This window comes from Apium graveolens, chromosome 2 (assembly GCF_009905375.1).
Source record: "Apium graveolens cultivar Ventura chromosome 2, ASM990537v1, whole genome shotgun sequence".
Taxonomy (NCBI): Eukaryota; Viridiplantae; Streptophyta; class Magnoliopsida; order Apiales; family Apiaceae; genus Apium; species Apium graveolens.
In genome coordinates, this window is record NC_133648.1 from 8,071,669 (window position 1) to 8,143,757 (window position 72,089).

At 34.8% G+C, this 72,089-nt stretch overlaps 2 protein-coding genes across 2 annotated transcripts; one reads left to right on the plus strand and one right to left on the minus strand.

Moving 5' to 3' along the window:
• The first annotated feature begins 289 nt into the window (after positions 1–289).
• LOC141706852 (uncharacterized) lies at positions 290–2,578 on the plus strand. Its single transcript, XM_074509721.1, has 5 exons — positions 290–718; positions 807–902; positions 994–1,059; positions 1,175–1,240; positions 2,081–2,578. The coding sequence occupies exons 1-5, from the start codon at positions 434–436 to the stop codon at positions 2,366–2,368; spliced, it is 801 nt and encodes a 266-aa protein (XP_074365822.1). The 5' UTR covers positions 290–433; the 3' UTR covers positions 2,369–2,578.
• Positions 2,579–3,084: 506 nt separating this feature from the next.
• On the minus strand, positions 3,085–8,881 carry LOC141706853 (polyadenylate-binding protein 8-like). The gene is made up of 9 exons (XM_074509722.1): positions 8,529–8,881; positions 7,151–7,269; positions 6,033–6,689; positions 5,852–5,929; positions 5,680–5,769; positions 5,257–5,394; positions 4,119–4,295; positions 3,822–4,025; positions 3,085–3,738 (listed from the first exon to the last, which is right to left on the minus strand). Exons 1-9 carry the CDS (start codon positions 8,752–8,754, stop codon positions 3,505–3,507), a joined length of 1,923 nt encoding a protein of 640 aa, XP_074365823.1. The 5' UTR covers positions 8,755–8,881; the 3' UTR covers positions 3,085–3,504.
• Between the last annotated feature and the right edge of the window lie 63,208 nt (positions 8,882–72,089).

A 72,089-nucleotide genomic window follows, 5' to 3' on the forward strand; every position in this document is an offset into this window, starting at 1 on the left:
GAGTCTCATACACTTCACACACTTTTCTTTCTTTTTTCCACTACTTTATACATATTTGTTAAACTACGTATCCAATCCTCTTGATAAGAAATCAAAAGGACGGAGGGAGTATTCTACGCTACTACACCCCAACACAAATGAAATCACATGATCCGTGACCCGGGTTAATTTGGTAAAATTAAAAGTTTAAACATAATTAAGGCGGGAGCGCAATCAAATTTAAGCAAACAACCTCTATAATCCCCTCCCTAATCATAACAAACTTTCAAACCACCCTCCACATAAAAACACACACTCTTCTCATTTATTTACACACACTTTCAAAACCGTTTGTCATATACATATACATTCTCATTATTGCACACTATTATTTATGCTGCTGCTACATAATTTGACAAAAACAAACAAACATATCTCTGTGTGATCCCTTATAATGGCAGATCTGTACGGTACCAACGGTCGTGATTCTTCCGCGGTTGAATCAGAAGATATGTCCTCTTTTCTGCACAATCTCCTTCAGAACTCTGCTGCTGTGCCACCGTATGTGCCGTATAAACACAGAAGTGGTCGAGATTATCTGCATCATGGTAGTTATTATCCGTCTGAGACTAGGGAAAATAATTCGGGTCATTTTTCTTCGTCTGCGGAGAATTCTGATCCGATCAGGAGAAATGTTTCGTCTAATATTGATGCTGATGAGTTTGATTTTGGTTGCGAGGTGAGGTTAACTAGTGTTCCTTTTATTAAAGTTTATAACTAATTTTAATTTTATTGATCGATAATTTTTTTTTATTTTGAAATTTAAGGAGCCTGAAGAGCCGGAGGTGCCGCCTAATTCAGTTCCGCCTCGTTCTTCTTCGAAGAGGACTAGAGCAGCCGAGATTCATAATTTGTCAGAAAAGGTAAGGTTATGATATGTTGTTGATGAATTTTAATCGAATTTATTGGATAAGTGAGGTGATGTGTTTGTGATTAATTATTTATTTTGGACAGAGGAGGAGAAGCAGGATTAACGAGAAACTGAAAGCACTGCAGAACTTGATCCCGAATTCTAATAAGGTTCTTTTTTAGTTTTCGTTTTTTTGTTGCTTTCAGGCGAAATTATGTTATGTTTTTAACGGATTATCTGAATTTATTTCTTGAACGAATGTTTTGGTCTTTTGTGTCGTAATAGACTGATAAGGCTTCTATGCTCGATGAAGCAATTGAGTATCTTAAGCAGCTTCAACTACAAGTACAGGTACATGTTCTATGTCGATATATTATAGTAGTGCCTCTCTCCCGATCTACATCGTTATGTCTCATAATCTTTTTGCTGAGGAATTAGTGAGAGAGTGCATCTAATTGTTGGAAGTAAGTTGTTGGTGTGAGTAATTATATTTAAATTTTGTATCTACACTAGATGTTAGTGAGCTATTCTTGATTCGAACTTGTAGTATAGAAGAAATAAGATGATACGAAGCATTAACCGCTGATTGGAATAGTTTCTAGCTTCATTACATGAATAATAGCTCTGCCTGCGGTCAAGGATGTGAACTAATAGTATCATGAATGTTCGGCTCTTGAGGTTGCACCGTTGCAGTGAGCCATGACACTCTGCAAGAACAATAAAAAGTATGTACTGGCTTATAAATTTAAGATTGATTTAATTAAAGCCACTCTACTACTGAAATACTACTGAAACATCACGGTCTTGGAAGAGTTAGGCTTCTTAACATGGCATCAGATGTTAGGTTTAGACTAACATCTGGCTTGAGTGTTTCGAGTTTTAATCATCTGGCTTGAGGTAGTGCCTCCTGAGTAATATACTTCGCAATCAGATAGCAAAGATAGATTACATTAAGCTAAAACTCATTAATGTATTCATAAGTAAGATCCGTAGACATCTTGGGTTTAATGGATATGGTTTACTTTACACTCTTGAATGATTATTTGGTAATACACTGATTGTAACAGATAAATGTGGCAAGCAATATGTGCTAGTGTCTGCAGACTCCATCTAAAGAATCTTCACTCTATAGTCTCTACACTAATTTATTTTTATTGCTCAAAATAATTCATAGCTTGGTCGGTTTTGTAGATGTTGACTATGCGAAATGGATTAGGTCTGAATCCAGTTTACTTGCCAGAAACACTGCAGACAGCGCAACTAACTCATCAGAGAGGGTCGGACTACAACGAGGGAAACCGACTGATGAATACGAGCAGAAGAGATGCATCTACGGACCCCAAGTTCTCAGCACATCCAACACTATTTATGTCGAATCATAATCCATCAAACCAATCAGTCGTCATGCCATCAACAACTAACATCAACAATTCAGAAACCTCGTATGGTTTGAATCCTTCAATTCCTGAATCAATGTGAACTCCTCAACTTCTCACCTTTCTAGAATTGATTTTGCTGTATAATTTATTGACAGGGCCATGTTTCATGGTCACTGTCCATTTCTGCTAGGTGTATAGGATGTTTAACACATTGATCAGAATAACTTGTTTGCCTTCTGGCATCTGATGCAATGAACATCTTTTGCATTTGTTTAAATTATTACATAAAACTGCAAAATAACTTTCTACAGATTTGGCAACTTGAACCAACTTTGTTCGTACATCCAAGACATTTCAAGTTGGTGAAATTTTACAAAACGATATTGGCAGAGATACACTTCATCTCACTATTACATGATGTGTAATTTTAGGATCACCATAAAGTAAGAGAAATAGGATCATCTCAGTGATGACTGAGCATGCTGCTTGATTTACAATGGCTTGTATCAATAAGAAAAGTGTGAAAAGCAATTCCAATGGCTTCTATCAATAAGATTAGTGTCAAACACGAGATTGGTGGTAGGCGTTTAGCAATTGTAAAGCTCTCGGTTAGTGGTTCACAAATTAAACACCACTTGGATGAGAAACGTCACAGCAACCAATATGCAAACTGATTACCCTCACACACCAAGATTTCAATTACATTATCAGAGTATCAGATTGATAAATAACTAAGTATTTAAGACAACTCAAAGTGAAAGTAGGTCAAATTAGGTGTACACGGTTATCCTGATAAAAGAGACTTAACAATTAACAAGTTTCCAAATCCCTCCAAATGCTTGAACAATTAATAAGAGTATAAGACTGAACAGATCATAAAGGTCATCCACTACAACTTATCTTAACAAAACAATTTAAGTGGGCTAATCAAACACATACAGTATCTGAAAAGCAAGTTTGATTGTCACAAGGAAACTTGCCAATGGACCAGATAAAATTTTGTTTAACATAATTTTAAAAAGGAAACAAAACTCGGCTTGGCCTTCACTACAAAATCCCGAAATAACAAGGCAGCTAATACTAAAAAATGTATCCTTCAAAAGCAAGTTTGATTCTAACAAGGAAACGTGTCAATGCACCAGATAGATTTTTGGTTGACAATGTCACTTCGGAAAGGGGAAAAAACAGCTCCGACCTTCACTCCAGAAGTAACACAGGCATTTTAGCTAACCATGCTTAGGAAACAAGATTCTCACTAAGAGAAAGTCCGGCTAGTTGATCAGCTGTATTAGATTGTGAAACATTCCTCAAGACATCCATAGCCTCAGCAACTTTCGCCTTTAAAGCATCAGGTGACTCCAGTAAATGCAGAACTTCAGTCTGGTCCATCTCTAGAAGCATTCCCGTAACTTTGGCCGCATGATCATGCTCTAGCTGGTCCACAAGTGGGTACAAATTTTCCCCAAGCATCTGCCATCAAAAAATAATGTTATTACCTACAAATGTTAAAAGTAGAGCTTGGTTAAATTCAAAAAAATTGTACAGAAGCTTACCGTCCTTTGCTGGTCCGATGGAGCATTGGCTAGTGCAGAAGCCAACGCTGTAATTGGCATAGGCTGACCCATTGCAGCATCTCTAGGAAGCATGCCCCCCATGTTGTAAGGAACTGGAAGCATGCTTCCTCCAACACCTGGCATGGCCACATCTCCAACATTGCGACCAGGTGGAAAACGATACATGCGCCCTCTGGGCATGAGCTGAAAAGAACATGACACACATTGATAACTGAACATATCTCAAGTAACAAATGAGCAACAGCATTATAAATTCACTACAGAACTTCAAGTAACCTGCTGTGGCATCATAGGAACAGGTTGCTGAGTTTGTTGAGCAGGACCAGCTCCACGCCTTCCACCAGGCCTCTGTCCCTGCTGACCCTGTTGGACCATCGGCATATAGAAATTTGGCATAGGAGCTCCGCCAGGCCTCATTCCTGGAACCAGCTGTTGCTGATAGCCAAAACCAGCCTGCAGAGAAAATTGATTAAGCCAAATAAATTTTTGAAAAACAACGCCATATATTTCTTGAATAAATAACAGGAATTCTTGCATGGCATGAAACTCCTACCAGAAAAACCTAGTTCCTAGAAGGAATTATGTAAGCTAGTAGTAGCTTTTACCCAACCAGGTAAGTTCCTTTCCTGGCAAAAGTTTCCTACTCAGTTATTTAAACTACGGATAACAAAAAAATTTAAGGACCTAAACATCAAATGCCTGGATTCTATCAAAAGTAACTTTTAAGAGTAGGTAAACTGCACAAAAAGAATGTTTATAGACAACAGATGAAAATGAGAACTAAAGCCGGATTGCATACATGCACTCTAGTTCTAGTGCAAAACCATCATAAGACATAACTTATTTTTCTTGTATCCTAGCAGTTCTCCATGTGTGCAGGCCTAGTTACTTACACTGCCAACATAAGATGAAAATACACAACCAGGTTTATAACCTTCTCCTATATGTAAAGTCATATGACTATAATAGTCAGCTGAAAATCTAGTATTCAAAGCTAAAATAATGGATAAAGAAAGAATCATGTGTGTAGACCCAGTTACTTTCACCATTAATAGACCATATAACAGTCTGATCAGAAGCAACTTATTATCGTACAGAAAGTAACCGCTAAGATCAAACAAACAAGACTTTATTGAAATCTTGTGCGACAAAGAAAGAAATTTATCGCAATATTAAACAGCTAATTCTTTCAACAAGCATATCTTTAAAAGAATAATAAACAGAACAGTATCTGCCTTATAAAATTGCATGGACCGATTAAAAAACCCTATGAGCTTTCAAGCAATAATTAAGTTAATTGTGCACACAGAACATAGTTCACATTCTTTGTAAACTAAAAGAACAGGACACATGTACAGAACTTCAACTTGGAAATTATGAATCCTGCTTGCAGAAGCCTAGAGAATATTGGTACCTGAGACGCGATCATTGCAGGAGGTGCTTGACCATAAAAGAGTTGTTGTGCCATACCCGGAGCACCAGGTGGATACATTGGCATACGAGGAGCCATAGAAGGAGCCATGGCTACAGGCCTCATCTGTGAAAACTGGGCCTGCATACATCCATCTATGCATATTAATTTAGGATAGATATTTCTCCAATAATTTAGGATTAACCTTTATCCTTTAAAGTTTAAACAGCAGTAGCAGACGCCCATAAGAATAAAATATATATCTAATAATTCAGGATCAACATTTTTCCCTTTATAACAACAAGCAGAGAAAGGAAAAATTATAGCACTTAAGTGAATTTCTTCCAGGTGGGATTTAAAAACATTATTCCAAAGATAATTTTGCTCATAAATGTTGCAGTATGCATGTAGATGTGACTATTGTACCTGTAACCTTGCTCTTCTTTCTTCTTTCCTCTGAGCAAGAGCAACATAAAGTGGTTTGCTAACAATCATTTTGCCATTCATTTCACCAAGCTGTAATTTGAGTAAATAAATTGATAAGCATATCTATAAGATCCTAGGACTTTCAAGAAAAAAGAATGGATGAAGACCATACAGCACGAGAAGCTTCTTCAGATGTTGAAAAAGCAACAAATCCAGATCCTCGGCTTATACCACTAGGATCCCGCATGACCTAAAACCATGAACATCAAGCTATTTAGTCTACCAAAAAAAATCTTGTCCGCAGAACACGCATACAAAGAAGACTTTCAAAAAATCAGTGAACAATTTTTAACCTTGCATGAAGATATAGTTCCATAATCAGAGAACAATTCCTTCAGTTTTTCATCATCTATGGTTTCATCCAAGTTTTTGACATACAAATTAAGCCCTTGAAATTTGTCCACCTGCTCCTTCACAGTTTGCTCAAATCGACTTTTCAGCTCGACTTCTCTTTCAGATTTTTTTTGAGCTTTACCAACATACCACTCTTTGTCATCAACCTTTTTTCCGTTTAGTGCATCAACAGCTTTAGCTGCATCTTCAGGATTGTCAAAGTTGACAAATCCAAAACACTTTGATTTTCCATCTCCATCCCTCATTACTACTACACTGGTAATTGTTCCATACTCTCCAAAAATTTCCCTAAGCTCCTCTTCAGAAGTCGATTCGGACAAATTTTTCACATATATATTGTTAAATTTAGTCTTACTTATCTCAGTGTCTCTATCTTGCTTACGAAGGAACATACCAACATAAACTTGTTTATCATTCATCAACATGCCATTTAGCTTATCAATTGCAGTATTAGCAGCTTCTTCACTATCATACTGAACAAACCCATAGCCTTTAGACTGGCCAGAATTATCGGTCGCGATCTTGCAGGAAAGGATAGTCCCAAAACTTGAAAAAGTATCCTGCAAGGCTTTGCTATCGATCGATTTGTCCAAATTCTGCACAAACATAAATTGGAATAATTAAGTAACTTTAGGGAATTCTGATCTATAACTTGCGATCAGAAGCATACAAACCCAGACTACATGGACACTCATGCCGGTGATTAGCAACAATTGCAACACAATTAAATGGCCACAGTAAATATCTCCGAAAGTATACATGTAAAATGCAGTCATCAAGTAACATAATTGCCCATATTAGTACAGGCTTAATATTTCAGAACGTCAAAAATGTTTGAACACCAAGAGCACACATCCCACATGTTTTAACCTTATACCGAGGGAACAAGAATTGGATTGGGATGCTAGACTTTCTTAAAATTATAGCATCATCTTTTATTAAAGAGATAACTGAAATATGGAGGTAACTCTATTCTACACGGGACAAAATTGACCATGAGAACAAAAGGCAACAAAAGCATCTTAACATGTTGTAGAGCTCGATTGTTTCTTAATACCTTGATAAAGATATTAGCTGTCCCACTCCTTCGCTTGCTAGGATCCCGATGAGAAACCATAACCCGGATAGTCTTGTTATTCAGCTGAGTGAAATTCAAGACATCGAGTGCCCTGGCCCCTGAAAGCAAATAAAAGAAGAGAATTTTACATCTCACTTCTAGAGGAGTGTACAAAGATTACAACACTTAATTGTATAGGTTCAGCATCTTCCTCATGTGCATGAACATAACAAACGGTAAATATATACAACAGGACTAGCCAAAAGGGGAATGATTACAGGACTGGAACAAATAAGTAAAAACGAGATTACATTGTAAATTTTATCTTACAAATCAGATTACAAACACAACAGTAGGCCACAATCCAAAAATGCAGACACAAAATGTGTTCTGTCTCCACATATAATTGCCATTCTCATACATATAAATTCTACTTGAAGTAAAGTTTTAATTTTGTACTGTTTTCAATTTCAAAGTGAATAGGAATATATAGTATATACATTGTCAGTTGTCACTTCAAATTACACACATTTAGTGTGATTCCATATATGTCTCGCGTTTTTGGATTGTTGCCTTGTGTTCAGGGTTTTTTGATTCTAGCCTTGTGTTAGAGCCTATCGCAACAAAGACGGCATAACTTCTTAATCGTCCCTAAAATAATAAGTGTAGACACTACAGTCCTATATTCCGAGGAAATAGCAATAAGTGAACACAAACATTGTATAAATCCAAACAAATAAAATGTCAGAGTCCTCATTTCTATCTACTATCAATCCATTTAAACAAACACACATAGTAATTTATAAACTTAAATTCCTATTCTAGCTTAAATGATTAAAAACATTCTGTTAACTAAAATTTCACCTAATATAAACTAAAACTATACCAAATCTCAATTACTCCACATTACACATCATTTCATCCACAAAATCAACAACCTATTATCCGAATAACATACATGCCGACACTTCATTTACGAAACCAACACCACAAAACAAACACTCACAATTTCGACAATGTAACAACTAACAAACATATATAGCCTAAAACTAACATTTCACCTAATATAAACTATAACTACACCAAATGTGAATTACTCCGGTTAGATTTCATCTAAATAATCAACAACCGATTATCCGAATAACATACATTCCAATACTTTATTTACGAAACCAACAACACGAAACAAACTCACAATTTCGACAATGTAACAACTAACAAACATATATAACCTAAAACTAACATTTCACCTAATTACTCCTAATTACATCTCATTCCATCCACAAAATCGACAAATTAGTATCTGAAAAACGTACATTAAAATCTTTCATTTACGAAAACACGAAAAACAAACACTTCAGGAAACAAACTAACTAACCGTCTTGCTGATTACTATAATTGACATAACCGTAACCAAGTGACCTGCCAGTACTCAAATCTCGACAAACCCTAACAGAAACAACTTGTCCAACTTGATTAAACAGATCATACAACTGCGAATCGGTTACGTTCTGCTCCAAGTCACCGACGAACAACGACGTCGTTGCCGCCGCCGCGGTAACGCCGTTAGTGACCGGTACATGCTGGACTTGAATCTGCGCCATTTGTGAATTTTTGTGGTTTTTTTAATTTGTTTTTGTGATTTTCTGTGATAATTAAAATGAGAGAGATTTATTTTAGGGTTGGGAGAAGGCAGAAAAAATGTCTGCGAACCGCAACGGATAAAATAGAGGGGGTTGGTTGGGTTTTATAGAGAGGCGGTTGATTTGGTAACCCTAGACAGGTAGTTTTAGATCTAACTGCGATTCTCAGCCGTTGGATTTGGTTTGGGTTGTTGCGTCTCCCGCTTCTTTTTCCTTGAGTTTTTCTTTTTACCGCCCAAGTCCTCCAAGGTTTCGATCTCCCGCCGCTTTAGTCCGATTTATGCTTTTTAGAATACTGTTTAAATTTGAAACAATTTATTTTTGGTTACAAGTACGTATCAAGTTAAATGATTTTTAGAACATTAGTTTTTCTTTCTTAGTATTTAATATGTGAATACATGGTTCTAAAATTTTTTGATTTTATCGATTAATTCCCGATTAATTGTCTGAAAGACACGTGACCGATTTGATTTTTCAAATCCGATTAATTCTTATATTTTTTTCTTGATTGGTATATTGCAAAGAAATTATTATATATAATACATAATTTTAGTTAAATTTAAATGATTTTAAAATATATAATATGATAAATGTATATTAACTTATAAATTATTAGTAAAGTAAGGATATTAAAATTAAATATAATTTTAAACATAAGATGCATTCGTTTTTTTCTCCGATTAATCCTAAATTGATATTTCGGCCGATCTATTCTAATTTCTCATTTTTATAATATTGTGTGAATGGGTTAAATAAAAAAACATGTTTTTATATATTGTACCAACATAATTTCAGGAGGTTCGTTGGAGTTATATTATGGTCAATGGTGATATATATACATATACGATAATGAAAAAGTGTTTTTCAAAATAATTGAGAGTATGCAATGAAAAGATTTGTATATCTCAAATAATGGATTTTATGTTGTATAGTTTCTATTCACATATCACGTTTATCCAGGTAAACGTGAATTTAAAATTACGGCGGGAGTTATATTTCTTGTTATATGATTTTATTAGGCTGAATTACTATCTACAAATTAAATAGTATTTTTGTCTTTAAATCATAGTTATTAGTTATTAATCTGATAGTAGTTATGCTTTTCAACTTTCTCCTTGATAACACTGATGAGAGCAGTAAGGCTCAAATTCAATCAGTGTTTACTTCAGCTGGCAATTCCATGACATCAGCATGTATCCAAGTGGCAAATTCAGTTAGTTAGACAGTTAGAATCACACACATATATATAATGAGTCTTTTATTCTCTGGTATATGTACCAATCTATATAATTCTGTTTGTTAAGTTTTTCACATTACATCATAAATGTAGTTATATTTGATTTTCTTCAACTTTCTCAATATTATCATGTAATCTATTATCATCTCTATAAATGAAATTTTGATTTTGACATGGTATCAGAGACAATCATCACTTCTGCTACTTGAATTTGTCCATCTCTCTCGATCTCTCTACATCTCTCGTCCTTCATCGTCTCTTTCTTTATGCGACGACCATATGGTTCCGATGTAAACGCTTCTACAAACATGACTATTGTATTTACCTCTACTCCGCTATAACAAGTGATATTAATCATACTTATTTTCTCAGTTCTGCTGATCATCCAAGTTTAGCACTTGTTAATGAATTGTTGACTGATGGTAACTATCATCACTGAAGTAGATCTGTGCAAATTGCACTTTCTGCAAAACTGAAATTAGGTTTTATTGATGGATCGTTGACTCAACCTACTGATGCATCTGCTTCTTTCTGAAAACGAAGCAATGATCTAATTATTTCATGGATTCTCAACTATGTTACTTCCGAGAATCATAAAAATGTAATTTACATGTCCACTGCTCACCAAGTCTGGATTGATCTAACTGCTCAATATTGTCGGACTAATGTGCCTCATCTGTTTCAATTACACAAGGATATTGCATCTCTTTCTTAAGGTACCAAATCCATTACTACTTATTTCACTCAATTTCGAGGTCTTATTGATGAATTGGATAGTCTGTCCCCGATTCCTAAATGTGTCTGTATTGCGAGTAATTGTGCTTGTCACAATTCTCAGAAAATTGATGTTTATGAGCAACACATCAAACCTAGTCAATTTTTTATGGGACTCAATGAATAATTTACAACTACTAGAGGACAAATCGACAAGTCATTTCTTCACGAGAGAACTCAGAGTTATCGACAAGTCTACATCCATCAGATAACTCAGAGATATCGATAAGTCAAAACTCACTAGACAACTCTAAGTTGTCGACAAGTCAAAGTGAAGACATGGTGCTGAGAGATCTCAACAAGCCAAAGTTTCATTCGAGAACTCAGAGACCTCTATAAGTCAAATTCACTAAAGCATTAGAGATCTCGATAAGTCATTATACTTATCGAGATGTCAAGATCTCTATATGCCTAATTGGAGATCTCGAGTGAAATTCTCAAAGTACAAAATCACAGACCAGTTCAATATTCAAGATAAACAATCAACAAATAATCCAACCAACTGGATTGACAAGTCTACAAAAAGCAGCTTGAAGAATGTGCAAGATCAATGCTGAAGATTAACTGATAGAGGAAGATCAAGATAATCATAGGATGTTAAAGATATGCTAAGCCATAAATGGAAGAGTTATTTTTCTATAAATAGAAATGACAAGTGACAGTTTAGAAAAGCTAATAGCATGTCTTATTGTACACTGTATAAACCAACAGTTAACTGAATTATAAAGTTAACACTGGTCCTTCAGTCAGTGGTAACAATTTAGATAGAAATCTTGTAACTCTCTCAAGAGGAAGCTAAGCTCTTTATCAACAAAGAGCCTAGAAATTTTGTAGCAGAATATTCTTAATTTTAATATAAAATTAAGTGAGTTTTGAAGATTTGTGTTCTTTATTTTCTGCAAGCTTAATTTCTGCATGAACACATTTTACTACAAGATTTAATTTACTTTGTTCAACCATAATCATTCAAAAAAAGCCTGAAAACATCTAAAACACATTCACCCCCCCTGTGTGTTATTTTTGTTCAACCATAATCATTCAAGAAAAGCCTGAAAATATCTAAAACACATTCACCCCCCCCTATGTGTGTTATTCATTTCCTAACAAATGGTATCAGAGCAAAATCTGAAAGTAAATAGATTCAAGATCTTGGAAGAATGAATACACAGAAAATCAGTAGCATCAAAATTCCTACCTTTGACAAAACCAACTACACTCTTTGGAAAAAGAAAATGATGTTGTTTATGAGGATGGCCAATACACTCTACATTCAGATCCTCAATAATGGGTCATTCACTCCTATGGTTAGAGTTGAGGAATCTACAGATGGAGATATGGTTATTCCAGCTCATTATGCTCCCAAGGACCCTGCAGAATACTCTGAGCCTGAGAAAGAGAAAGTCTCCTCGGATAGTGCCTTGCAGTTAATCTTAATTGAGTCATTTGACAATGTAATGTATAACAACATTGTCAACCGTGACACTGTAAAACAGATCTGGGAAAAGATAGAGATATTGTGTGAGGGAACTGAAGAAGTCAGGTCAAACCAAAGAAGAATACTGATTTCACGGTATGAGGGTTTTATGGCAAAGCCAAAGGAAAGTATAACATATGTGTTTGAAAGGTTTAAGAAGTTGATAAATGACTTGCAACTTCATGACAAATATTATGAAGCTGATTAAGTGAACCTAAAGTTCTTGCTTACTCCACCTGGTCATTTAGAACTGAAAATCTCAGCAATTAGGGAAGGGAGAGACTTGAGCAGAAAAATACTGGAAAATCTATATAGAATTCTCAAAACATATGAACTAGAAATGATTCAAAGGAAATCATTGAGATCTGTCCAAGAACATGTTGTAGATGGCTCAAGTGCTTTAATTGTCAATGAGAGCCAAACATCTACTGATGAGCCAAGATCTCAAACTCCAGTTGCCTCAACAAGTGAGCAAAGAACCAATGATTCAAAGGAACAAGTCATTTGGGAGTTGGAAGAAGATGAGTTCTACACTCTTGAAGAACTGGATGAGCTAGATCAGTCAATGGCCTATTTGCTAGAAAATTCTCTAATATTAGAGTAAAGAAGCCAAGATACTTCAAGACTAAAGGACGGTCTTTCAACAAAGATAACAACTTGAAAAAAAAAGGGAAATACAATTCTGATAGCAAGAATGGCTACAAAACTGGATCTGTTGACAGATCTAAGATAAGGTGCTTCAATTGTGATGAACTAGGCCACTTTGCTACAGAATGCAGGAAACCCAAGAAGGCAAAAAAAGACAAAGCTTATATTGAACTGGAAGCAAAGTATGAAGCTCTTCTGAGAAAGCAGCAAAGTAAAGCTTACATTGCAGAGGGAAAGAGTTGGGATGATTCAGATAATGATGAAGATGAAGAAGTTGGAAACTATGCTCTAATGGCTTTGGAGCAAGGTGAATCATCCTCATCAAAAGTACATACATCAACTCTTACTACCATTGATTTAAATGTGAATCAATATAAGGAAATTCTTGAAAAGATAAGTACAAAGATGTTTCACATTCATACAAGCATGGTGGCTGCAAATGAAGAAGTGAACAGATTGACAAAAATGAATGAGAAGCTTGAAAATGAAAAATAAGAAACTGAATTATTGTTGGTGGAGCTTGAAGCTTTAAAACAAGAAAATGCATATCTAAAGAACAAGCTCAAGTGTGCAAATGAAATTGAAGCAGTGCTAAGGGAGAAGCTGGAAAAGAATGAAGTGAAGCTGAAATATTTCAGAAATGCATCTGAACTGGTTGGATAGTACCATGAGAAAAATAAGCCATGTGCAAACATTGCTATTGGCCTCGACTATGATGCTATGAATGACAAAAAGAAGACTGTAGGTGACAAAGGGAAAGCAAAGAAAACTGAAAATGCTCCAACCTTCTTGAAAGAGGTTAATGCACATATATTCAAAGCATGTGAAGTCAACTTCAATGAAGAAGAATTAATTATCAAGCAAGAAATTACTGATGAGGATAAAGAGAAGAAAACTGAAGAATCAACCCAGTCTTCCAATACTAAAGAGAAGCTCATGGACAAACAAAGTCCCAAGACACCTGTTACAGAAACCAAAACCGAAGATGCAAGAAAGAAAAAAGAAAAATAGAAGTGGAAAAATAGGGATAAACAAGAGCAACAATTTTGCTTATGTTGCAGATGCTCCAAGAAAGAAATGTGAAAAATGTGGCTCTGTGAACCACCTAACTCACCTTTGTAAAAAGGCAGTTAGCAAGCCAACTGAAGGAGCCTGCAAATACAATGAAGCAGATTCAGATGATCCCTACTCATTATGTGACAAGTTTGAGCGCATCTCTTGCAACTTGAAAGTGATGAAGAGTTGCCACAAACTGAGAGTAGACCTTAAAGAAACAAAAATTGGGTATATATCAGATAGGGAAAATGCACAACAGTCATTGAACTCTATTTTATCTGAAACTACTTATTCTACTTCTGCTAAATCAATTAACAAGAAGAAAGTACCCAACACTGCTTGGGTTGCTAAACACACTTAAAACTCATTGTGTGCAGGGCAAAGTGAAGAAAGTCATCTGGATCATAGAGAGTGGATGTTCCAGGCATATGACAGGTGATAAAGCCCTGCTATCACAGTTTGAGGAGAAAGTTGGCCCTTTGGTGACCTTTGGAGATAACAACAAATGATTCACAATGGGATATGACAAGATTGTTTCTGAAAATATTGTCATTGATGATGTAGCACTGGTAGTTGGTCTTGAAGTGAATTTTCTCAGTGTTAGCCAATTTGCAGACAAAGGCTTTGAAGTTTTATTCAACAAAGAATAATGCACTTTTATCAGCAAGAAAACTGGTGAAGTTGCTCTGAAAGGAACAAGGAAATGAAGCCTGTTTGTTGCAGACTTGGACTCAACAAATAAAGATGACATTTGTTGCTTCTACACCAAGGCATCAGAAGAACAAAGCAAGGTTTAGCATAAAAATCTGTCTCACTTGAATTTCAAGGCAATTAACACCTTGGTCAAAAAGGAGTTAGTAAGAGACATGCCCAAACTGAAATTTGCTCAAGTTGAAGTCTGTGAAGCTTGTCAGAAAGGAAAAATGAAAAGATCAAGTCACAAGTCAAAAACTGTGAATTCTATAAGTACTCATTTGCAACTAATTCATATGGACTTGTTTGGGCCAGTAAATGTCTTATCAATTTCAAGGAACAAATATGCACTTGTGATGGTGGATGATTTCTCAAGATACACTTGGGTAGAGTTTATGCACTCTAAAGATGAAACTCCATATATCATAATTGAGCACATCAAGAAGATAGAAAAATAGGCTGAAGATTACAATTGTGTGAATAGATTGAGAAGTGACAATGGAACAAAATTCAGAAATGCAATATTAAGTGAATTCTGCAAAGACAAAGGCATTGTTCAAGAATTCTCAGCCGCCAGAACACCTCAACAAAATGGAGTAGTTGAGAGAAAGAACAGAACATTGGTTGAAGCTGCTAGAACAATGCTGCAAGATGCCAAGTTGCCAACAAGTTTTTGGGAAGAAGCTGTTAACACTGCATATTACACTCAGAATAGATATCTCATTAACAAGGCACATGACAAGTCACCTTACTCAATCATGTCTAAAAGAAAGCCTAATGTAAAGCATCTTCATGTGTTTGGAAGCAAGTGTTATATTTTGAAAGATAACTCTGAATATGTGGGAAAATTTGACTCAAAAGTTTTTGAAGCAATTTTTTGGGATATTCAATGGAAAGAACAGCCTACAAAGTTTATGTGATTGATCAAAAGAAGATTATGGAGAGCACATATATGACTTTTGATGATGAAAAGTGTCCAGGCTTGGAATACCTTGATGAAAATGAAGCTAAAGCCCTTGCATTTGAAAACCTCAACATTGATAGTGATTCTGATGGTGATGATGAAGTCAATGCACAATAAATGCTTAATGAAGAATCTAAAGGAGAAGAGAATCAAGGGAATGGAAACTCATCTCAAACACCTGATTTTGAAAGCACAAACTCAGGGGGAGAAAGAGAAGAAGAATCTACAAATTATACCAACAATGAAGAAAATGATGAAGGCACCGGTCAATAAACTCACACCAGGAAATGGAATAGAAGTCACAATCCTAATGCAATAATTGGTAATCCTAATGCTGGTGTAAGAACAAGAAGTGCAACTGCTAATGAATGCCTACATGCATGTTTTTTATCTCAATTCGAGCCCACGAAAACTGAAGAAGCTCTAATGGACCCTGATTGGATATCTGCTATGCAAGAAGAGCTCAATCAGTTTGAAAGAAACAAATTTTGGGAGTTAGTTCCTACACCAAAGAATATAAGTATAATTGGAACAAAGTGGGTGTACAGGAACAAGATGGATGAAAATAGTGTGGTTACCAGAAACAAAGCAAGGTTGGTTGCAAAATGCTACTCACAAGAGGAAGGAATTGATTATGATGAAACTTTTGCTCCAGTAGTAAGACTTGAAGCAATAAGAATCTTTCTAGCATTTGCTGCACACTCAAATTTTAAAGTGTATCAAATGGATGTCAAGAGTGCCTTCCTGAATGGTGAGCTAGAAGAAGAAGTTTATGTGCAACAACCACCTGGCTTTGAAGATCCAGAATTTCCAAATTTTGTGTACAAGTTACTCAAGGCTCTATATGGATTAAAGTAGGCACCTGGAGCTTGGTATGATACATTGTCATAATTTATGCTTAAACATGGTTTTACTAGAGGAACAATAGATAAAACTCTATTCTACAAAAACCATGGTAATGACATGATTCTAGTCCAGATATATGTAGATGACATTATTTTTGGATCTACTAAAGAGAAGTTGTGCCAAAGATTCTCTAAGCTTATGCAGAGTGAATATGAAATGAGCATGATGGGAGAATTAAGTTATTTTCTTGGACTTCAAGTTAGTCAAAGAAATGATGGAATCTTCATCAGCCAAACCAAGTATGTCAAAGACTTATTAAAGAAATTTGGTATGGTTGATTGTTCACCTGTTTCTACACCAATGTCTACTGCAACAAAGTTAGATGAAGACAAGAAAGACAAGATTGTAGACATTTCAGGATATAGAGGAATGATTGGATCACTTCTTTACATGACTGCAAGTAGACCAGACATAATGTTTGCGACATGTCTGTGTGCAAGATTTCAAGCCAATCCAAAAGAATCACATTTGATGGCTGTAAAGAGGATTTTCAGATATTTAAAGGAAACTCCAAACTTGGAATTATGGTATCCTAAGGGAACTGGTTTTGAAGCTGTTGGTTACACAGATGCAGATTTTGCTGGATGCAGGGTTAACAGGAAGAGTACTAGTGGAAGCTGTCAATTTTTTGGACAAAGACTTGTATCCTGGTATAGCAAGAAATAACAATCTGTATCAACTTATACAGTTGAGGTTGAATACATAGTTGCAGGAAGTTGTTGTGCTCAAGTGCTTTGGATTAGAAATCAGCTAATGGATTATGGCCTAGTGTTACACAAAATTCTCATCATGTGTGACAATACTAGTGCTATATCTATAGTAGTTAATCCATTTATTCATTCTAGGACAAAGCACATTGATGTAAGGTACCATTTTATTAAAGAACATGCTACAAATGGTACCATTGAGCTCATTTTTGTTCCAACAGAAAAACAACCAGCTGACATTTTTACTTAACCTTTAGATGAAGCAACTTTTACTAGACTTGTAGGTGAAATTGGAATGCTTAATTCTTCATCCTAAGGCAAGAACTCAGCTAATGTGTTACAATAGATTAATTTCCAGTAAATCAAAATTAATTTGATTTAATTGGAAATTAACTGAAATATGAACTATAAATATTTCAGAAATCTCTGCATATTTATTTTTTAAAAATTCAAAATTCAACTTGGAATTTTTCAAATTCTAAGTAAACTGCTCAGTTGTTAATTTACATTCTTAATATGTAAAATTAAAAAATCAAAAGTATATAGAGAACTGAGTTCTCGATAAGTCTAATTGACTTCTCGATAAGTCATTTTAGGACATCTCGAGTGAGTTCTCGACAAGTCAATTCACTGACTTCTCGAGTGACTTCTCGATAGGCTTAAAAATGACTTATCGATAAGTCCTTGTAGAGTTCTCTAGTAGTGTTAATTCACAGAGTTTTCTACAAGTACAATTTTTGACTTATCAATAACTCAGAACTGAAATAATTTAATTTAATAAATTATTTTGGTAAAATACTTTTGGAAAATTTATTCTAATTTTTATTTTGAATTTATTCAAATAAAAGTTGGAATTGATTCAGTCCATTTTTGGACAAACTGGGTATTTATTTGATATCTCTATAAGTCAATTTTTAGTTCTCTTATAAGAATAATTTAAAATGACTTCTCGATATGTATTTCAATTCTTAAAAATGACTTCTCGATAGGCAAACTCCAAACGTCTATTTTTGAGTTTTCGACAAGTCATTCACTTTGACTATAAATACCCAGACTTCTCGATATATATACATACTTACAACTTTTGAGATCTCAAGTGACCTAACTTTCGATCCAAAACCAATTTCTCTCTCAGTTTCACTCCTTTCTCAAAAATTCTTCTTACCCATTCTCACTCACTAAACTATAATGGCACAAAACACTGTTAGAGCAACTATCCCAGAGAAAGGAATAAACTATTTGGCTTTTACTGATGCTAACCAAGCCCCTGACAGTTTCAAGGGGTTTGTGAAATTTCTGTTTGAATCTTACATTGCAGGAGCCTTGACTGTTAATCCGGTGTTGTACCTGGATTTATTGCATGCGTTTTGGACTACAGCTGTGGTGAGGACTGTAATGAATGATAATTCTATATCAATGGTGGTGACTTGCTCAGTTGGAGAACAACAAATTGAGTTTAATGAGCAGGATGTGAACCTAGCTTTGGGATTGCCCACTGCAAAACTGGTGGAGGTGCCAACTCCTGATGAGCTGATTGAGTTTCTGGACTTCTTCAACTATTGTGGAAGAATCAACTTATCAAGCCTGAACAGAACTAATCTAAGGAAGGAGTGGTCATTCATCTTTGATTCAGTGGTGAGAGCCTTCACATGCAGGAAGACTGGATATGACAATATTTCAAGTGTGGTGCAAAAGTTGGTGTACTCAATTGCCCACAATAAACACTTGAATGTTGGTCTGTTGATCCTGGAAGAACTTGCAACCAGGCTAACCATGCCCCTGTCAGCTAGAGGTAACGAAATTTTCTTCCCTGGATTTATTATGTCCACTTTAAATAATAAAGTAGCAGACATACACCTATTGAATGATATATAGTACTAAAATAGGCAATTGTAAGCAAGTGTCCAAAATAATATTTGGCTCACTTACTACAAAGAATAAGGTAAATGTAGGTCTTAAAATCACTCCAATTATGATGGAGAGGTTTAGGACTTACCCTTACCCTATGCTTGACATGAGATCTAATATACAATCTAACACAGCTATGATCCCTGAACCCGTGGAAGCAGAAGCACAAGAATACCAACAGGGATCTTCCCAAGCTGCAACCATTCTTTCAAAACCTTTAGAAGCTAGGCAACCAACCGCCTCATCTTCTCAAAAGGATGAGGTGAGTAAAAAGAAGAGAAAGGGGACAACCTTAACTGTTGTAACTGAGAGTGGTGATGATATAACTGAAAAGGAGTCACCTCTGGTCAAAAGATCCAAAAGGAGTAGGCAAACTGAGCTGACCACTCTAGCCACCTCTACATCCTCCCAACATGATGCAGTTGTAAAAGCAACCAATAGTGAGTCTACACAGCCTGCACAAGAAGAAATTTAAGTGTATGGTAGAAGAAATAAGGAAGGCACACACAGTGAGGGCACATCATTTGAAGCTCCCGCATTCATTCAGGGGGAGCTGCCAACACTCACACTTGAACAACAAACTCTTATCTCCAAAATTTCTTCTCTTCAATCTGCACTTGAATCTAACTCTCAAGTGCAAGAAAAATCTAGTGACTTAGCTCAATAAGCTTTTCTCACCACCCAGACAAGACCCCATGAATACTTCTAATGCACCTTCATGTGCAAAACAGTCTTCACAGACTGAAAGGTTTGAGGGTAGTACTCCTGAGGGGAGCTATCTAAATCCTCTCCAATTCAATTGGAGGCCCTTCATGTAGGAGCAACTCCCCTCACAACCCTAGCAGAAATTGTCTTGGCAGTTGAAGCTAGGAGTACAATTGCCCATGATCCTGTCAAAGGGGAGGCAAGTATAGCACATTCAAGTGCCAGTGTGTTGCAAGACAAACAAGGGTTTGAGGCTGGTGTACATGACAATAACCCAGTCAAATCTCCTCCAATTCAATTGGAGATTCCCACTACAAGTGGAGGACAACACACTGTCAAAACCACAGAGCAATCTGTGAGTCAAATCGTGACTTCAGTCACAGGTGTTTCTGAACCATCCTCCTCACAACCTCACATTCTCTCTCAGTGGCTACAAGAATCTCGCTCTCCACCAACTTCTGTAGATGATCTACTAGTGGAGCAGATTTCTGGACTGTCCAACATCTCTCAACATCTACTCACTTCTGATATGAGCAATCAGGACTATCAGGCCATTATGCTCACCTACAATGAAGATGTGGATAAACAGAAGGAGAAGATTGTCAATGAAGAAGAACATGATGGCAATGTGGATGCATGGCTATCTCAAGACTTTGTGTTGGAGATGGATCAAGTCTTGGCCAGATTCAGGGAACAATGTGTTACTATCCTTGGAAGCAATGTAACGGCCTTGACTCCACAAGATGCGTATGATGCAGCCACAGAAGTGCACAAAGCTCAACTCAAGGCTTTTTACCTCTTTTGTAAAGCTCTTGAAGTCAAATTGACTGGTCATGAAGACAGGATCAGGAAGATGGTAAGGGAAAAGTTGGATGAAATCATTCCCTCTCAAACTGAGATCAAAAATCAATTCAAACACTTCTCAGACCAAATGTCCAGATATGACCTTAGTGGGGGTAGATAAAGGCATGACACAACTCAAGGACTCCTTTGTTGCCTTGCACAAGCAAGTTCAAAATCATATCATTAACTCTAATGACCCAAGGTTGAAGCTAGATCAGATGCACACTGCAAGATACACTCCTTCTCCCTTGGTCATGGATGAGATTCAGAAATTTGTGCAAGCTACATTGGGGTCATTTACTGTTGTCTCAACATCAAGCTCCCATCAACCTGCATCTACTTCAACAAATCTTTAGATTCAATCTCTACAAGGCCAAGTCACAGCATTGCAAGACTCCAACTCTTCTCTCACTGCACAAGTTCAGGCCTTGACATCTCTTGTTAAGAGCCAACAAACAGATATCCAAACCCTGGTGGACTCCCATAAGTATCTTTAAATGCAGAATTCTATAGCCTTGGAAGCCATCATGGGCAAACTCAACATACCACTACCTTCTCTACCTGAACAGGTAAGGCCTGAAATCCCTATTCCCCTCCTCATGCCTGTCAACAAGACTAAGGGGGAGATAGAGACTAGATTGGCACAATCAAGGTCATCTCATCAACAAGTCCAGGGTGCTGAAAAGAAATTATCTAAAGAAGTTGATCTTGACATGGAGAGACTTATTAGGGTTGCTGAAGGACCTAGTCTTAGGAGAGAGTTTGATGAACTACTCAAAGCCTTAAAAGCTTCTCTCAACCACAATCACTTCACATACAAAAAGGCCCTGGATAAGACAATTAATTTCATAAGAGTGATCATGGTCAATCAGGACAACTTTTTGCACAAGAGAATAGTGATCAATGCAAATGACTCAGGGACAGACAGATGTATGCAGGTGTCCCTCAATTACCTTGTCTCAAGGAGGGCATCTGAGTTAGATATCTTTATCAGCAAAGTTAAAGTTATAACTCGTGAAGATACCATGCTATTAACGGAATTGAGAGATGCTCAAGTGGCTGCCTTTCCTGAAGAATATCTACATCCAAGCAAAGGTATAACATACATCTGTCCAAACACCAAATAATTCAAACATTTTAATATCCCCAAACAGTGTGTCATGAGTAACAAGAAGCTTATTATGATCCTTAGAACTGGTTTAAAAAACAAGAAGAACAAGAACAATGATGATATGGAAATGATAAAGCTAATGAGGAGATATCTGGATAATGCAGAAGCCAACTTGCCCAAAACACATATCAACAATGATGATTTGGATGATGATGAGCAGAAGAAAGATGATCAAAATCCTTCTGGCTCAAATCCAAGTCAATCCAGTAAGCCATCTGGCAGCAAGAGTGGAGAGAAGAAGGAGGAGGATGACAAGAAAGATGAAGAAAAGAAGAGAAAAAGTGAGAGGAGAAGCAAAAAGCTTCATGATGGCTCAGAACCACATCAAACCCTAAAAATCCAAACACAACTAGCTCAAACCTCAGCTCAACCAAAAACATCAACTATCTCAAACATCAAACCACCTCAAACCTCAAAGCCAAAGTTTCTATACAAACAAACAACCAACTCTTTCCTAAAAATTCCAATCACCTCAAGCCAAACTAATTTCAAGAAAATGACAACCCTACCTTTAGTCAAACCTTCACTAAAATTCAAGCACAAATCTGTTAGGAGAAAACCTAAGAAAGTCAAGTATACAAAGAAAGAAAAAGTCACTGAAAGGGCTATCTGGAATTGTTTTAAAGAGTCTGACTTTCTACCTCTAAATTGGTGCACCTCATATAAAGACCATTTCCAACATCTAGTTGAGGAAATTGTTAGAGTCTGGGTTGTATCCCTGAGAGAAGTTAAAATTTAATTTGAGGATGGGAAATTCACTTTTCTTGGCAATGACTTAATGGATTCCTTGTTTCCAACAAAAATTAAGAGGGTGAAAAGCTTGTTAAAGGATAAGGATACTGCTACAAGGGCATGGAGATCAGTTCTAGCTGAATGGTTGATTGAAAGGGAGGAAACAAAGAAAAGAAATGAGGTTGAAGCTAAAGAAAGGAGAAGGAGGTTTGATGAAGAGATTGAGATGTACATAAAAAGATCTGAAGAGTTGAAAGCAAAAGGAATGAGCAGAATCTCCAAAGATGGAAAATTTCTAAACATCAAAGCTGGTGGATTATCAAGATTCTGCATAGAATTTATAGACAGTGGTTATCCTAAGGTAACAAGACAAAAACTTGTAGAAGCTCTAAGTGGAACACCTATTATAGAAGAACTTGAACTGCTTGACCACTTAAATGATCAACTTAGAGAAGAAGCAGACACAAAAACTGTCTTTACCTGATACTTGTAACCATTGAACCTTGTAAATCTTATGTTATACAAAAATTATAATTCTATCAAGCTTTGTGTATTAATTTTATTTTCCACAATTTTAAACTTGGGGTTAGTCTTGTTAACAGGCATGAATTTGTGTTAAGCAATCTTCTCACAATTTGGGGGAGATTGTTGTATATGACATGCTTGTACCTTAACAAGACTAAGTCATATTGACAACCTTAAGTAAGTTGTATTATTATCTTAGTTTGTATTTGTACTTGTAACATTTTAAAGTCTGTAAAAATGCAAAGGAGCAGACTTGAGTCTTTTTCCTGAAACAGTATCAAGCCTAAGGATTCTATCTGGAAGAAGATCAAGGTGATCATGCCTCAGAAGAATTTTGAAGAAGCTTGGAGTTGAATAAATCTGTTTGGTTAAAAATACTCTAAGTCAAGATCTCTACAAGTTACAGATTTAGTGTTATAGAGAAGTCATTCAAGAAATCCAAATGACTTATCGAGAAGTCAGGAAAGCTACTAGAGAACTCAGAGAGATATCGACAAGTCAAGAAGACATGAAGGTTGGAGATATCGACAAGTCATTTCTTCACTAGAGAACTCAGAGTTATCGACAAGTCTACATCCATTAGAGAACTCAGAGATATCGATAAGTCAAAACTCATTAGAGAACTCTAAGTTGTCGACAAGTCAAAGTGAAGACATGATTCTGAGAGATCTCGACAAACCAAAGTTTCATTCGAGAACACAGAGACCTCTATAAGTCAAATTCACTAAAGCATTAGAGATCTCGATAAGTCATTATACTTATCGAGATGTCAAGATCTCTATATTCCTAATTGGAGATCTCGAGTGAAATTCTCAAAGTACAAAATCACAGACCAGTTCAATATTCAAGATAAACAATCAACAAACAATCCAACCAACTGGATTGACAAGTCTACAAAAAGCAGCTTGAAGAATGTGCAAGATCAATGGTGAAGATTAACTGAGAGAGGAAGATCAAGATAATCACAGGACGCTAAAGATATGTTAAGCCAGAAATGGAAGAGTTACTTTTCTATAAATAGAAATGACAAGTGACAGTTTAGAAAAGCTAATAGTATGTCTTATTGTACACTGTGTAAACCAGCAGTTAACTGAATTATAAAGTTAACACTGGTCCTTCAGTCAGTGGTAACAATTTAGATAGAAATCTTGTAACTCTCTCAAGAGGAAGCTAAGCTCTTTATCAACAAAGAGCCTAGAAATTTTGTAGCAAAACATTCTTAATTTTAATATAAAATTAAGTGAGTTTTGAAGAATTGTGTTCTTTATTTTCTGCAAGCTTAATTTCTGCATGAACACATTTTACTACAAGATTTAATTTACTTTGTTCAACCATAATCATTCAAGAAAAGCCTGAAAACATCTAAAACATATTAACCCCCCTCTGTGTGTTATTCATTTCCTAACAATATGTCAATCAGTCTTCTGTTGAACCGTCTACCTTATGGCATTCTAGACTAGGACACCCCTCAAATACTGTTCTTAGTCATGTCTTAGGTCTGTCAAATGTAAATCCTCATGTAATGAAAGATTGTGATATATGTCATCTTACCAAGCAAAATAAACTTGTTTTTCATGACAATAATTCTCATAGTGTTGCTTTATTCGATCTCATTCACTGTGATATCCGGGGACCATATAAATACCCAACTCATGGTAATTGTCATTACTTCATCACTATTGTAGCGGATTTTTCTAAATGTACTTGCATTTTCTTAATTTATGATAAAACACAAGATGACACTTTCTTCATTCAGTTCTTACGCTATGTTAAAACTCAGTTTTCAATTAATGTAAAAGTGGTGAGGTGAGATAATAGAACTGAGTTTATAAACAAAAAATTTCAATCTCATTTTACTTCTCTAGGCATCATTCATCAAACAAGTTGTCCTCACACACCCCAAAAAAATATGGTGGTTGAACATAAACATCAACATCTTTTAAGGTAGCCCGAGCCTTTAACTCAAGCAAAATTACTTATTTCTTACGGGGGTGATCATGTTCTTGCTGCTGCACACACAATAAATTTACTTTCTTTTAAAGTTATTTACTTCAAATCCCCTTATAAGGTACTCCTTAATAAACCTCCAAACTATTCTCATTTACGAGCGTTTGGTTGCTTGTGTTATATCACTAATGAAACTGCATTTACTAATAAATTTCTTCCCAAAACTCAAAGGTGCATTTTTATTGGCTACCTTTTCAGTCAAAAGGGTTATTGTGTACTTGATCTTGATACAATAAATAACATGTTTTATGACATGTCAAATTTGTAGAGAATGAATTTCCCTTTCATAATTCTATGTCACATTCTAATACTGATACATCAGTGTTGTTTCCCTCTCATCCTGACACACTATGATCTTAATCACATTGATGTATCTCCTTCCACTGATTTCAATCACTCCCAGTCTGACTCTTTACCAAATAATTCACCTCATTCTGATACTTCTGTATAACCAAAACCATCCAGAACCAGGAAAATACCATCCAGTTTTAAAAAGTTTACAGGCCTTCACATCATAATGATCATCAACTACTTTTCTAGTCTATCTGGTACCATCTCATACTCTTCTCCTTTAGTTTATTCGTTATGCTATCATATTCCAATTTTTTCCATCATACTCTAAGTTCATTGTGGCCACTGCTGTTATACCTGTTCCGTATACCTAAAAACAAGCTTGTACTGACGCTAATTGGTTACAAGCAATGAAAGTTGAACTTAATGCTCTGGAAAATAACCAAACATGGGAAATTGTCCAAAAGCCTCCAAACACTCATATTGTGGACTGCAAATGGTTATTCAAAATTAAATATCTTCCTGATGGGTCTATTGAAAGATACAAAGATCATTTAGTTGCAAAGGGCTTCGCTCAAACTTATGAATTGGACTATTTTGAAACCTTTGCCCCTGTGGCAAAAATGACTATTATTCTACTTCTGATTGCCATTGTTGCTAGTCAGAACTGGCATATCTCGCAATTTGATGTCACGAATGCATTCCTTTACGGAGATATTAATGAAGAAATATGCATGAATCTGCCTTCAGGTTTTCTACAGTTGACATCATTAACTCTTGTTTCCCATATTAAAGATCCTGAGTCATTTAAGGAAGTCATTATAGTTTGTTAAATTCTCAATAACGTTAAAAGCTTATAGATTTATTCAGTCACATTCTGATAACAACTTATTCACTTATACTATTGGTAAACAAATTGTGGCAGTCCTGGTGTATGTCGATGATATCCTCATCACTATTTCTCACCCTGATCTTATTTCTATAATCAAAATGTATCTTGCTTTCAAGTTTCAAATCAAGGATTTGGGTCATCTACGTTATTTTCTTGGTATCGAAGTGGCTAGATCATCTTAGGGCATCTATCTTAACCAACGAAAATATGCCCTTGACATTCTTCAGGATACAGGTCCTGTGAATGCTCAGCCCTCTGTTATTTCTATGGAACAAAGTCACACTCTTCAGAATAATTCAAGTCCACTTCTTTCAACAGCCGCTGCTTCTTCTTACAGACGTCTTGTTGGCCGTTTAATCAATCTTACAGTGACTCATCCTAATCTGGCATATGATGTTCAAGTTCTCTCCCAATTCTTGGCTACACCTCGTCATGACCATCCTGTTGTTGCTCACCGTGTGGTCTGTTATATCAAGAATGCACCTGGTCAGGGTATTCTCATGTCTACCACCTCTCCTATTACTCTTGTGTCATTCTGTGATTCGAATTGGGGTGGCTGCAAGGAATCTCGACAATCCTTAACTGGATAATGTGTTCAATTTAGATCATCTCTCATTTCTTGGAAATGTAAAAAAAACAACAGTTTCAAAGTCATTCACTGAGGCCGAATATCAGAGCATGGCGGACACATGTTATGAATTTCTATGCCTTTTGTCTTCGTTCAAAATATTTGGTATTCATCATCTTACTCTTGTTACTATGCACTGTGATAGTAAGTCTGCTATTCATATTGCCCATAATTCCATGTTTCATGAACGTACGAAACACATTGAGCATGTTTGCCACATTGTTCGTGAGAAACTTCAACTTGTCATCATTCGTTTGGCTCACATTTCTACTAGTCTTCAACCTGCGGACATATTCACCAAGGCTATGGGCTCTGTTGCTCTTCGTCATTTTTGTGGCAAGTTGAGTGCTTCTAATCTCTTGACCCTCCAACTTGAGGGGGGCTGATAACACTGATGAGAGCAGTAAGGCTCAAGCTCAATCAATGCATATTCCATCCTGGCAATTCCATGACATCAGCATGTATCCAAGTTGCAAATTCAGTTAGTTAGACTGTTAAAATCACAGATATAGAATGCGTCTTTTATTCTCTTGTATATATACCAATCCATACAATTTTGTTTGTTAAGTTTTTCACATTACACCAGAAATGTAGTTAGATTTGATCTTCTTCTATTTTCTCAAATATTATCCTGTAATCTGTTATTATTAGGAATATGTTGTGAACTTGATGATAAATTAAACAAAACATCTTAGTAGATTTAACTTAGTGAATTTTTAGCACTCGACGGATGATCAAATATAGTCCCGACGGATGATCCAATATAGTCCCGAAGGATGATGATTTGACATTCACCGGGTGAGTAGTTTATGTAATAATAAGTTTTGTAGCACATTTCTGCAAACAACTTTGTGTAGATTCTGTAGTAGCATATGAGTCATGTTGACTACTAGTAGATATGTAGAATAGGTTGATTAATTGTAAATATAAGATATCTCGTAATTCTGCATAAGTGAAATGGAGTCAAGTGTCAAGTAGCTACCCGGCGGATGATCAACAAAGCTACCCGACGGAGGAAAAACATGTACTCGACGGATGATCAATCCAAATATCTGTTGACAGTGACAACACAGTTACATGCGTTTGGTGTTTGCAAAAGGAATGTGGCAGCCTGTTTAGCAGGAAATTGAGAACAAAGAAGCATTACCATTTCCATGCAAGGAATGAAGATTTTCAAAGATGTTGGATTAGAGTAATGAAGCAGCATGGTGTTAGACTTGATAGGTTTTGTTTTATTATCCTGTCTTTTTACCATGTAAACTTGGTAATATATAAACCAAGTGTAGCAAGTAGAATAAATAACTAAGCAAACACATTTCAGGGGAGAAATAGAAAAAGTTGTACTTGTCAAGAATTTCTCCATAGTTTGTTTGTTCAACTTGTAAAACAGTTGTGTGCTAATTTGAGCTTCATAGAGTTTTCAAATCGATATTTATATATATCTTTGGTGGATACATTCAAATCCACAGAAAGTTTTAAAGACTTGTGTTTTTATAACTTTGTGTTTGATTTATTTAATTATTTCATTCCGCACTTTCTCAAATCAAACACATATATATCCATCGAGTTAAGAACTGTTTTAAAATCTTGAAAAGAAGCCATAATTATATTCAACCCCCACTTCTGTAATTCTTGTTGTATTGTTAGGGAATAACAATTGGTATCAGAGTAAGCTCTTGAAGTACAAAGAGTGTAAATATCACAACAAATAGCAAGATGAACAAGAAGGATGTCGTAGTCAAAATTCCATTTATGGACAAAGACAATTATCATTATTGGAAGGTGAAGATGCATCTACATTTTCTTTCTCAAGATGAGGCCTATGTGGATTGCATAGAGAGAGGTCCTCATGTACCAATGAGAGCTGCAACAGGCAATGAACCATCTGTTCCCAAGCCTAGGCATGAATGGTCAGATCCTGATATTGAGCAAGTCAGGAAAGACAAGAAGGCCATGAATATATTGTTCAATAGAGTTGATGGTGATATGTTTGATAACATCATTAACTGCAAAACAGCCAAGGAGGTTTGGGACACAATTCAGATTATTTGCGATGGTACTGAGCAAGTAAGAGAGAATAAAATGCAGCTGCTAATTTAGCAATATGAGCACTTCCATTGTGAAGATAGTGAGTCTCTCACTGATATTTTCAGTAGAACTCAAAACTACTAAATGCCCTAAAGTTGCATGGAAGAGTTTATCAGACAAAAGACTTTAACCTCAAGTTCCTTAGATCTCTTCCAAATGAGTGGAAACCAATGACAGTCTCATTAAGAAATTCTCAGAATTACAAGGAATTTACCTTGGAGAAACTGTATGGCATCCTTAAAACTTATGAGCTTGAAATATAGCAAGATGAGAGGATGGAAAAAGGAAGGAAGAAAGGAGGGTCCATAGCATTGGTTGCTGAGTAAAAGAAGGAGAAAGAGATGAAGGTAGAAGCTGTTGAGTCTACTTAAAAGGTCTGTGAGAACAAGGGTAAAGGGCTGGTAGCTGAAAGTGAAGATCATTTGACCCAAGATGACATGGATGATATTGATGAGCACTTAGCATTCCTTTCCAGAAGATTTTCCAAGCTCAAGTTCAAAAAGAACTTTAGAGCAGCCAAGCCAAGTAGAAACATGGTGGATAAATCTTAATTCAAATGTTTCAAATATGGCTTGGCAGGGCATTTTGCCACTGAGTGTAGAAAGTCAGATTCCAGCGAAAATAAGTTTGAGCCTGTTGACTACAAATAAAAATATTTTGAGTTGCTCAAGCAAAAGGAAAGGGCTTTCATTACACAGAAAAATGACTGGGCGGTTGATGGATTGGATGAAGATGAAGATGTGAGCTATGTCAATCTAGCCCTGATGGCCAAGTCTGATGAAACAGAAATAAGTTCTTCAAGTAATCAGATAATCACCACTAACCTATCACATTTATCTATAGCTGAGTGTAATAATGCAATCAATGACATGTCTACAGAATTATATCATTTGCGCGTTACACTTAAGTCTCTCACTAAGGAAAATGCTAAAATCAAAGAAAACAATTTGTTTTTAAGTGAGAGGAATAATGTGCTAGAGTCTCAGTTTATTGAATTTGAAAAATTGAGAATTGAGTGTAAGATTGCTAAGGATGAATTAATTGAGTCCTTGAAGAAAGAAGAAATTTTAAAGAAGCGGCTTGAACGAGAACAGGAAGTGATCAAAGCATGGAAATCTTCCAGAGATTTCCATGCTCAAATCACTAAAGTTCAAGATATTGAGTCCTTTTGTGATGCAGCCTGGAAGAAGAGTAAAGAGAAGCTTGAGTCCAATTTGGTTGAAGGATTGTTGACAGATGTGGACTCGACGGATGATGAAGATCATCCATCGGATAATCAAAAGGATTATCCGTCGAGTGACAAGGAGCCACATCCGTCGGCTGTGAGTAAACCTATTAGCAAAGCTAAACTAGCTAAGTTAAATAAGAAATATGGATCAGTTTCTAAGAACTTCATTCCGGGAGAAACTAGTCAAGTTAAGAAAGACTAGAAAGTTAATGTTGGTCATCTGTCCAGCAAGCAATTGAATGACAGATTAGAAAAGATTGAGGTTAGAACAGAAACTAAAAAGATAAACAATAGAAATGGGAAAGTAGGGATTAATAAACATAAAAACTACAAACCTGATAAGTATGCTCCAAGAAAAATCTGTGTTAAGTGTGGTCGTGTTAATCATCTGTCTGTTAACTGCAAACTTGCCATGCCTACTCCCATATATGTACTCTTTTCTTTTCCCAATATGAATGCCATGCCTTCTATGCCTATGAATGCTCTGTCTACTCAGAATATGAATGCACAATTTGCTAATATGTCATTTGCACCTAATCCTTATTATGCTGCATTTAGTATGCCTCAAATTCCATTTAGCATGCCTTACTGGAATAACATGTTTGCAAACAACATGCCTTTCCCTGTTAATCAAAATGTGCATGATAATTCTGGTTTAATGACTGGTTTCAAAGGTCCAACTCAAATGACCAAGGATGAATCAGAGATTCTCAAGTCAAATGAGATCAAACATAAGAAACCAAAGAAGAAAGCTAACATGGCAGGATCCAAGGAAACTTGGGTACCAAAATCAACTTGATTTGGTTTTGATGTATGCAGGGAAACAGAAAGAATCTTTGGTATCTAGATAGTGGTTGTTCAAGATACATGACTGGAGATTCTACCCTGCTCACAGAGTTCAAGGAGAGAGCTGACCCAAATATTACTTTTGGAGATGACATCAAGGGTTATATTATGGGATATGGCTTGATTTCAAAAGACAATGTCATCATTGAAGAGGTTGCCTTGGTGGATGGTCTCAAGCACAATTTGTTGAGTATCAGCCATCTTTGTGATAAAGGCAATTCAGTAACTTTCAATTCAGAAGCCTGTGTTGTGACAAACAAAAGGAGCAACAAAGTGGTTCTCACTGAAGTGAGAAAAGGAAATGTGTATTTAGTTGACTTCAACTCACCTAGTGCAGAATCTGTCACTTGTCTTCTCAGTAAAGCAAGTCAAGGTTGAAGGGTTTTAAGCACATAAACGCAGCGAAAACGTAAATTTAATCTTAAAAAAAAACAAAACCCTCCGCAGGATCCATGCGAAAAAATAATATTTAATTCGTAGTTCAGTATGTTTACCTTAAGAAGCTTTACGTTAATGGAAAGATGGAGGTCTTTAATAGCGATCCAAGAACGATGAACCGAGATCCTTAGCTGCTGCTCCTCAAGTGTGAAGCACTCCACCGGTATCCACCAAAAAAACGATGTAATGAAGAAGGAGGAGATGGAGAGAATTAGGGTTTTGTAAATCTTTTTGGTTGAGGCAAAAATAGAGTTTATAATAGTATATTTATAGGCAAAATTTTCAGCTGAAAATTTTCCCATAAAATATTATTATTATTAACCCTTTATTATTCTCACTAATAATTAAAACACCTTTTAATTATTAATCCTTTTTCTAAACTCTTTAGAAATAATTCTCTCACTTGATTTAATTTCCAAAAATTAAATTCTTAATTAATAATATTAAGAACCTTTTCTTAATTAATTTATAATCAATTAAATCTCATTTAATCAATTATTAAATTTTCCAATTAATTATTTATTTCATAAATAAATTATTATCAGCCATTATTAATTAATTGCTCCACCATTAAATCATTCTCTTTTATGGTGTGACCCTGTAGGTTCAATATTAAGCCGGTAGTAGAAATAAATAATAATAAAACTATTTTATCATTATTTATATAAATTCTCTAATTCATTAAATATGATTAATTAATTAATCATATTTATTCTACATCGCGAGGGATACTTCTCAGCATATCGCGACTATCCGGATAATACGAATTCACTGCTTTGAATACCAAGAACCTATTCAGTGAGTAGTTACCGTGCAATTAATTCCTTCTATCCTGCAATGTCACGATTAAATACAAGGCATGGAACTTGTGTCAAGCCTATCTTATTTAATCACTTGCTTTCTCATTCACTATGCTTAGTTCTATTTAATGTAAATTAAAAACTCCTTTCTAATTTCATTCACTCTGGCCAGAGATTCCTGAACTAGTATAAGTGGATCTGTATTGAACATTCTCTTCCTTCACTGAAAAAGGTAGATCCTTTATTGATCATACACTATATTCGTGTACAAATTCCTATACCCAGTAGAGCCCTTATAATTGTCCCTTGAGACTAAGAACTAAACTAAAACATAGTTCAGTGTACACAAGATGACTATGATGACCTCAAGTCTAAGGATACTTGTACAACTATCACTATGTGAACAACTGCTGACACGTGAGTGAACTCCATCAGTTGTTCAGCTGTGTGAGTCATGTTCAGTGAACTTATTCTATAATAAGCACCTACATACTAGCTATAGTGTCACCACACAATTGTCTATGAGAACAGACATCCTTCATAATGAAGCAAGCATAGTATGTACCGATCTTTACGGATTATTAATTACCAGTTAGTAATCCTACGACCAGGAACTATTTAAGTTTAGAGTTATCATCTTTTAGGTCTCATTATTATGATCTCATCACAATCCATAAAAAGCTTTACTCTAAACTGTGGTATATCTTTTTTAAACATTTAAATAGATAGAGCCCACAATAAAAACATAACAAGTCTTTTATTAATATCAATGAAATCAAAACAGATTACATAAAAGTTATTCCTAAATACTCATACATGATTGGACTTAGGACATATCTCTTTCAATCTCCCACTTGTACTAAATCCAATCACTCTGGTATCTAATACCAATCTTGTCTTTATGACGATCAAAGTGACTCTGAGAAAGTGGCTTTGTGAGTGGGTCTGCTACATTGTTATGTGTGTCAACTCTCTCGACGTTGACATCTCCTCTTTCAACAATCTGAATTGCACCACCATTCAGAGTAAACACGTACCCTGATATGGATTAGCTATCACTTTCTAATTGAAAACTAGTGTCAGTATAACCCTCTATTTTCAAGTCAGATTCACCACCAAAAACAAGAAAAATGTCCTGAGTCCTTCGTAAGTACTTAAGGATGTTTTTCACTGCTTTCCAGTGGTCTTCACCTGGATTGGACTGATATCTGCTCGTCACACTAATTGAATAAGCAACATCAGGCCTTGTACACAACATCGCGTACATGATAGATCCTATTGCTGAAGCATAAGGAATCTTACTCAAACGCTCTCTTTCCTCAAGTGTCTTAGGAGACATTTTTTCGGAAAGGGACACTCCATGGCTCATCGGTATGAGACCTCTTTTAGAGTTTTCCATGCTGAACATTTTAAGCACTTCCTGGATGTATGTACCCTGGGTAAGACCTATCATTCTTCTAGATCTATCTCTATAGATCTTCATATCGAGAATGTAGGATGCTTCTCCCAAGTCCTTCATGGTGAAGTTCTTTGATAGCCATACTTTGACTGATTGTAGCATCGGTATATCATTTCCTATAAGAAGTATGTCATCCACATACAATACAAGAAATGTTACCGCGCTCCCACTAACCTTCTTGTAGACACACGGTTCATCTATGTTTTTGATAAAACCAAACTCTTTGATTGTCTCATCAAAACGGACTTTCCATCTACGAGAAGCTTGCTTAAACCATATATGGTTCACATCAGCTTACACACTAGGTGTTCATTTCCCTTGGAAAGAAAACCCTCTGGCTGTGTCATATACACTTCCTCCTCAAGTTCCTCATTGAGGAAGGCTGTTTTCACAGTCATTTTCCAGATCTCATAGTCGTAGTAAGCAGCAATCGCAACCAAAATCTAAATTGATTTTAGCAGGGCTACAGGCGAAAAAGTTTCATTAAAGTCAATCCCTTGCCTTTGTTTGAATCCTTTTGCCATGAGCCTGGCCTTATAGGTCTCCACCTGGCCATCTGCTCCAATATTTCTTTTGTATACCCACTTGCACCCAATAGGCTTAACAACTTCAGGCGCCTCAATCATAGTCCATACTTGGTTGGTATACATAGATTCCATTTCGGATTTCATGGCACTATGCCTTTTCTCTGAGTCAACACTACTCATAACCTCATTATAGGTTACAGGGTCGTCATCATCAATGATTGACAACTCATTGTCATTCTCAATGACAAGGCCATAATACCTCTCAGGTTGGCGAGACACTCTCCCTGTCCTACGAATGGGCTGTTCCACAGAAGGTTGTTCAGTCTGAACATGTGTTTCCACTTGATCCGTAGTAGTTTGTGCTTCTTGAACTTCATCAGGTTCAATTTTGCTCCCACTATTTCCTTCAAGGATAAACTCCTTTTCCAAGAAGGTAGCATGTCTGGAGACAAACACCCGATGATCGGTGTAAAAGTAATACCCCAAAGTGTCTTTAGGATATCCCACAAAATTACATTTTACGGATCGAGATTCCAGCTTATCTGGGTCAACTTTCTTGACATAAGCTGGACATCCCCAAATCTTAACGTGTTTAAGACTCGGTTTCCTTTCTTTCCATATCTCATATGGTGTTTGAGGAACAGATTTGGAAGGCACCTTATTCAGTAAATATGCTCAGGTTTCCAATGCATAACCCCATAGGAATACTGGAAGATTCGCATAGCTCATCATGGACCGAACCATGTCTAACAAAGTTCGATTTCTCCTTTCAGATACCCCATTCATCTGTGGAGTACATGGAGGAGTCCACTGGGAGACTATACCATTTTCTCTGAGATAAGCTAGAAACTCTCCATTCAAGTATTCATCACCTCGATCTGATCGAAGAGTTATAATACTATGTTTGGTTTGTTTCTCCACTTCATACTTATATTCTTTGATCTTTTCAAAGGCTTCAGACTTGTGTTTCATCAAATACACATATTTGAATCTAGATCAATCATCTATGAAAGTAATGAAGTATGAAAATCCACCCATGGCTTGCGTAGACATTGGTCCACATACATATGTGTGTACCAATCCTAGCATATCTGCACCCCTCTCTCCATGTCCACTAAATAGAGATTTGGTCATTTTACCCAATAGACAAGACTCACATGTAGGATATGATTCAAAATCAAAGGGGTCAAGTAACTCTTCCTTGTGCAATGTCCGCAGTCTATTTTCACTAATATGACCAAGTCCGCAGTGCCACAAGAAAGTGAGATTTTCATCATCCCTTTTTTTTATTAATATGTTCAATTTGTAGTAAATTATGTTCTACGTCACATACATACAGACCATTGTTTAAAATACCACTTCCATAAAGAACATTATCTCTAAGAATTTAACATTTATTATTTTGAATAACAAACAAAAATCCAGCCAAGTCTAACATGGAATAGAAATAATATTCCTCACAGTCGAGGGAAAAAAATAACAATTATTTAGAACAATAGTCTTGCCCGCAGGCATATATAAATGAAATGATCCTACAGCTTCAGCAACAACTCTTGCTCCATTTCCCATCCGTAGAATCACCTCCTCTTCTTCAAGAGTCCTACTTCTCCTTAGTCCCTGCAACGAATTACAAATATGAGAACCACGGGCGGTATCTAATACCCAAGTAGAAATTTGACTTAGTGACATATTAACTTCGATCATGAACATACCTGAATCAGAAGCGGTAGTCTCACTACCCTTCTTCTTCTTCAATTCTGCAAGGTAAACCTTGCAGTTCTTCTTCCAGTGCCCCAACTTGTTACAATAAAAACAAATAGCTAAATTAGGATCAGTCAACTTGTGAGCATCTAATATGCTCCGGAGTGATAGTGCAGAAGACATGACGAATATAGTAAATCTGTAAATGATAAACACATAACAACACTTAGCAAATATTCAATTTCATTTCAAAACAATATATGAATCGGGTCTTTATTCATAAGTGTCTCCCACTAGTTTATCTAATTTTTCAACCCCCTAAGTGAAAATTAAGCATTCATAATGCTAGTGGGAATAAGGATCCTACATTCCATCACACAACCTCGGCTGTGGCACAAAACGTCATGTGATGTTCAATAGGCAGACAACTCTTGTCAATTACATCTTATGTTATTCCCTAATATAAGTTTAGCCTCTTGAATAATTGAGTCACGGCTGTGGCACGACAAACTCAATATTCTAACTCAAGTCTAACCCAACATTTCGTACAATTGAATCAGTCTCCAACGGCCCACGGCTGTAGCACGTACCGACCTTTAGATTCTAATTCAATGTACACATCTCTATGTAATAGACAAGTATTTCTTATTTCAAAATCAAAGCCCTCGGCTGTAGCACGAAATGACAATGATTTAGAAATAAGAACCACTTTCTACCATGTTGGAAGGCTATGACCGACACAAGCCCGTTGTGTCATTGGCCAATTACTACTTGATATTATTTAATTTTAGAGGGATTATATTACGTTACAATCATAATCATATTATAAAGAGATTCTTCCTTTTAAATTAAATATTTCAAATCAATAATCGATAATCAGATGATTCCCAGATCGGGTGGAGCATTGTCAAAAGGCGTCACTTAATAACCCTTTCTTACAGATAGAAATCCGTTGTTGACGGAATCATCATTTCTCTCAATATTGAAAATTCATATTCAATTACGTGTTTCATAAACACAAGAATCTCATGATCGTATTCATAATATTTATTGTTAAGGCAAGAAATGATTCCTATTCTAGATTTTATAGAGCACGGCTTATATTGATTTAAGTTCACCTAAATCTATCATCACATGGTAAACATAGGCAAATATCCGTCGGGAGACAATCTGCCTTATCCGTCGGGAGACAGTCAGCTTCATCCGTCGGAATACAAAGTGCATCATCCGCCGGGTCATTAAGAGAAGCTAAAAGTCTGAATAGATCACTTACAGAAAGTTCCCCTTTCTCAAATCAAAGATTCACAAACTCAGGGGGAGTTTCTAATAATCAAAACTCAGTCAAACATCAAGACAACAATGAGGCCTCTTCATCTAGAGCTAATCTACCTCAACAAAAAAAATGGACTAAAGATCACCCTTTTGAGCTCATCATTGGTGATGCATCTTCTAGAGTTCAAACAAGAAGAACAACTAAAGAGGAATGTCTATATAGCAGCTTCCTATCTAAGGAAGAACCAAAGAAGGTAGAAGAGGCTTTGTTGGATCCTGATTGGATTTTAGCTATGAAGATGAGCTAAACCAATTTGAAAGGAACAAGGTATGGAAGCTGGTACCCAAACCTAAAGGAAAGAATCCAATTGACACCAAGTGGGTATTCAGAAATAAGATGGATGAAAATGGCATAGTGGTTAGGAACAAAGCTAGATTGGTTGCTAAGGGCTATTGTCAACAAGAAGGAATAGATTTTGATGAAACCTTTGCTCCTGTTGCAAGACTTGAAGCTATCAGAATTTTCTTAGCCTATGCAGCCTATACCAATTTCAAGGTCTATCAAATGGATGTCAAAAGTGCTTTTCTAAATGGAGATTTGGAGGAGGAAGTCTATTTCAGTCAACCTCCTGGTTTTGAAGATCAAAATTTTTCAGAACATGTCTACTATCTTTTGAAAGCACTTTATGGACTGAAGCAAGCACCTAGAGCCTGGTATGACACTTTATCAAAGTTTCTTTTGGAAAATCACTTCACAAGAGGTACCGTTGATAAAACCTTATTCTTTAGAAATGTTAATAGCTCTAGTATACTTGTTCAAATTTATGTAAATGATATTATATTTGGCTCTACAGATAAGAAACTTTGCAAAAAGTTTGCCAAATTGATGCAAAGTAAGTATGAAATGAGCATGATGGGAGAACTAACTTACTTTCTTGGTTTACAAGTTAAGCAAGTTAGTGATGGAATATTCATTAGTCAAACTAAATACATTCATGATCTTTTAAAGAAGTTTGATCTAATGGACTGCACATCTGCAAAAACTCCCATGACCACTGCAACTAAGCTTGAATTAAACACTACTGAAAAGTCTGTGGACATTTCAAGCTATAGGGGCATGGTTGGCTCACTTCTGTACTTAACAGCTAGTAGGCCAGATATAATGTTTGGTACTTATCTTTGTGCTAAATTTCAGGCTGATCCTAGAGAATCTCACTTAGTAGCTATCAAGAGAATTTTCAGATATCTCAAGGGAACACCAAAACTTGGCATTTGGTACCCTAGAGATTCTGGTTTTGATCTAACTGGTTATTCAGATGCAGATTATGCAGGTTGTAAAATAGACAGAAAAATTACAATAGGAACCTGTCAATTTCTAGGGAACAAGCTTGTGTCCTGGTTCAGTAAAAAGCAAAATTCAGTTTCTACTTCTATTGCTAAAGCTGAGTATATTACTGCTGGTAGTTGCTGTGCACATATTTTGTGGATAAAAAACCAATTGTTGGATTATGGTCTACAAGTGGATAGAATTCCCATTTGTCGTGACGACACAAGTGCAATTGCCATCACTGAAAATCCAGTGCAACATTCAAGAACTAAGCACATAGACATCAAGTACCATTTCATTATGGATCATGTAATGAATGGTACTGTGGAACTTCATTTTGTTCCAAGTGAAAAGCAGCTTGCAGATATATTTACCAAGCCACTTGATGAATCCACCTTTTCGAGGTTGGTGAGTGAGTTAGGTATGCTTAATTATTCTTGAATTATGTCAGATATTTTTGCAAGTTTTAATGCAGCCAGAAAATTAATTGATTTTTCAGCCTTGGATGAAATTTTGGCTAAGTCAAAATTTACATCCCGACGGATGCTCCTTATCCATCGAGTTTGATCATCCGCCAGAATATTATTTGTTATTAAAAATCAATTACTTTTCTGAATTATTTTATAACTCGACGGATAACTGATTTATCCTCATCCGTCGAATTGTCTCAATCTTAGCCGTTAAAACTCTGAACATTATCCATCGAGTATACTTACAGTTTGTAAGCATGACACGACAGATAAGTGACAGAATTTTTACAGCTTATTTATTTTAAACGGCTATTTTGGGCAATTTTTATTGGTCACTTTATTTTACTTTATTATATTTGATAGTTTATTTTTGAGATAGTATAAAAGCTGAATTCATTTTTGTTCTACTCTTTTATCATTCTCAAGATTCAATTGCTCTAACTTCTTTCTTCCTCAATAACAATCACTCTCTCTGCAAATTTCTCAATCTCTAACAATGGCACCAGTCATCAAAATCGTGTCTCAAACTGGGTACATATACGAAAAGAACAATTTCACAGCTCTAGTGAACATGGAGATTCAACAGTCTAGAAACTACCACAAAATGATGGATTTTGTGAAAGGCTGCAAACTCAACTATGCTATGTTGAAATCTCCCACCATCTACTGTGAGGTTGTAGAGGAGATATGGACAACTGCAGTGTACAACTCAACTGATAAGACTATCACATTCACTCTTAAAGGTAAGCAGTTTTGCATTAACAGTGATATTGTCAAAGCATGCTACTGCTCCACACACATACACTGATATAGTTAATATGCTAAATTCCATGGGCTATGCACTTACGACCTCTAAATTAAGTGAAATTAGAAGGTTGGGTCTTAGAAAAAAATGGAGTTATTTGTGTGATGTGGTAACTAAAGTATTTTCTGGTAAAATTAGTAACTTTGATTCTATTAATATATCCATACTTAACATACTTTACATGCTAGTTATTGATAAGTACTTTAATTTCAATGACTTGGTCTTGTTTGAGTTAGGTTATAAGTTAGGAGAGCTTAATAAGAGAGGTAAAAGTGTCTATTATGCTAGATTTTTCATGATGTTTGCTAACCATCTTATTGAGAACATTGTGATTGAGAACCCAACCAACAAGCTGAATTGTTGGGTTCAAGAAAGAAGATCTTAATAGAGCAGATCACCACAAAGAGGCACCCCTCTTCTATTTTCCAGTAATGGAGGGACCTCAGGTAAGTGAGGTAATTTCTACTGTCTCCACTCTTCCAACCTCACACATTTCTTTGCCTTCAAATGTAGCAATGGCATCTGTGTCAATGACCAAACAGATGCCTACCCAAGCTACTAAACCATAAATTTCAAAATCCAAGTCTAAGAAAGCCTCTTCTGGTTTCTTTCAAAAGAAACCAGTTGTAAAATCCACTAAAACCAAAGAGGGGAGTGTGAAGGTGGGTGAGAAAGGTGAGGGACAGGGTGAAAGTCAAAGAAACCCTAAGGATAAGGCTGGTGAGAAGAGTGTACCCAAACCTAGCCACACCACAGTTTCTCAACAAACTGTGGTTGTTGATAAAGAAATTAACTCATTACTAGTTTCATCATCCCAAAAGGATGCTACTATTGAAACAAGCTCCCAACCAGGAGCACATGCCAAGAGGGGTAGGGACACTAGCTCACCACAAACTTATATTAGAAAGAAAAGATCAAAAACCCTTGGGGATGTACAGGGCACACACACAGTGCAAACTGGTGCTAAAGGCCCAGTCACTGCACCATCTCAAAGTCAAGTTGATGTGGCTCCAATAAATGTGGAGTCACAGCCAAAATCTCTAATAATTGAAGCACCTGAAACATCAAATTCTCCCACACACTCACTGGATATTGACATGATCAATACATCACTTCCAAATTCTCCATCTTAACTCTTGTGGAGAAGCCAAAAATCCAAACAAGTGAGCACCATCTTTTAGATGATTTGTTGGCTCACAGAGTCTACAAAATTTTCATCAATCTACACAGAGTCTACAATAGTCTCTACTCCAAACTCATTCATTTCTTCTATCCCGATGGATATTCATCATCCGTCGAGTAGTGATTGTATCCCGACGGATAAGCCTAACAGCAGTCATCCGTCGGATAGCCATACTACTATCCCGATGGATATTCATCATCCGTCTGGTGTCTCTGCACAACTTCAAATTTCTTCAATTCTTACAAGTGCAGAAGACTTAGTGGTAGTGCAATCACTCTTAGGACTGGGGGAAGGGAGTGAACTGAGTGAGAGGCTGGGTTGTTCCTAGGCAAAAGGAGAGAATAAAAGTGAACAAATGCAGTCCATTTCTTCAGGACTGGCAAAAGTGTGTGAGAGGAGTCCCACCTTAGATGGTGAAGGTGAGGGTGTGAGGGTGGGAAGCCAAGGGGAGCCCTTGATGCAAACAGATAGAGAAATTGAGAGAAATGTAGGTACATGAGTGATAAGGTTGGACATCATTGCTAGTGAGTCAATGAATGCCAATGATGCAGACATAGAGAAACTATCTCAACATGATCAAGCTGTCATAAGTTCCATCTCTTTGGATGCTGAGGCATTTACTCATCCTGTTCCCGCATATCAAATTTTGGCTGGACAGGGCAATGAAAATGCAGAAAGGATGCCGAACTTGGTGCACACCACCCAGTCCATGCAAAGAGCTAAGGATATCATCACAATTATGCCACCTAGAGCTGATGATGATGTTGACTATGGGACTGGGGATTCTGTTGATTTATTTGGAGATGATAGTGAAAATGAGGAGCTCATGAACTTAGAGGGGGAAAGCAAGCACCGGTTCTAGATCTAGCCTTCCTTCATGGGCATTCTCCAAGGACTGTGATCTTCAACATTTCAAGGTCACTCTCATTCATCAAATCCAGGAAACACACAATGCCATTCAATCTACAACAGATGTAAGAACCAAACAGCTCTTACATGCACATCTCAATTCTCTGCAATTGCATCAAATCCAAGGCTTTCAACACAATCAAGATATCACTTCTATCCAGACAGAGCTCAATCAAGTGAAGAAGGATATTTCTGACAGATTAGATGCTAAACTTCCAGAAGCTATCATGATTGATATTAAAAAAAAGCTAATGAAGAATTCTAATCTTGCAACAAAGGTAGACTCCTTGGACAAAAGGATGACTGCTATGGAAGCTTCTCTCACAACTATACATTTACATCAAGCACAACAAACTCAATTAATGCAACAGTTGGTGGCTGCACAATCTTCTTCCTCCAATCTACTTGATGATAACAAAAATGGGGAGAAATCATTATCTCAAGTCAGTGAAGTAGAGCCATCTAGTGAGGGGGATAAAGTGGTAAATGTACAGATCAGCCAAGTAATTGTTCCTGAAATTACTCTGCCAAAGCCACCAGTATTGGACAGCATTGACTTTATCCAAATTGCAACTGCTAAGTTTGAGTCAAAAACAATTCCCAAAATTCTTGATGTTGCAGCTGTGGAGAAGGAACTGTGTTAGGTCCCAATTTGTTTGTAGAAGGGGGTTGAATGCAAACAATACCGTTTAATCGAATAAAATGCGGAATAAAATTGTGAAACAAAATTCAAGTTAAATAAAACTTTTATTAAACTTGAAAGGTGTTACAACTACGGTATCGGTTATAAGGGATTAATCTCAAATCAATTATTACAAATCTAGAATAAATTCGACATGAACTTTTTCTATTTTTGTAATTAAAAGATCAAATGCTAAATGCGATTTGAGATTAAGTTCTAGGGATTTTAATCCGCTAGATTGATACACAAGAACAAGATAAATATTTCTAGTTGATTGGATTTAACTTTACAATCTAGAAATTTAATCTTGAAGAAAAGCAAATGAAAAATAAAATGTTATGTTTTTGTTTTCTGCTCCTTTTTTTTTCTTGTGTGTTCTGTTTGATTGGATTCTGTAAGTTGATTAACAAAAGTCTTCTGCTGCTTTTATCAAACACCGAACTGAAAAATGTACTGGCATGACAATCTCTTTGGCCAGCAAGACTTTCGGTATGACAATATTTACAACTAGCAAGACAATCAAAATGAACTAGCAAGACTTTCGGTATGACTATTGATTGTCATACCGATTGTCATATTAGTTCAAATAAATTGTCTTGCTGAATTAATAACAGATTTTAATCTAAACAGAAATTCTAATAAGACAATTAAATGTATTGGCATGACTTTCGGTATGACTATCAATTGTCATACCGATTGTCATACTAGTTCAAATGAATTGTCTTGTTTTGAATTTAAGCAGATTTTAAACCAATTAAAATCTTGTAAATCCTCAATATTAATTCTAAATTAATTAATCAATTTAATTCAATTAATCAATAAATTAATCTTTGCAGATATAATTTATTTTCTTAATTAAATTATATGACTTAATTAATTAATAGAGAATTAATACTAACCCTGAGCAGCATCCATTCTTCTGACAATCTTCTGAAAATCACTGAGACTTATGAATCAATTCCGCCACTTCAATGCTGACACTCGATGTACTGTCTGGTTCATGAGTGACTAACTTCCGTGACGTTTCTTCATGTCTTGACTTTGATACTCTGATTAAATCCTTGTAATAAATGATACCCTGACGAGATCTCTGTCACTTGATTAAATCCACGATCTTGATTTATATCACTGAGGCATGATCAAATTCTTGAACTTCTTCCAGTGAATCTTCAAGTCTGCAGGTTTCTTTATCCTTTGACAGATGTTACTTTGTGAGATCTCTCTGATGATAGATCCACTATTTACTTATTACATTCTTATTTGAGTTGAGTTAAATCCTCGAATAAACGAATAGGCTATGACATATGCCTTTCAATCTCCCCCTATTTGCTTGTTAGACAATAACAACAAATACCTAGAGGATAACTCAACTAAAAAATAAGAAAAAGATATAAACAGTAATGTAAAGTAAATAGCAGAAAAGTTCTGGATTATATTTAACATTTTCCAGATTCCAAATGAAATTTACAAGTGAATACAAGATAGATGTTCCTCTAGCCTGAACATATAACTACATTAGACTATCTTGATTCATAAAGCTCTAATCATATTACATTGAGTTTTGAGCTAATTGACTTCAGTTGTCTTCTCTTCTGACTTCACCTTCTTCTAAATCTTGAAGCAATTCCTTGTCAAAGACATGATCCTTTTCTGAAGTGAAGCTTGCTGGTCTGACTGGTTGAACTCCAATTGACTTCAGCTTATTCTTGATCTGATTGTACCTTTTAATATTCTTTTCACAATAAGCTTGAATCAAATCAGCAGCTTGAGTCTTCAACATGGATGAGTATCCAGCAGTTCTTAAATGATGTTCCATCCAGACCAGATGCTTAGCTGAGTAGTCTTTAAGAGATTGTACATCTAGCTGACAGATTTGAAGACAATCAGACTCAAAGAATCTCACCTGATGAGGATTGTTGACCACTTGAGGACTAGCCCTGCTGGCAAACTCTTTAAGCCTTTCTCGAAGAACTTCATTCAATTCTGAGCTTCTTTTGACTTTGTTTAAAAGAACCCAAATCTCTGACAAAGAACGATTCTCAAATAGATGAAGTGACACCTTGAAAGATCCTTCACTCTGACAATATACAAAAATGCTCATCTCATTTAGGGATCTATCAAAAGCAGCTGTGATCCTTGAGACTTCAGTCTTGATAGCATTCATGTACATGTCATTGTTAGGATTTGAGATTTCCAGCTTGTCAAGAAGATGTAAGAACTGCCTATCATTGTTAGTGCTCAGCTGAGGCATATCAAGTACTCTCCTAGCTTCATCCCATTTTTCACCAATCTTCAGTCTGACATCTCTTCTCCTTTCTTGAGCCTTAATGTCATGAAGATGTTGCTTTTGAAGAGTTTCTGTTCTTTGAATGTCTTTTCTCATGTCAATGATCTGAGAGACCTTCTTGAGTTCAGCTTCTTTTCTTTTCATCTCTGACTGCTCCTTCTGAAATTCTTTCTCAAACAGAAGATCCACTTGAGCTTCTTCTTCCCATTCTCCAAAATCACTTTCCTCTTCAGCTTCAAATAACCCATCTTTATCTTCCTGAACTGGTTTAGTGGGAATGTCAAAAATATCAAAGTCATCCTGTTCTCCACTGTAGTTGACATCATCAGCCTTTCCTTTGTCTCCAGCAGAGGTATCTTTTTCCTTCCCTTTGGCACTACTCCCTTTCTTCTCCCCCTTAGTTGAGGGATCCTCTTCTGACCTTCCTTTGGAACCTCCATCACCTCCAGAGCCTGATCCTCCACCAGACGGTCCTTCAAAATAAGTTCTTTGTTCTTCATTAGGGCAATGAGAATTCTTGATCATGAAATATAGGTGCTTCATCCCTTCATTGAGATGTTCCATGCCCGTCTCTTTCTTTAGAAATCTTGAGGAGTCCAGTGAATGATTCATCTCAACGAGGTCTTCAAGAGAAGTCATTCTTGTATGTAGAGAGCAGAAGTTGGATATGTCATCAGCTGATAAAGTTGGAGTGTCCTGAATGGAATTGAGCTTTGGTATTACAGTGGTCTTGAGATCTGAGATGTCATTCCTTATGATTGCCAGCTGATTGTTGACAGAGGTGGAAGAAGAAGACCGTTCAACCACTTGTGCTTTGAATGCTTGAGCTTCAACTTGGCTTTTAGCAAGTTCTTCTTTTAGAGCAGCAATTTGAGCTAACAGGTTTTGAGTATCTGTGTCTGTGTGTGCTCTCACCTGAATTTCACTCGTGTTTGGTTCACTCACCTCACGTGCTTGTGTTTCTCTCAATATAATTGCTCGTGAGGAGTCTTCCTGTTGCTGTTCTTCTGTACCTGCAGTAAAAATCACCCTAGCCTCTTCAAGAGAGGTCAGTGGTGGTGCAATGGGAATTCGCGAGTCCCGATCCTCAGTCAAACCTATCATTTCATGTGAAATAGATGTCTGAATTGCTTCAGGGATAGATTGACCGAGTTGCCCTCCACTTTCTCCAGATAAATCTGCGAGTGGAGAATCCCGTGAGGGAGCCAGAGGTGTTTGATCTGGGAGGGGAGAAAATGACTCTATTAAGGATGGCGGAGAGTCAGATTTTCCCTCTGAAGCATGTGACTGCTCTTCTGCCGTAACTATGGCAGGCACTGTAACCGACTCTACGTGCACTCCTCGCTCTGTGTCCTGAGTATGATCTGGGGAAGTGTATGGTTCCATTGTGAGTAATGGAATTGTGCTTGACTCACTACAAGATGCCATGGCCCTATGGCGAATTTCAATAGATGCATCCTGTTGAAAGAATGCCCTAGTAACTGTTCATTGGCCATTTCAAAGTCCATGTCCTGTTGGGAGGACAAGGATGGGCTTTCAGATGCCTCAGAATATGTTCTTATTTTCTTAGGAGGAGGCAGAGCTGAGGGTTCACTCATATTTAACAATGTACTACTTCCTAGTAATCTTCTGGGTAACATTTTAGACAGTGGGGGAGAGGTTGAGATAGAATGTGACTTTGTGTTTGGCTCTATGACCTGGGATTGAAGCTGTGGTTCTACAACTTCATGGTCAGCCCTATCAACCACTGGGGGTCTTTCAACAGAAGTAGGAAGGGAGTGAGAGTGAGGAATTACTACCTGTAATGGAAGAGCATCTGATGTTGGAGGAGCCTGGATGGCTTGAACCACTGGAGGTTGAGGTTGTTGTTCATGACCGGGAAGATTGAAAATAGGTAAAGGAATATAAGTGGCCATGAAAGCAGATACAAGTACTGGAACTTGCATGAATTTGAAGGTTGTGTCTTGGCGAGTGTAAATCTTTTTGCTAACTGGAGGGGGTTCGGTTACTGCAGAGTTAGCAAAAAGGGCTTTGTGTTCAGGTGTGAGAAGATGATCTGCTATAAGCATGAGAAAACGAGCATAGTAACATGATACCCTACGATTTGTAGAATGATCACGTAAAGCAGAAGTTAGACGTCTCAAGAGAATGGGAAAAAGTAGTTTGCCAAAATTGATCCTTTGATTGAAAACAACCGCAAGACCAATATACTGCAGAGTGGAAGTGATGTTATGAAAATTGGATTTTGTGCAGTTGGCAAACACTTTGGAAAGTGTATCGAAGAAAATATCCCATTCAGACACCAAATTGGATTTAGAAAGTTTGGTTAAATTGATCACCCCCTGATAGTGAATAGCATGGAAAAAATTTGTGATATCATTTTCAGAGGGTAAATTACAGAAATTGTCTAGTGGAAAATTTAACGCACGATTGACGACTGTTTCATCAACTACATACTGTGTGTTTGCGACGGTGAATGAAAAAGATTTTGAATCATCGGCCACAGTAGAGGTTGTGCAAATCAGTCTAAGTAGATCGACGTTTAAAATCACATTTGATTTAATAGTAGAGCTAACAATCGAATGGTCATTTAAAAATCTAATCCATGGCTTAAATTTTTCCACATCACATTTTTCTGGATTAAAATAACCAACCTGATTATGCGCGACAATTTGGAAATTGAGAGCCATTTAAAATAATAATAAGACACACACTTTCAGAATTTTAAGAATAATATTAAGAAAATTCGAATTAATTAAATTAATTTAATAATTCGAATTAAATTAATTATAATCGAAAAATTTAGACAGAAATGTATCTCGTTAAATTTCTTAACTCACAAACGCAGTTTTGAAAAGCCAAAAGACACAAAACAGAAATTGAAATTAAAATTAAAAATAACCAAAATAAATAAATAAAATAAAATAAAAAAACAGAAACTGATTTTGATTTGTTTTTGTTTTTTTAACAAAAATCCAACATCACCTCTGTATATATATACTTGTATGTATATATCACAGAGTGATGAATTGGTATGCTGAGTAAGAACTCGAGCAAAGGAGAATCAAATGGCAGTTTAGTTTGATTTTGATCGAAGAGAGAGAATAGAGAAAAGATAACTGTTGGAATTTGAAAAGAGAGAAACTGAATGAAAATAAAAATACACATAAACGATTAAGTAGTATAACTGGTATGCCAATCCGGGATTGTCATACCGATTGTCATACCAGGTAAAAAGAAAGAAAATAAATAAAAGAATAAATACTAAAATTATAACTGGTATGACAATCTGATAGTCATACCGATTGTCATACCAATATAATAATAAAAGGAAAATAATTATATATAAGGTTTATAACTGGCAAGACAATTGATAGTCATACCGATTGTCTTGCCAGTATAAAACTGTACTGAATAACATAATAAACAAAATTTAAACTGAAATGACTTTCAGCAAGACAATTTCAATTGTCTTGCCGATTGTCATATCAGCTTTAAACACAGAAACACACATATATAAATATGTACTGGAATAAAGACTTACATAACTTAGTAAAAATATCAGAAAATATTTACAAAATAGTAAAACTGAAATACAGACCTATAATATTTACAGAATTAAAATAATTAAAATATTTCAGAGATAATAATATTTTCAGTCCAAAAATAGATTTCTTTTGAATTTTAACAAATTAAATTCATAGAAAAATATTTTTAGAGAAAATAAAATATTCTGAGACATTAAAATTAACAAGTTGAGTAAATAAATAAGATAAGATAATAGAAATTACATAGAAATAAGCAAGAAATATGATAAAATGATAAAATAAATTTGCAAATAAATTTTTCATTTATGAAAAATTCATTTGTAAATTCATTCAAGAACAGATCCCAGATATTAACTAAATTAATCACTAAAACTATTCAACATGCCCAATTTACCAACTAATCTGGTAAATGTGGATTCATCAAGTGGTTTAGTGAAAATATCTGCTATTTGTTCTTCTGTTGGAACAAAGAATAGTTCAACAGTACCATTCATGACGTGCTCTCTAATAAAATGATACCTGATGTCAATGTGCTTTGTCCTCGAGTGCTGCACAGGGTTGTTGGTGATGGCTATTGCACTTGTATTGTCACATAAAATAGGAATTTTGTTCAATACAGAGCCATAGTCTCGTAGTTGGTTCCTAATCCACAAGATCTGAGCACAGCAGCTTCCAGCAGCAATATATTCAGCCTCGGCCGTTGAGTTGGAAACTGTTTGTTGTTTCTTGCTGTACCATGAGACTAGTCTGCTACCTAGGAATTGACAACTCCCTGAGGTGCTTTTCCTATCAACAACACTTCCTGCATAATCTGAATCTGTATATCCGACAAGGTTAAAACCAGATTCTTTAGGGTACCAAATACCTAGATTTGGTGTTCCCTTAAGATATCTTAAGATTCGTTTAACAGCAATGAGATGAATATCTCTAGGATCCGCTTGGAACCTTGCACATAAGCATGTAGCATACATAATATCTGGTCTACTTGCAGTAAGATAGAGTAACGAGCCAATCATACCTCTGTAGCTTGTGACATCTACCTTAATGGAGTTTTCACATGGTCCAAGCTTGACAGATGTAGTTGATGGAGTCCTTGCTGATGCAGAGTCCTCTAGATTGTACTTTTTGAGGAGTTCCTTGAGATACTTGGATTGACAAATAAATGTTCCATCTAACCTTTGATTTACTTGTAATCCAAGGAAGAACTTCAGCTCTCCCATCATGCTCATTTCAAACTTGCTGTGTATTAACTTAGCAAATCTCTTACAGAGATTATCATTAGTAGACCCAAATATTATATCATCCACATAGACTTGGACTAATATAGTATCATTCTTATGTTTTTTAGAAAAGAGAGTTTTGTCTATGACACCTCTAACAAAGCTATTTTCAATAAGAAATTCAGAGAGAGTGTCATACCATTTTCTTGGAGACTGTTTGAGACCATAGATTGCCTTGAAAAGAAAGTAGACAAAATGCAAATGATCTGGATCTTCAAAGCCAGGAGGTTGCTCTACATACACCTCTTCATCCAGCTTCCAATTCAGAAAGGCACTCTTGACATCCATTTGATAAACTTTAAAGTTTAAAAATGCTGCGAATGCCAGAAATATCCTGATGGCCTCAAGTCTAGCCACTGGAGCATAGGTTTCATCATAATCAATGCCTTCAGCTTGAGAATACCCTTTAGCTACCAGTCTTGCCTTGTTTCTTGTAACCACACCATCTTCATCTAGTTTATTCCTGAATACCCACCTAGTACCAATAGCTTTCTTGTGTACAGGCCTAGGTTCCAGTTTCCAGACTTGTTGACTTTCAAACTGATTGAGTTCATCTTGCATAGCAATCACCCAATCTGGATCAGTCAGTGCTTCTTCAATTTTCTTAGGTTCCATCTCAGAAAGAAATCCTGAGAACAGACACTCATTTTGAGTAGCACGTCTAGTTCTGACTCCAACATCTGGATCACCAATAATCAACTCAAAAGGGTGAGCTTTATTCCAGACAGTCTGTCTTGGAAGATTTTATCTTGATGATTCGCCTTGAAATTCATTGTGATGTTGTGTCCTACTAGATGATCCTTCAGCATCTCCCACTGAGTTGTTGCCATGTTGACTTGAAGATTCTCCGTCAGTAGCAGTGGTATCTTCATTGTTGCCAAAGTTTCCATCACTATTACCTTGAGTATCATCATGATTAACAGGTTCTTCACCAGCAACAACCTCAGGTTCTTGACCATGTTCTGATTCTGAATCTAACGTATCATCAAACTTCAGTTTCTCAGAAGGATCTTCAGTTTGGATACTAGGGAGTTTAGTGTCATCAAATGTAATATTGACACTTTCAGTTACTTTGTGTTGATCAATGATATACACTCTATATGATCTTCTTCCATATCCAACAAAAATACCCCCATATGCCTTTGCCTCGAACTTACCACGGCGATCATCTCCATCCTTGAGCACGAAGCATCTGGCACCAAATACATGAAAGTATTTGATAGAAGGTTTCTGTTCATTCAAAATCTCATAAGGAGTTTTCATGAAGTCTTTGTTGATTAGAGTTCGATTCTGAGTATAACATGCAGTATTGACAGCTTCAGCCCAAAAGTACATTGGAAGACCTGATTCACTTAACATCGTTCTTGCAGCTTCAATCAATGTACGATTCTTCCTTTCTACCACGCCATTTTGCTGAGGGGTTCTAGGAGCTGAAAATTGTCTGGTAATCCCTTTGTCTGTACAGAATCCATTGAGAAGTGCATTCTTGAATTCTGTCCCATTATCTGACCTTATTGCTCTAACAGGGACGTTAGAATCTAACTCAATCATCTTGATATGATCAATCACAACTTGTGGTGTTTCATCCTTAGAGTGAAGAAATAAAACCCACGTATACTTGGAATAGTCATCAACTATCACAAGACAGTAACACTTCTTTGACATTGAAAGGATATTAACTGGACCAAATAAATCCATGTGCAATAATTGCAGAACACCAGTTATGGAAGATGTGTCAGTGCCTTTGTGACTTGCTTTCTTTGACTTTCCTTTCTGGCAAGCCTCACATAGTCCTTCTGGAGAGAATTCCAGCTGAGGCAGACCTCTTACCAATTCTCTTTTGACAAGAGAATTCATTGTTTTGAAATTGAGATGAGAAAGTCTCTTGTGTCATAGCCAACTCTCATCTGACGATGCCTTTGCATAGAAACAATTGACTTCAAGATTGCTTCCAGAGTTCATGTCAGCTACGAACAGATTTCCTTTCCGGATTCCCATTAAGGAGGGTTTTTCACTTTTCTTGTGCAGAATCTGACACTTCAGCTTGTCGAATAAAACATTGTAGCCGTTGTCACAGAACTGACTAATGCTAAGCAGATTGTGTTCAAGTCCTTGCACAACATATACATTTTCAATGATAACATTTCCAGCTAGCAAACAGCCATATCCCTCCGTTAAACCTTTGTTGTTATCTCCAAAGGTAACCACTGGGCCAGCTTTCTCAACCACATTTGATAGCAGGGCTCTATCTCCGGTCATATGTCTTGACGATCCGCTGTCAAGAATCCACACTACCGGTTGTACCTGTTTAATGCCCTGCAATACAAATGGATTAGACCTTCTTCGGAACCCAAGCTTGGCTGGGTCCGGCATACTTGTAAAATTGGCCTTTATCAGGCAAAACAACATTCTTAATTTTAATATTCTCAACGTTCTCAATGACTGAACATTTGGCCTTGTGAACAGCCTTGACAAATTTCTGTTTAGGCTTAGGCACAAATGTCTCCTTTCTAGCTTTAGGAGGACTAGCAGTCTTAGACCTATCATGCTTTCTATTATTCACATGCTGACGAGGAGTAGTCTTATCATTAGAAACATGCTTACCATTAAAATAAGCAAACATCAGATTAAAAGCACAAGACATACAATCAGGAACACCACATGCTTTATGAGAAGGATTAACAATAGGCAACTTATGCATGGTAGACATGGCATTTGTGTTATCCAACTCATGTGTGTCTGAGTTAGTCTCAGTTGCTTTCACAACCTTGACTGGAACTTTTGACACACTTGACTTGGAGACAGCTTTCCCATTAGCATTATCTTCAGCACAGATTTCTTCTTAAATAATAAAAGAGGTCTCATCAAATGGTTCAGCAATTGATTCTTTATAGAGGGGTTCATCAACACCCTTAAGCACATGTGGTACTTCCCTGCTTTTAGCACAAATATGAGGAGGGGAGTTTATGCCTAATTTTCCAATAGCAGCATTGTAATCATAACCTATACCAGATGTTTGATTAACAGCTTGCTTATTGTAAAACTCTTTGGACTTCGAACAAGAATTAAATTAAGCTTTAACCTTAGCCTCAAGACCAGTGATCTTGTCTTTAAGAATAGTTTCAAGTTTTCTATAACAGTCAACTCTATTCTCTAGAAAAGACACTTGATCTTTTAATTTATCTTGATTCATGTGTACAAGTCTTAATTCATTGACCTCTTTCTCAAGGTCTTTAATTTGTTGATTTAACAATTCATTATCACGACGAGCACAATCTAAGGAACCTCCTAGATGATAAACTAATTCAGCATCAGTAAATTTTACCTCTTTTCTTGACGATGAGGTGCTTGCATCACTAGCCATGAGAGCAAGATTCCCAACTTCTTCATCTTCACTGTCAGTATCATCCCAGCTTCTTCCCTTTGCCAGGTAAGCCCTTTCAGATTTACTCTTCTGATTAGAATTGTAAGAGTTCTTCCTAGCTTGTTTTGGCTTCCTGCATTTTGTGGCAAAGTGTCCCAACTCATTACAGTTGAAGCATCGAATGGTGCTTCGATCAACCATCCCTGTTTTATACCCACCACTGCTGGTGTTAGAGGATGAAGATCCACCTTTCTGGAATCTGTTGTAGTTGGACTTGTACTTGAACTTGGGATTCCTTTTGAATTTGACATTTGAGAATCTCTTGACAATCAGGGCCATTGACTCATCCTCCAATTGCTCAAGTTCTTCCAAGGAATAATAATCATCTCCTGATTGATTTGTAGTAGGAGAATCAAATTCTGCTACTATCACATTATCTTCAACCTTGGAAGACTGTACCATTCTTTCTGACTGTTGAGATTGTTGTTGATATTGTGGTTGTTGTTGTTGTTCATCAGCTACTAGAGCAGTAGACGTGCTGACCACTCTTCCTTTCCCGTAAACTTCCTTCTGCTGAATCTGCTCCAACTCGTAAGTCTTTAACACACCATAGAGCCTTTCCAAAGAAATCTCACTCAGATCTCTTGCTTCTCTTATGGCAGTGATTCTATGTTCGAGATGAGTTGGCAGTGTTAAAAGGAACTTTTTGTTGACCTCCCTGATGGAATAGTATTTACCATTAATGTTCAGGTTGTTGATCAATGCATTGTACCTCTCAAACACTTCAGTGATTCCTTCCCCTGGATTGGATTTAAAGTATTCATACTCAGAGGTTAGGATTTCTAGTTTGTTCTCTCTAACTTCCTCTGTGCCTTCATTAATAATCTAAATAGTTTCCCAGATATGTTTGGAATCTTTACAATTCATCACATGTCTATTCATCAGGGGATTAAGGGAATCTACTAAGATTAATTGAAGGCTAGCATCCAGGGAGGCTTCTTCTATTTCAGCAGGAGAGAAGTCATCAGGATCCTTCACATAAGTTCTCGCTTTGGTGATCACCACATCATTTTCTATTATCTCTGGTTCAATAACCATAGGAATTTTTGGACCCTTCTTCAACACTTGCAAATATTTGGGATTAGCAACCTGTAAAAACAGTAGCATCTTCTTCTTCCACATAACATAATTTTCTTTATCGAAAAGTGGAATTTTAACGGTTCCAACTTTTTGTGTAGTCATTATGAATTTTTTGAGTGAATAAAAAATTCAAGAAGTGAAAGAAACACAAAAGTCTAGGATCTAGATTTGTACGTTAATCAGAAGGCTCTTATACCAATTGTTAGGTCCCAATTTGTTTGTAGAAGGGGGGTTGAATGCAAACAATACCGTTTAATCGAATAAAATGCGGAATAAAGTTGTGAAACAAAATTCAAGTTAAATAAAACTTTTATTAAACTTGAAAGGTGTTACAACTACGGTATCGGTTACAAGGGATTAATCTCAAATCAATTATTACAAATCTAGAATAAATTCGACATGAACTTTTTCTATTTTTGTAATTAAAAGATCAAATGCTAAATGCGATTTGAGATTAAGTTCTAGGGATTTTAATCCGCTAGATTGATACACAAGAACAAGATAAATATTTCTAGTTGATTGGATTTAACTTTACAATCTAGAAATTTAATCTTGAAGAAAAGCAGATGAAAAATAAAATGTTATGCTTTTGTTTTCTGCTCCTTTTTTTTCTTGTGTGTTCTGTTTGATTGGATTCTGTAAGTTGATCAACAAAAGTCTTCTGCTGCTTTTATCAAACACCGAACTGAAAAATGTACTGGCATGACAATCTCTTTGGCCAGCAAGACTTTCGGTATGACAATATTTACAACTAGCAAGACAATCAAAATGAACTAGCAAGACTTTCGGTATGACTATTGATTGTCATACCGATTGTCATATTAGTTCAAATAAATTGTCTTGCTGAATTAATAACAGATTTTAATCTAAACAGAAATTCTAATAAGACAATTAAATGTATTGGCATGACTTTCGGTATGACTATCAATTGTCATACTGATTGTCATACTAGTTCAAATGAATTGTCTTGTTTTGAATTTAAGCAGATTTTAAACCAATTAAAATCTTGTAAATCCTCAATATTAATTCTAAATTAATTAATCAATTTAATTCAATTAATCAATAAATTAATCTTTGCAGATATAATTTATTTTCTTAATTAAATTATATGACTTAATTAATTAATAGAGAATTAATACTAACCCTGAGCAGCATCCATTCTTCTGACAATCTTCTGAAAATCACTGAGACTTATGAATCAATTCCGCCACTTCAATGCTGACACTCGATGTACTGTCTGGTTCATGAGTGACTAACTTCCGTGACGTTTCTTCATGTCTTGACTTTGATACTCTGATTAAATCCTTGTAATAAATGATACCCTGACGAGATCTCTGTCACTTGATTAAATCCACGATCTTGATTTATATCACTGAGGCATGATCAAATTCTTGAACTTCTTCCAGTGAATCTTCAAGTCTGCAGGTTTCTTTATCCTTTGACAGATGTTACTTTGTGAGATCTCTCTGATGATAGATCCACTATTTACTTATTACATTCTTATTTGAGTTGAGTTAAATCCTCGAATAAATGAATAGGCTATGACATATGTCTTTCAAACTGGATGAAAAATGGAGACAAATACATGCAGATATTCAATAAAAGTTTGGGCAAATTCAGAAATCAGATAAGGTTTTCAAACATCACTCTCAAGTCAAGCAAATTTCTGTGAATGACCTTAGCATGAATTATCTGGAAAAAGGCCAAACATCTTGCATCAAATCTCCAAAAACAAATCTCATCATGAGGCCTAAAAGAAATTACTCAAGATTATTAGAAAAAAATCCTATGGATATGGTGTATGAGACACCTAGGCCAGATGAGAAGAAGCTGTTGGCTAGGTCAATTGCCTTTTACAAAGATCCAGCTGATTCAGCACTCAAAAGAAGATTAGCTAAGATTTATAGAAATGGTAAGAAAATTTGTGTGGTGGCTGGACACCCCATATTTGTGGAAGCTAAGAAGGAAGAGAAAGAAAGAATCAGGCAAGAGAAGAAGCAAGCTGCTCTAGATGCTAAGAAGCTCAAACAGAAGAAGAAGCAAGCTGCTATCTTGGCCAAGCTTCAAGCAGTAAAAACCACAACATAATTTCCTGCACAACCATCTGTAATTGCTGAACCTCAAGATCAAAAAGTGCAAGATGAACCACAACAGAAAAGAAGATTCAGATACAAGCTACCCTCCAAAAGAAAACTCGAGTTCGTTAACAACCGAGTCGAGTTCGAGTTGTTCATGAACTTTTCGAGTCGAGTCGAACTCGAGTCGAGTTCGAGTTGGTCATTAATTTTTTAATTTTTTTTTTATCTTTTCACATCAGCATATAGAAGTTGTCCCGAATAATGTTGTATTAGAATAAATATTCGAAGTCTCATAAATGAAACTCCATTAGACTACCACTTACGATTTAGAATAGAGCATGATCATGTATATATTTAGATTTTTTTATGCATATTGCTTATCGAGTCGAGTTCGAGTTGAGTTTAACGAGTCGAGTCGATCTCGAGTCAATCTCGAGTCGAGTACGAGTCGACCACTTGTAAAACTCGGATCGACTCGATTAGCTTAACGGACATATTTTCTTATTCGAACTCGAGCTTAATTACTTAGCGAGTCGAGTCGAGTTAAATGAGTCGAGTCGAGTCGAGTTTAACGATCAGCTCGGTTCGTTTACAACCCCACATTTCTGCAAACAACTTTGTGTAGATTCTGTAGTAGCATATGAGTCATGTTGACTACTAGTAGATATGCAGAATAGGTTGATTAATTATAAATATAAGATGTCTCGTAATTCTGCATAAGTGAAATGGAGTCAAGTGTCAAGTAGCTACCCGACGGATGATCAACAAAGCTACCCGACGGATAAAAAGCATGTACCCAATGGATGATCAATCCAAATATCTGTTTACAGTGACAACAAAGTCAAATGCGTTGGGTGTTTTCAAAGGGAATGTGGCAGCCTGTTTATCAGGAAATTGAGAATAGAGGGGCATTACCATTTTCATGTAAGGAATGAAGATTTTCAAAGATGTTGGATTAGAGTAATGAAGCAGTATGGTGTTAGACTTGATATGTTTTGTTTTATTATCCTGTCTAATAACCATGTAAACTTGGTAATATATAAACCAAGTGTAGCAAGTAGAACAAATAACTAAGCACACATTTCAGGGGAGAAATAAAAAAAGTTGTACTTGTCAAGAATTTCTCCATAGTTTGTTTGTTCAACTTGTAAAGTAGCCGTGAGCTAATTTGAGCTTCACAGAGTTCTCAAATCGATATTTATATATATCTCTGGTGGATACATTCAAATCCACCAGAAAGTTTTAAAGACTTGTGTTTTTATTACTTTGTGTTTGATTTATTTAATCCTTTCATTCCGCACTTTCTCAAATCAAACACATATATATTTGTCGAGTTAATAACTGTTTTAAAATCTTGAAAAGAAGTCAGAATTACATTCACCCCCTTCTGTAATTCTTGTTGTATTGTTAGGGAATAACATTTATCATCTCTATGAATGCAATCTTGATTTTGACACTCCTTCTCGGGTATTAAGTTGGATGATGATTTTTGGCTTTAAGACGGGTTCTTATAAAATAATGTGGGCCAGCTTAACGATTTTTGGCACCTTTAACGTATATCTATATTAAAAATAAAATATTAAAAATTTGCTTATTAGTTATCTGGTCACTCAATTTGGAGCGGTTAGATTAAACTGATCAAAACTGTTAGATATATTTTTAAAATTATTATTTAAGAGGGATATTTTTATTAACCGCAATGTGTTCATATATAACTAGAAAATGTTGAGTAAGGTTGAATAGTTGTGGTTAAGAATTTTGATATAAATCACATTTGTTAAAAAAAAATTTAAAATATATTCATGTAAAATAAAAAGAGAAAAATGGGCCTGCGGATGATCTCATGTAATTTTCCTGAGATTATAATTTGTCTCATACAAATTTAATAGTATTTTTATAAATACCAATACCTTATCATGAAATTATAAAAATACCTTTATTTATTTATATGTGCAACTGTTATAACCCGAGGGGAGTTATCTCAGGTACATAATACTCAAATAAAAAAGTGTTTATAACTAGTAAAAATTAATATGTTACTTCTTATTTTTCCAAAACTCATCATCTTCAAAAAAGTAATATGTTTCTTATTATATCCTTTATATATAATAATCGGACTTCTTATCCAAAATTTTGGTCATGTAACGCCAAAACAATCTCAACCGTCCATGTGATAGAATAAAAGATAGACGATTAATATTATATCTTATCAAAATCAGTATATTCTTAATACAATTATAAATAGAAAATGATTACATTGTTCTAATTTTATTCAAACACCAGTTGTGATAAAATATTCTAATACAATCCTAAAAAGAATGTGAGTAGAGATTCAAACAATCATAAATATACAAAGATTAAATTGTTTGCTAATACTTAAAAACCAAAATATGATATAATGAAAAAATAGTAGATAACTATGTTTAGAATTGTTCTCAATACTATTTAAACACTAATTACCATACAATATCCTAATACAAACGTAAATAGAATATGATTACAGAATAACCAATCATAAATATAAAAAGATTAGTTTGTTCTACTAGTATTCCAAAACTAAAATATGATACAATAATATAACAGTAGATAGAATACGATTAGATATTGTACTATCTGTAATTCAATTACTGATATGCAGTTCACAATATATGCATATTTCTAGCAATAATATTACAACAAATTATTAAAAATAAAAATAATGTTGTAATGTCAGAAATAACGATATCTACAATTCTACGTACATTAAAAAAAATTAAAAAAAAATTTAAAAAATCTAAAAAATAAAAAAATAAATTATAAAAAATCGTGTAACACACAGGATAAAAACTAGAATTTTTTTAGTAACTCCACTTGTTCTTCTTGGTTACGTACAGATCGGTCAACGAAGCTATTTAATTGTCACAGTGGCAGCACAATTTTCATTTTTAGTTAGATATTGTAATCTACTACATATTTCAATACTAAAATTATTGTATAATTTAATTTAATTTTTATAATTGGTGATATTTCCTTGCCATTTTACTTTAATGAATATTTATTTTAAAAATTATAATTTATCAAATACATCACAAATTTATAAATAAAATTATGAAAATATTTAAATAAATCATAAGTAATAATTTACTAACTTATAAGTAAAATTATGCAGAATACATAAATAATTTATAAATAATAATTTACTGACCATTTTAAATTACGACTTACTGTTTTAACATGGCTCGAACGGGCTCTTTGTCTTGGACTCTTTTTTCTGGGACTTATTCTTCAGGCTTGGACTTTTGCCTAATCGGGCCCCCTTTTTGGGCTTAACCCATTTGTATACCATCACCCAACCTTATCAAAACCAAAACATGACTTTTGCGGATATTAATCTATTGTATAGTTGGACCTAGGTTTGTCAACGGGTCGCATTTGGATCGGATTTGACCAAAACCATATTAATATCCATTTAAATTTGCTGGATCGAATTCAGATCAGATTGCTTTCGGATTTTTAATAACACTAGTTTATAGCCCGCGCTACGCACACGGGGATCTGCAAAATTATTTAATAAAATAAATAATAAATTTATAATTCAAATTGAATAATATGATTGTGAAAGATTAAATTATCTATATATTAAGTGTATTGAATCTACATATTATGATAAATTTATTTAAGAACTACTTTCGTTACATATATTATTTTTATGTTATATATTTTATGAGATTATTTCTATAAATAGATTTATTAAAATTTAAACTTTACTTCAAATTTGTATTAAAAACTTACCATAAGTAACACAATTCATATTTAAAATTGTATTGCAAAGTTTCTATAATTAAAATGGGTCATAATAAGTACATGGATCTTTTATAAACTTAATATGGATACCAAACCTAAAAATGGAGAGTCAATTGGGTCAAATTAAAGTTAAAAATTATATTCAAACCAAAATATGGATACCAAAACTTAGAAAAGGGTTATCCAGCAATTTATAATATATAGATAATCCATATCCAAATTCATTAGGGTCTCGGATTATCGAATCAGACTCCAGATCAATTTAAGTTTTTTGAGATGACTAATATTAATTTAACACGGTTCAATAATTAAAAAAACTTAAGTACATAAAACTATTTTATAGTAAGAGATATTGTGGAAAAGAATGAAAATATGTGAAAAGAGTTCAGTTTAAAATAATTATGAAATAAATAAATAAAAATAAAACAATGTAATTGGATAAATATCTGAAAATACTAAGACAAGCTAAGACAAAATAATAAATATCAATAATCTAGCTAAAAAATATACTGTTGAAATAAGATATACAAAACAATATATAATAATTATCCAAGATCAAAAATATTATACGATTTTGATCCAAACTAACACAAAACTAAAATAAAAAAATTCGACCAGTTAAAATATAAGTATCTTATTGGCCCGGACTTAAAAAAATTAAAATTTAATCAAAATAATTAGTTTGATTTGGTCGGGGTATTAGCTATCGGGCTAAAATTGAAAGAGATATGTCCTAAATCCAATCATGTATGAGGATTTATGAATAACTTTTATGTAATCTGTTTTGATTTCATTGATATTAATAAAAGACTTGTTTTGTTTTTATTGTGGGCTCTATCTATTTAAATGTTTAAATAAGATATACCACAGTTTAGAGTAAAGCTTTTTATGGATTGTGATGAGATCATAATAATGAGACATAAAAGATGATAACTCTAAACTTAAATAGTTCCTGGTCGTAGGATTACTAACTGGTAATTAATAATCTGCAAAGATCGGTACATACCATGCTTGCTTCATTATGAAGGATGTCTGTTCTCATAGACATTTGTGTGTTGACACTATAGCTAGTATGTAGGTGCTTATTATAGAATAAGTTCACTGAACATGACTCACACAGCTGAACAACTGATGGAGTTCACTCACGTGTCAGCAGTTGTTCACATAGTGATAGTTGTACAAGTATCTTTAGACTTGAGGTCATCATAGTCATCTTGTGTACACTGAACTATGCTTTGGTTTAGTTCTTAGTCTCAAGAGATAATTATAAGGGCTCTACTGGGTATAGAAATTTGTACACGAAGATAGTGTATGATCAATAAAGGATCTACCCCTTCTAGTGTAGGAAGAGAATGTTCAATGCTGATCCACTTATGGTAGTTCATGAATCTCTGGACACAGTGAATGAAATTAGAAAGAAGTTTCTAATTTACATTAAATAGAACTAAGCATAGTGAATGGGAAAACAAGTGATTAAATACGATAGGCTTGACACAAGTTCCATGCCTTGTATTTAATCGTGACATTGCGGAGTAGAAGGAATTGATTGTACGGTAACTACTCAGTGAATAGGTTCCTGGTATTCTAAACAGTGAATTCGTATTATCCGGATAGTCGCGATATGCTGATAAGTATCACTCACGATGTTGAATAAATATGATTAATTAATTAATCATATTTATTGAATTAGAGAATTTATATAAATAATGATAAAATAATTTTATTATTATTTATTTCTACTACCGGCTTAATATTGAAGCTACATGGTCACACCATAAACGAGAATGATTTAATGGTGGAGGAATTAATTAATAATGGCTGATAATTATTTATTTATGAAATAAATAATTAATTGGAAAATTTAATAATTGATTAAATGAGATTTAATTGATTATAAATTAATTAATAAAATGTTCTTAATATTATTAATTAAGAATTTAATTTTTGGAAATTAAATCAAGTGAGAGAATTATTTCTAAAGAGTTTAGAAAATGGATTAATAATTAAAAGGTGTTTTAATTATTAGTGAGAATAATAAAGGGTTAATAATAATAATATTTTATGGAAAAAATTCCAGCTGAAAATTTTGCCTATAAATATATACTATTATAGACCATATTTTTGCCTCAACCAAAAAGATTTACAAAACCCTAATTCTCTCCATCTCCTCCTCCTTCATTACATCGTTTTCTTGGTGGATACCGGTGGAGTGCTTCACATTTGAGGAGCAGATGCTAAGGATCTCGGTTCATCGTTCTTGGATCGCTATTAAAGACCTCCATCTTTCCATTAACGTAAAGCTTCTTAAGGTAAATATACTGAACTACGAATTAAATATTATTTTTTCGTATGGATCTTGCAGAGGGTTTCATTTTTTTTAAGATTAAATTTACGTTTTCGCTGCGTTTATGTGCTAAAAACCCTTCAATGGCATCAGAGTTACTTGCGAAAAGTTTTTAATTCGTTTATGTGTTTAACTGTTTTCGATATATGAGCATGTAAGTGATTCGTCATGATTTGATGTTGATATAATATGCTTATATATGTATGATTTTGAATATATGATATTCATGTGAGTTGTATAATCATAAGATGATTATGTAATCTGTATATATACTGATATATACATGATTTATGTTTGTTCTAATTATGAGAATCATATTAGATACAGATTCTGAATTGGCTGCTGCAGATTTGCTAAAATCTGGGTCTGATGTCCGATTTACGCAAACGAATACCCTATTCCATAGGTAAACGAGCGTCTGAACAAAACTGATAGCAAAAGCTATCAACGACTCGTCTGTAAGGTGTTTGACATCGTTTACTGCCCATAAACAGTGATTCTTGTTTTTCTGATTTAATTCTGATTTTTCTGATTTTTGTCATATTTTCTTTTTATGATTAGATCATGGATAATATGATATGTTAAGATCATATTATGTGTTTTAACATGCTTTTATGTGTTGTATGAGCATGGTGGATGGTTATGGCCTTTCGACCTTAGTGTAATGGTTTTGGTTTTAAATACGACTTGCATGTCGTCAATCTTTGTAATCATAAATCTCGACTGTAACTCGAGTTATTCATGTAAGTTTATTAGATTAGTTTTACTTTCAATCATATAATGTAATTGAAGACTCAAGAAGGCTATCCAATGGAGGTGATACAAAGAAGAAGACGAGGCATACAAGAAGTCTAAACAAAGAAGAAGACTTATGTAATAAGTAGTTGTATTTATTTCCATCACCATATTAGATTGACCTTGATCTTTATCATGAGCTTGATAAAGATCACATAGGATGGGGCCATAACCAAACACATTTACTTTATTGCATTTTATATTTATTTGTTTATTTAATTTTATATATGAGATATATGCCTATGTTTACCATACGATGATAGATTTAGGTGAACTTAAATCAATATGAGGCGTGCTCTAGAAAATGTAGAATAGGAATCGTTTCTTGCCTTAACAATAAATATTATGAATACGATCATGAGATTCTTGTGTTTATGAAACACGTAATTGAATATGAATTTTCAATATTTAGAGAAAGGATGATTCTGTCAACAACAGATTTCTATCTGTAAGAAAGGGTTATTAAGTGACGTCTCTTGACAATGCTCCACCCGATATGGGAATCATCTGATTATCGATTATTGATTTGAAATATTTAATTTAAAAGAAAGAATCTCTTTATAATATGATTATGATTGTAACGTAATATAATCCCTCTAAAATTAAATAATATCAAGTAGTAATTGGCCAATGACACAACGGGCTTGTGTCGGTCATAGCCTTCCAACATGGTAGAAAATGATTCTTATTTTTAATTCATTGTCGTTTCGTGCTACAGCCGAGGGCTTTGATTTCGAAATAAGAAATACTTGTCTATTACATGGAGATGTGTACATTGAATTAGAATCTAAAGGTCGGTACGTGCTACAGCCATGGGCCGTTGGAGACTGATTCAATTGTACAAAATATTGGGTTAGACTTGACTTAGAATATTGAGTTTGTCGTGCCACAGCCGTGACTCAATTATTCAAGAGGCTAAAGTTATATTAGGGAATAACATAAGATGTAATTGACAAGAGTTGTCTGCCTATTGAACATCACATGACGTTTCGTGCTACAGCCGAGGTTGTGTGATGGAATGTAGGATCCCTATTCCCACTAGCATTATGAATGCTTGATTTTCACTTAGGGGGTTGAATAAATTAGATAAACTAGTGGGAGACACTTATGAATAAAGACCCGATTCATATAGTGTTTTGAAATGAAATTGAATATTTGCTAAGTGTTGTTATGTGTTTATCATTTACAGATTTACTATATTCTTCGTGTCTTCTGCACTGTCACTCCGGAGCATACTAGATGCTCACAAGTTGACTGGTCCTAATTTAGCTATTTATTTTCACTGTAACAAGTTGAGGCACTGGAAGAGGAACTGTAAGGTTTACCTTGTAGAATTGAAGAAGAAGAAGGGTAGTAAGACTACCGCTTCTGATTCAGGCATGTTCATGATCGAAGTTAATATGTCACTAGGTCAAATTTCTACTTGGGTATTAGATACCGCCTGTGGTTCTCATATTTGCAATTCGTTGCAAGGACTAAAGGGAAGTAGGACTCTTGAAAAAGATGAGATGATTCTACGTATGGTCAATGAAGCAAGGGTTGCGGCCATATCTGTATGAACATTTAGTTTACATATGATTACGGGCAAGACTATTATTTTGAATAATTATTATTACGTTCCCTCTATTGTGAGAAATATTATTTATATTCCTATGTTGGATGTGGATGGTTTTTCATTTATTATTAAGAATAATGAATGTTTTATCCTTAGAGATAATGTTCTTTTTGGATGTGGCATTTTAAATAATGGTCTGTATGTATGTGACGTAGAGCATGATGTACTTCATATTGAACAAACTAATAAAAGAAAATGAGATGATGAAAATCTGACCTATTTATGGCACTGTAGGCTAGGTCATATTAGTGAAAATAGACTGCAGACATTGCATAAGGAAGGGTTATTTGACCCCTTTGATTTTGAATCATATCCTACATGCGAGTCTTGTCTATCGGGTAAAATGACCAAATCTCCATTTAGTGGACATGGAGAGAGGGCTGCATATTTGCTAGGATCGGTACACACAGATGTATGTGGACCAATATCTACGCAAGCCATGAGTGGATTTTCGTACTTCATTACTTTCATAGATGATAGATCTAGATTCAGATATGTGTATTTGATGAAACACAAGTTTGAAGCCTTTGAAAAGTTCAAAGAATATAAACATGAAGTGGAGAAACAAACCAAATACAGTATTATAACTCTTCGATCAGATCGAGGTGGTGAATACTTGAATGGAGAGTTTCTAGATTATCTCAAAGAAAATGGTATAGTCTCCCAGTGGACTCCTCCATATACTCCACAGTTAAATGGGGTATCTGAAAGGAGAAATCGAACTTTATTAGACATGGTTCGGTCCATGATGAGCTATGCGAATCTTCCAGTATTCCTATGGGGTTATGTATTGGAAACCTCAACATATTTACTGAATAAGGTGCCTTCCAAATCTGTTCCTCAAACACCATATGAGATATGGAAGGAAAGGAAACCGAGTCTTAAACACGTTAAGATTTGGGGATGTCCAGCTTATGTCAAGAAAGTTGACCCAGATAAGCTGGAATCTCGATCCGTAAAATGTAATTTTCTGGGATATCCTAAAGAGACTTTGGGGTATTACTTTTATACCGATCATCGGGTGTTTGTCTCCAGACATGCTACCTTCTTGGAAAAGGAGTTTATCCTTGAAGGAAACAGTGGGAGAAAAATTGAACTTGATGAAGTTCAAGAAGCACAAACTACTACGGATCAAGTGGAAACACATGTTCAGACTGAACAACCTTCTGTGGAACAGCCCATTCGTAGGACAGGGAGAGTGTCTCGCCAACCTGAGAGGTATTATGGCCTTGTCATTGAGAATGATAATGAGTTGTCAATCATTGATGATGACGACCCTGTGACCTATAATGAGGCTATGAGTAGTGTTGACTCAGAGAAATGGCATAGTGCCATGAAATCCGAAATGGAATCTATGTATAAGAACCAAGTATGAACTCTGGTTGAAGCGCCTGAAGGTGTTAAGCCTATTGGGTGCAAGTGGGTATACAAAAGAAAGATTGGAGCAGATGGCCAGGTGGAGACCTATAAGGCCAGACTCGTGGCAAAATGATTCAAACAAAGGCAAGGGATTGACTTTGATGAAACTTTTGCGCCTGTAGCCCTGTTAAAATCAATTCGGATTTTGCTTGCGATTGCTGCTTACTACGACTATGAGATCTGGAAAATGGACTTGAAAACGGCCTTCCTCAATGGGGAACTTGAGGAGGAAGTGTATATGACACAACCAGAGGGTTTTCTTTCCAAGGAAAATGAACACCTAGTGTGTAAGCTGCTGCGAACCATATATGGTTTAAGGCAAGCTTCTCGTAGATGGAACATCCGTTTTGATGAGACAATCAAAGAGTTTGATTTTATAAAAAACATAGATGAACCATGTATCTACAAGAAGGTTAGTGGGAGCGCGGTAACATTTCTTGTATTGTATGTGGATGCCACACTTCTCATAGGAAATGATATACCGATGCTATAATCAGTCAAAGTATGGCTATCAAAGAACTTCACCATGAAGGACTTGGGAGAAGCATCCTACATTCTCGGTATGAAGATCTATAGAGATAGATCTAGAAGAATGATAGGTCTTACCCAGGGTACATACATCCAGAAAGTGCTTAAAAGGTTTAGCAAGGAAAACTCCAAAAGAGGTCTCATACCGATGAGCCATGGAGTGTCCCTTTCCGAAAAAATGTCTCCTAAGACACCTGAGGAAAGAGAGCGTATGAGTAAGATTCCTTATGCTTCAGCAATAGGATCTATCATGTACGCGATGTTGTGTACAAGGCCTGATGTTGCTTATTCAATTAGTGTGACGAGCAGATATCAGTCCAATCCAGGTGAAGACCACTGAAAAGCAGTGAAAAACATCCTTAAGTACTTGCGAAGGACTCATGACATTTTTCTTGTTTTTGGTGGTGAATCTGAGTTGAAAATAGAGGAGATATCAACGTCGAGAGAGTTGACACACATAAGAACGTAGCAGACCCACTCACAAAGCCACTTTCTCAGAGTCACTTTGATCGTCATAAAGACAAGATGGGTATTAGATACCAGAGTGATTGGCTTTAGTACAAGTGGGAGATTGAAAGAGATATGTCATAAGTTCAATCATATATGAGGATTTAGGAATAACTTTTATGTAATCTGTTTTGATTTCATTGATATTAATAAAAGACTTGTTTTGTTTTTATTGCGGGCTCTATCTATTTAAATGTTTATATAAGATATACCACAGTTTAGAGTAAAGCTTTTTATGGATTGTGATGAGATCATAATAATGAGACCTAAAAGATGATAACTCTAAACTTAAATAGTTCCTGGTCGTAGGATTACTAACTGATAATTAATAATCCGCAAAAATCGGTACATACTATGCTTGCTTCATTATGAAGGATGTCTGTTCTCATAGACATTTGTGTGTTGACACTATAGCTAGTATGTAGGTGCTTATTATAGAATAAGTTCACTGAACATGACTCACACAGCTGAACAACTGATGGAGTTCACTCACGTGTCAGCAGTTGTTCACATAGTGATAGTTGTACAAGTATCCTTAGACTTGAGGTCATCATAGTCATCTTGTGTACACTGAACTATGTTTTAGTTTAGTTCTTAGTCTCAAGGGACAATTATAAGGGCTCTACTGGGTATAGGAATTTGTACACGAATATAGTGTATGATCAATAAAGGATCTACCTTTTTCAGTGAAGGAAGAGAATGTTCAATACAGATCCACTTATGTTAGTTCAGGAATCTCTGGCCAGAGTGAATGAAATTAGAAAGGAGTTTCTAATTTACATTAAATAGAAATAAGCATGATGAATGGGAAAACTTGTGATTAAATAAGATAGGCTTGACACAAGTTCCATGCCTTGTATTTAATCGTGACATTGCAGGGTAGAAGGAATTGATTGTACGGTAACTACTCACTGAATAGGTTATTGGTATTCTAAGCAGTGAATTCGTATTATCCGGATAGTCGCGATATGCTGAGAAGTATCCCTCACGATGTTGAATAAATATGATTAATTAATTAATCATATTTAATGAATTAGAGAATTTATATAAATAATGATAAAATAGTTTTATTATTATTTATTTCTACTATCGGCTTAATATTGAACCTACAGGGTCACACCATAAAAGAGAATGATTTAATGGTGGAGGAATTAAGTAATAATGGCTGATAATTATTTATTTATGAAATAAATAATTAATTGGCAAATTTAATAATTGATTAAATGAGATTTAATTGATTATAAATTAATTAAGAAAAAGTTCTTAATATTATTAATTAAGAATTTAATTTTTGGAAATTAAATCAAGTGAAAGAATTATTTCTAAAGAGTTTAGAAAAAGGATTAATAATTAAAAGGTGTTTTAATTATTAGTGAGAATAATAAAGGGTTAATAATAATAATATTTTTATGGGAAAATTTTCAGCTGGAAATTTTGCCTATAAATATACTATTATAGACCATATTTTTGTCTCAACCAAAAAGATTTACAAAACCCTAATTCTCTCCATCTCCTCCTCATTCATTACATCGTTTTCTTGGTGGATACCGGTGGAGTGCTTCACACTTGAGGAGTAGCTGCTAAGGATCTCGGTTCATCGTTCTTGGATCGCTATTAAAGACCTCCATCTTTCCATTGACGTAAAGTTTCTTAAGGTAAACATACTGAACTACGAATTAAATATTATTTTTTCGCATGGATCCTGCGGAGGGTTTCATTTTTTTTAAGATTAAATTTACGTTTTCGCTGCGTTTATGTGCTAAAAACCCTTCAAAAATAAAATAATGTAAACCACTAATACGAGATAAATCAAATTAATATTAGACTAAATATACCCTATTGATCTGAACTAAAAATCAACTTTCATAAAAACTTAAATATTAATTTTTAAAACACACGTAGAACTATCAATAAAACTCTACCGTTTAACCAGTAATATTGTCTTTTTCACGTATCGCAATAATAATATTTTTTCCGATATAGGGTTATTATTTTAACTAGGTTTAACTATTCTTAAAAATTATGAACATATATGGGTATTAATATAATATCATGAAATCATATTATTTAAAATTTTAAATGAACAAAATTAAGAATTTAATTCAAAATATTTTTTTTTAAATTATATAACAGAAAAAAAATCAGTACGATCCGTGCATCGCACGGGTTTTAAGTTAGTACTTTATTAATAAGCGAAACAATATTTTATTGGTGCACAAAAGTACCGATGTACCAAAAAACCAAATTTTGGTACTAACCTAACGTAGATTAACTTCTATTCTATTTAAATTTTATTTTTATTAGCTAGTATTTATCCAAGCGTCTATTTTCTTTTAATTTAATTTTTTTGTTATCAACAATTAAGTAATATAAAATAAATTATATTGAAAAAACTAATTATAAAATAAATATAAGATAATATTAATTAAAATTAAATTATCTAAAATAACAAATATTTGGTTTCTAAGATAATTAAAATCTACACCTAATGAATAAGCGAAATCATATTTTATTGCATCATAAAAGTACAAAAGTACCAAATTTTGGTAACCACATAACACAAATTGACTTCTATTCACTGTAAACTTTGTTTTCTATTAGTTAGTATTCGTTCAAGTGTTTATTTACTTTTAATTTAAAAAATATTTTTTGATCAATAATTAGGTAATATTAAATAAAATATATTGAAAAAGCTTATTACTAGATAATTATCAAATAATATTAATTAATATTAAATTATCTAAAATGACAAATATTTCGTTCATAAGATAATTATACAATTTATTTCACAAAAACAAAACCAATATGTTATTTATAACAAGTAAAACAATGTAGAACTATAATTATTATGTAATTTCATATCTTATTCGATTACATTTAACTACATGGTTATTCTTTACAAGTACCGGTTTAATATTTAATGTCAATACATTAATTTCGATATGTGTTTCACACTACAAATACTATTTTGATATTATAATTTGCTTCGCACGAGTTATCAACCATGAATACTAATAAGCAAAAATATATTTAATTAGAACAAAATTACCAAATCAGGGTACTCACTAGAAAAAATATATAACTATATTTAAAATCTTATATAATTAAATCTCAGCTAACGCGAATCGATTTCTACTTTTTGTATATTTTGTTTTCACATTAAATTCTATTTATTTGTGTTTGTCCAAGCGTTAATTTATATTTAAATAATAATATTAGTAAAAATAAATATATTAAATTAATGTAACAAGTAAAATAATTAGGTTCATAAGTACAACTATAACTAGATTTATATATAATATTAGTAAAAAAACTATTATTCGGTGAGGTTTTATAATTACACTCGATTTCAATTTTTTAAGTACATAGTTTTACAACATTTATTTATTTATTTTAATATATGTTTCTCACGAATTATTATGAGATTCAATTTTATGCAAATAATAACTTGTTATTATTTTTAATCTCGGTCACGTGTTTCGCAATACTAAACTATTATATTTAATATAAAATTTCAATTAAATTTAAATACTACCACATCTATCCATTAAGATGTATAGTTTTGATTTGGGTACGAAAATTAAGAAAAAATAGAATATTGTGAAAGAAGTAAGAAAAATGAGTAAAGTCGTGGGACCAGTCAAGATGTAATGTATAAATATGTGCAGTGCAGGATATTAGTGGATATAAGTTGGTGTTGTTAATTTTTATATTATACATTTTTTATTATTTTTGGTAAGTTTGAAATATTTATAAAATTGAATCAGACATCCAAATTTTTTTATATATTAAATAAATGGAACAGTGGGAGTATGATTTATTCTTTCAGGGAGATATCGAAAATAGGTGTAGGCTGAATTCCTTATCACCCTATAGAATAATATAATAGGTGTAGGCTGAATTCCTTATCACCCTATAGAATTCATTTATATTTTCAAAAATATACGTATAAGTATATTAAACTTTCTGGAAACAAAACGGGACTAATTATTTTAAAAAAATTATTTGTTTTTTCAATCTGATTAAATAGGTTGAGATTTCTTATTCTTTTTAAGTTAATGAAATTTGTAAAAAAAAATGAAAGGGGCAAAGATGTAGAAAATACTCAAATAAGTAGGGGTGAGCATTCGGTTCGGTTAACCAAATACCGAACCGAAATAACCGAAATAATCCGGTTCGGTTACCGAACCGAAATAATTCGGTTTTTAATTCGGTTCTGATTTTTTATGTTATTCGGTATTTCGGTTTTTTCGGTTTTTTTACCGAAATACCCGAATTACCGAAATATAATAAAAAATATATATTAATATATATATATAAATATATTTATTTATATATTACTTATTTTTACCTAGCTCCTTTCTTTTTTTTTTCATTTGAATTATCAATTCTCCGTTCCCAACTTCACTTTTCTTCTCTTTTTATTTGTTATATTTAATTGCTATTTGCCTAATTTAGATTTTAATGTATTTAGTTTTCATGATCTTCAATTTATTTGCTAAAATAAAAAAATAAACTAACTAATTAGAAGTACTTTTATTGTAATCAGGACACCAAACCATAATATTCAGGTGCATGAAAGTGGAGCTAAGAGTATAAGTTAACTGTTGTACGATCATTAATCTTTGTTGTAATTTATTAAATATTTTATTATTAAAATTTTAAAAAAAATTCCTAATTCGATTTTTTAATTCGGTTTTCGGTTTTAACCG

Excerpts from the sequence above, each read along its gene's own strand:
- LOC141706852 (XM_074509721.1), top strand. The coding sequence starts at position 434 with ATGGCAGATCTGTACGGTACCAACGGTCGTGATTCTTCCGCGGTTGAA. Across the intron at positions 719-806 it reads AGTTTGATTTTGGTTGCGAG|GAGCCTGAAGAGCCGGAGGT; the intron begins GTGAGGTTAACT and ends TTGAAATTTAAG. Across the intron at positions 1,060-1,174 it reads TGATCCCGAATTCTAATAAG|ACTGATAAGGCTTCTATGCT; the intron begins GTTCTTTTTTAG and ends GTGTCGTAATAG.
- LOC141706853 (XM_074509722.1), bottom strand. The coding sequence starts at position 8,754 with ATGGCGCAGATTCAAGTCCAGCATGTACCGGTCACTAACGGCGTTACC. Across the intron at positions 7,270-8,528 it reads TTATAGTAATCAGCAAGACG|GGGCCAGGGCACTCGATGTC; the intron begins GTTAGTTAGTTT and ends ATTTGCTTTCAG. Across the intron at positions 5,770-5,851 it reads CTGAAGAAGCTTCTCGTGCT|CTTGGTGAAATGAATGGCAA; the intron begins GTATGGTCTTCA and ends CTCAAATTACAG.